This window comes from Pleurodeles waltl, chromosome 8, assembly GCF_031143425.1.
Source record: "Pleurodeles waltl isolate 20211129_DDA chromosome 8, aPleWal1.hap1.20221129, whole genome shotgun sequence".
NCBI lineage: Eukaryota > Metazoa > Chordata > Amphibia > Caudata > Salamandridae > Pleurodeles > Pleurodeles waltl.
This window is the reverse complement of record NC_090447.1, coordinates 36,862,013-36,934,101: the sequence shown is the minus strand read 5'-3', so window position 1 is coordinate 36,934,101 and position 72,089 is coordinate 36,862,013.

The following is a 72,089-nucleotide window of genomic DNA, read 5'->3' as shown; positions in this document are numbered from 1 at the left end:
CTCTGCTAGTGCAAGGGTGCCCTCACACACAGGTACTTTGCACCCTGCCATCAGGGTTGGAAGGCCTGTAATAGGGGGGTCTTATAAGTGACCTGGTGCAGTGTAAATGGCAGTGAAAGGGTGCATGCACCTTTTCACACAGGCTGCAGTGGCAGTCCTTCACAAGCCTTTGCATGGGCTCCCTATGGATGGCAAAATAAATGCAGCAGCTCATAGGGATCCCCTGGAACCCCAATGCCCTGGGTACCTAGGTACCATTTACTAGGGACTTATAAGGGGGGCCAGTATGCCAATTTTAAGTGAAATACTGGGTTACCAGTATGCAGTGACAAAATCTAGAGGAGAGAGAGCATAGTCACTGGGGTCCTGGTTAGCAGGTTCTCAGTGAACACAGCCGGACACACAGAAATCAGGCAGAAATTGGAGATAACATGCCAAAAGAGGGTTCTTTCCTACACACACTCTGCCAGCACACATGCCACAGTGGATAGAGCTTCCATAGAGGCACTGGGCTCAGAGACAGACACACTGTTTTATACACAATGCAAAATACATGACATGCTATATCACCACTATAACACCCCATATCACTGTTATGACATTCTCACATGATAATATTGATTCCTTCCTATCAACATTACAACTACCTCAAGTCACAAAAGAGCAGGGGTTAGAGCTAAATGAACCCATCACTTTGACTGAGGTTCAAAATGCAGTCAAAGCCCTTGCTACTTGGAAAAATCCTGACCCGGAGGGATTGCCATCAGAATTTTATAAGACATATGCACCATTACTTGCAGCCCACCTACATGCATTTTATGATAATGCACTCGCTACAGCTTGCCTTCCCTGACACGCTATGCAATGCATTCCTAATTCCACTACCCAAACCACATAAAAACCCAACACGACTTCATTTCTACAGACCACTAGCACTGTTGAACTATGACTGCAAAATATTGGCCAAAATGATAGCAAACCATCTGGTCCCTGCCTTGATGCACACAGAGCAGGACAGATGGTGATGGCCCACACCACATCGCTTAACATACACATTTATTCTGAATCCTAAAATATGCTCCATTGCAATGGCCTTGAGCAGGCTACTTAGTGCCTGACCTGGAGAAAGCATTTGGGGGCATATTTATAATCCCCTAGGGCCACCTTGTGCCACATTTGCATCATTATTTTCCACGTTAATGTGGCCCAATGAGGCCGAAATCCCTGCGCCATATTTACAGAGTGGCGCATTGCATGCATTGTGCCACTCTACAACCCCTTGCGCTACATTATGTATGCACCAGGCATAATGTATGCAAAGGGGGCATTCCCCCATTAGGGGGGCTGAAAAAATGGCGCACGGTAATCTACGAGATTTCCTTGTGCCATTTTTTACTGCACTTTTAACGCCTACTCAGGACGGGCTTCCATTAATTAGAATGGGCCCCTATGTACTCTGCAGGAGTAGCGCCAACATTTTGGCACTACTCCTGCAGAGTACATCAATAGCGTCACATTGAATGACACTATTGCCCCCTACCTTGCCCCATGGTGCAAAATGCGGCGCACACATGGTGGTGGTAGGCGGGCGATAAGGGGCGCAGGGAATGTGGCACTGCACTCAGTGCCGTGCCCCTTTCCATAAATCTGATCCTTGGTTCATCAGAATAGTCCTTCCTTCTCTAGGTTCTACCACAATTTGAACTGAGTTTCCAATTTATGCAAATGATACGTCTGATGTACAGTAGCTAGAGTAAAAAACAGGCCTCTCTAATCTGCACCTATTTATATAGAAAGGGGCACAAGATAGGAATGCCCTCTGTCTACTCTTCTCTTTGTTTTAGCCGTAGAACCCCTGGCTGTCGCTTTACAAGCACAGGGCCACATCTGGGGCATACCTATGGGAGTGGTACACATGGAGTAACCCTCTATAGAGACAACCTCCTAATTTACCTGCAGGACCTTTCCCACATAAATTACTACCATGCTTACTACTTATGCGCCCATTTTGTGACTACAAGTCAATTTGTCTTCCATTCTTACCTTTCATACCTAATCGTAACCCACTTCCAGCTTCCCTCTCACCACTCTGGCGTCCCAACACTTTCAGTTACCTAGGTATCCAAATCTGTCATTCGGATTTGGACTTGCGTAATGGTAACCTGATGTGCACCACAAAGTACCTCGAATCCCAGATAGTCTTTTGGAAGATGCTACCCTTATCAGTGACAGGTGGTGTGTCACTCCTAAAAATGGTTGCCCTACCTCGCTCACTCTGCTACTTTGTTAATCTCCCTCTGTATGTTCCTGCCTCAATTTTCTGCTCTCTTGAGTGTGTCATTCATGAATTTATCTGGAACAACACAGTTGAAGAGTAGTACTTACTAACTTATACAGAACCACTGATTAGGGTGGCCTGGATGTCCCTAATTTCTAAAACTATTACCTTGCAGCCCAGCTGCAAAGGGTATCCAGGTGACTGTCCTCCTATTGCCTGACTGACATGGCCATGGTGCCTCCGCCTGGGAGTCTCATTGACATACCCCGTTTGTTTCACCCTGTGCTAAATCACCTGCACTCCAGACCCAACTTCTCCATGTAGCACCGCTGCTTCCACAGAAGCCTGTACCTCACCAGAGAAATTATCCCTTATGCACCAGCCATTGCTCTTATGGGGACACCAAAGGGCCCTCACATCACCACACTGGCAGAATAGGCACCATGGCTTGCTGCCAGAATCCATACTATGGGTGACCTATATGAAAACCATATTCTCCTTACACACAATGCTCTAATGGAGGAAACTGGTGTACCTCCCAGCTGCTTTCTTCTCTATCGTTCACTCATCAGGGCACTGGGTCGCTTATGGGGTGACATGAAATAGGAGCTCCCCACGCTCCTTAAGCTACAATATCTATATTTTATTGGCAAAGGTAAGCACTTGGCTCGCTGGCTGGCAGACTCATTAAGAAAACACACCTCCCTGTCGCACACACCACTCCGTGGCCATTGGGAAGCCACTCGAGTTACGTTGTATACAGAAAAGGAATTGTCCAATTTGTTGCAAAGCCCAACACGAATTCCACGTAATGACAGATTCCACCTCATTCAATACTACCTTAGCCAACCCCTGCCAAGATTAATAGATATTTTAACCATGCAGACGTAGAATACCCATGCTGTCACCTAATAGATGCAGACCTACTGCACATGCTATGCTCCTGCCTACACTTACAACACTATTAGAGTGCAGTGCTGCACCATCTGTTGCACTGCGTGAACCATGCCTTCCATACACTTAGAGAGCCTGTATATTGGGACTCATTCACTGGGACAGAAAGCCTAGAGTCACAACACAACTTTTAGACCTGAGACTCATCTTATCCAAGAGACACATTACTTGCAGATGGCAATCATCTGACCAGCTGCACTATGATGACGGGCTACAATCCATCATGACCTGTGCGCAGGCAGAAAATGTTGCCCTCCAACGTGAGGATACCCTCGGTGTCTGCAAATACCTGAGCTGCACCTTACAGTGGGTTTTCATTCTATACCGGGTATACAGCAATTCATTTGGTTAAATATAAAGAGTCAAAAATAGGTATCAAGAAAACCTTTGTATTTCCAAAATGGGCACAAGATAAGGTGTTGAGGAGCAGTGGTTATTTGCACATCTCTGATTTCTGGGGTCCCCATACTAGCATGTGAATTACAGGGCATTTCTCAAATAGATCTATTTTACACACTGTCTTATATTTGGAAGGAAAAAATGTAGATAAAAACAAAGGGCAATAACACTTGTTTTGCTATTCTATGCTCCCCCAAGCCTCCTGATAAAAATGGTACCTCACTTGTGTGGGTAGGCCTAGTGCCCGCAACAGGAAATGCTCCAAAACACAACGTGGACACAGTACATTTTTCGACAGAAAACAGAGGTGTTTTTGCAAAGTGCCTACCTGTGGATTTTGGCCTCTAGCTCAGCCGGCACCTAAGGAAACCTACCAAATCTGTGCATTTTTGAAAACTAGAGACCTAGAAGAATCCAGAACAGGGTGACTTGTGGGTCTCTCACCAGGTTCTGTTACCTAGAATCCTTTGCAAACCTCAACATTTGGCTAAAAAAACACTTTTTCCTCACATTTCGGTGACAGAGAGTTCTGGAATCTGAGAGGAGCCACAAATTTACTTCCACCCAGAATTCTTCCAAGTTTCCTGTTAATAATGGTACCTCACTTGTGTGGGTAGGCCTAGTGCCCACAACAGGAAATGCTCCAAAACACAACGTGGACAGATCACATTTTTCTACAGAAAACAGAGGTGTTTTTTGCAAAGTGCCTACTTGTGGATTTTGGCCTCCAGATCAGCCGGCACCTAAGGAAACCTACCAAACCTGTGCATTTTTGAAAACTAGAGACCTAGGGGAATCCAAGACGGGGTGACTTGTGGGGTTCTCACCAGGTTCTGTTACCAAGAATCCTTTGCAAACCTCAAAATTTGGCTAAAAAATCACTTTTTCCTCACATTTCGGTGACAGAGAGTTCTGGAATCTGAGAGGAGCCACAAATTTCTTTCCACCCAGCGTTCCCCCAAGTCTCCCTATAAAAATGATACCTCACTTGTGTGGGTGGGCCAGGTGCCTGCAACAGAATAAGGCCAAAATCTTGTAGAGATAGAGGGGATAGCACAGCGAGTTGATAAGGACATATTCTTCTTTTATACATCTTTAGGCTGACTCTGCTTTGGGGACCCACACAAGTGAGGTGTCATTGTACTTGGGAGACTGAGGGGAACGCTGGGGAGGAGGAATTTTGTGCTGGAGCAGTGATCCTACTAAGAAAAGTCAGGAAAATATGCTTTTTTAAGCAAATTTTGAGGTTTGCAGAGGAGTCTGGGTAAGAAAATGTTGGGGGATCCACGCAAGCCACACCTCCCTGGACTTCTTGAGGTGTCTAGTTTTAAAAAATGTCTGGGTTTGGTAGGTTTCCCTAGATGACGGCCGCACCCACGACCAAAAACATAGGTGCTCCCTCCCCCCCAAACACAGGTAGTTTTGCAATATATCATTTTGATGTGTCCACGTCCGTCCGTGATGTGCCAAACACTGAAATTGTGAAAAGAAACGCACTTAGGTTATGTGATAAAGACCCCTCACCCACCAACCAAGTTGTTGGCATGCTTCATCATCGGGGTCCCACCTGAGACACCTAGCGTGTCACAAGTGTACTGCGATGCCTGATTACAGCAGAGCAGGTTTTGTCATTTGTACCACACATACTGGTTGGATTTGGCACGAGGGTGAGTGATGGTTCAGTAGATCAAATTTTATTAACAAGAGATTTCACAAAAGTTAAATGCACTGTTAATAACTGAAAGGCCAAGAAACTGAACCAATGACTCACAGCTCGTGAGCTGTAAAGCCACATCAAGGCACCAACCGTTTTACAGTCCATTCACACACCTTTCATACATGACATGCACAAGACCATTCATGCCACCAGCCATGGGACCAGCACATTACAACACTTGCATCGACAGACAGCACCACTCAAGGGCCCATCACTTACATACTCCCACATACCTGATACAGCAGTCACATTAGCTGATGGGAGTGTGTGGACTGCTGTTTGGCTGGCACCGCCAGCCAAGCGCTACCCCACGCACACTGCCAGCCAAGCACCGCCCCACGCACACCGCCAGCCAAGTGCCAGCCCACCCACACCACCAGCCAAGTGCCACCCCACGCACACTGCCAGCCAAGCACCACCCCAAGCCCACCGCCAGCCAAGTGCCACCCCACGCACAATGCCAGCCAAGCGCCAGCCCAAGCATACCGCCAGCCAAGCACCACCCCACGCACACTGCCAGCCAAGCGCCACCCACGCACACTGCCACCCAAGAGCCACGCCAAGCACACCACCAGCCATGTGCCACCCCACACTCACCGCCAGCCAAGCGCCACCCCACACACACTGCCATCACTTTTTTCCGTTTATAAACAACAAAGAAACCACTAACTCATTATAAAACAAGTGCAAAACTGCAAACACGACAGCTCTAACTAAATACATGACAGTAATGCCAACTTCGAAACTGAACATACGAAAATATAAAAGAGGGAGTTTACGCTCACGGTATTTTTGCAAAAGTTTTCTTTGTGTGGTAATTTCTGAAACAGCCGGGCACACACAGCCCAGGCTTTGAAGGGCAATCGGGGCAGTATATCCGGCTCTCCCTCCGGATACCTCTTCGGGCACATACTCTACATTTCTTAGTGGGTAAGTCCTTCTTGGGACTGGGAGGAATGTGATCTGGAGAGTGGTGAACTTTCAATCTAGACACTTCCTCCACCACTGCTACTCTAGGAACTCTTGCCTGTTCCACCACAATAAGGCTCTTTATCACCGACTCCTGAAATTTAACAAATGTCATCCTTGATTCAGGTGAACAATCCTTGAACACAATAAAGGCATTAAAAGTTGCCAGATGAAATAAATGTAGGGCCAGCTTTTTATACCACACGTAAGACTTACGCAGAGCAGTGTAAGGTTCCAACCTCTGATCTAATCTATCAAAACCACCCATGTGTCTATTGTAGTCCAAAATGCATGCAGGTTTGCGCGCTTCCACCACCTGGCCCCAAACAGTCACAGGAGAAGTACTCTCATCATGGTTGGTAGATAGCATGTACACATCCCTCCTGTCTGAAAATTTCAGAGCTAGCAGCTTATTATTCCGCAAGGCATTGCACTGTCCCTCTCAAGTTTTTTACAGACAAGCTCCCTTAGATAGCCTTTCCGGTTAGAACGGATTGTGCCACAAGAAACAGTGTCCACTTTAAACAACTGCACTCCAGTGTAGAAATTATCTACGTACAAATGGTGACCTTTGTTAAACAGTCGTCTACCAAGTTAACACACAATTTTTTCGCTAACTCCAAAAGTGGCCGGATAACCAGGAGGGTCAATACTGGAATCCCTACCAATGTAGACCTGGAAATTATACACGTATCCTGTACTGCTTTCTGACAGCATACACAATGTAATCCCATTCCGTGCCATCTTACTAGGAATGTACTTCTAAAAAACAAAACGCCCCTTAAAAAGGACCAAAGACTCGTCCACACTTATCTCTTTGCCTGGAACATAGACCTCTGAAATCCGAAAATGATCAAGGACAGGCCTAATCTTAAAAAGACGGTCACAATCAGGGTGATCTAGTGGCAAGGCTAAAGCATTGTCTACAAAAGTTGCAGGAAATATAGCCGTTGCCATCAAGGGGCTAGTAGACCAATAAGAAGACAGTGACGGCTTCCTTATCAACCCCATCAGAAAAGTCAAACCTAAAAACGTTTTCATCTCTTCAAGATATGTGGGAACCCACTGAGTAGCTCTAGACTGAGGCCTACGTCTGGCAGCGTTGTCCCTCAAATATTGCTATGCATACACATTAGTCTGCTCCACAATCTCTTCCAAAAATACATTGTCCGTAAACAAGTGAAAGAAATTGACAGGCAAAAAGTTTTCCGTATTGACTCTACACCCTGGGAGACCAGTAAATGCAGGTAACTGTGGCTGCTCCATGTTTGGGGCAATCCAAGTATCAGGTCTTCTAATGGGAAACCCTTCAGCCTCAGGCTGCTGCACTCTTGGCACATCAAAGTCCTCCTCTAAAACAGGCCCTTCAACTGCACTAAGAGTGGCTTCCTCATCAGAAAAATCCTCTCTTACAGAAAACTCACTGCCAGAATCTCTCACTTCCTCCTCTGCCTCAGATGCAGAGTCAGTCTCGTAATCATGGTCTGAAGATGACTCAAAAAGCATGCCAACAACCTGCTGAGCGGTCACTCTGTGGCTGCCATGATCCTCACTAACAACAAATGGATTGCCAACAACCACCAGCACTAAAATAAGTAATAAACAAAGTGTAGCTTTATCACAAAGAGTTATGTACTAAAAAAGGATACCACTTACTTGCCTGAAAAAGCTACTCACTAGCAACTACTCTGCACAGATACAGCAATCACCAATGATATCCCACTGAAAAGAAAAAAGAAAAAAGCAAATTAGACATATGACAACACAAATATCATTGTGCCCAAATCTAAGGACAATTTCACACACAATACTGCGTTTAGTACACCACCTACAAACATGTCATTCATGCATGTCAACAATACTCCTTTGGAGTACATTGCTTTCACTTACCTAAAACATGCAACTATGCAAACCGCAAGACAACTACTACCAAAACCGCAAGGATCCACAGCAAAGGAAGCAAAAGCTTTGAACTAGAACAAAAAGAAGAAATAAACTGTTGTGATCACAAATACAAATACTTCGCCAGTTGACAAACACCCCGCCACCAAGAACTTAGAAACTGTCCCTGGTGTCTAAGTGGCTTCTGCCCCCCTTGGGGGCAGATGGGCCTAAAAAAAATAGGCTGATCTGCCCCTGAGGGGGCAGAAATGGCCAACAGCTCTGTATCCTGTTTCGGGGGGTGACCCTTGCCAAAGGGGGCGAATAGAGGTGCCCCCAGCAGAAAAAGAACTAAGGGGAGCAAAAGTTCCCCTCATGTCTTGGTGGCTTCTGCCCTCTTGGGGGCAGATAGGCCTAAAAAAATAGCCCGATCTGCTCCCAAGGGGAGTAGAAATGGTCATCAGTAATATGCCCCCCTTTGGGGAGCGATGCTTGCAAAAGGGGCCACCCCCCACCCACACAAAACAACACACACACATACACACAAGATCCCTGGTGCCTAAGTGGATTCTGCCCCCCTTGGGGGCAGATGGGCCTTACAAAAATAGGCGAATCTGCCCCCAAGGGGGGCAGAAATGGCCAACAGCTCTGTGCCTCCTTTAGGGGGGGACCCTTGCCAAAGGGGGCACCCCCAGCACAAAAAAAAAAGGGGGAAAAATCCCTGGCGTATTGGTGGTTCCTGCATTCCTTGGGGGCAGATGGGCCTAAAAGGGGGGCAGAAATAGCCAATACTAATTTTCCCCCCTTTGGGGGGGTGATACTTGCCCAAGGGGTGCTCCCATACACACAAAACACACACACACACCACACAATCCCTGGCGCCTAGTGGGTTTCGACCCCCCCGGGGGCGAGATTGGCCAAAAACATGGCCGATCTAGCCCCGGGGGGGCTGAAACATATAAAAAAATATTGCCCCCGGGGCAGAGACCCTTCCCTAAGGGGTCGCTGCCCAAAAACATAAGGTAATCATAATCCCTGCAACAAATATCAAGAAACACAGAGCAGTGATTGCCTCTTTATGGTTGTGAGCTGTACTCCGTACAGCTCACACACTAACATGGAGGTTTTCTGATTTAATGTATGTGCTAAAAGTGACAGGTTGAGAAAAACTGGCACACAAACCTCTTCTGGACCTGCTCAAGGACATTGAAGGTGTGGATTATATGTCTGTGAACCTCCAGTATTAGATATTCTCATATATGCATGCTTTTCAGACTACCATGAAGTAAAACTAACAGAAGTATTAGGTGCAGTGCTTTGTGGGATTCTGGAGAGACCCATATGGACAGTGATCTTTGTTACCACAATCCGGATACCAGAGCTTTGAGGAAGCCAAACTCTGCAACGCTCTCAGTGAAGGAGGATGACATCCTGGAAGTGTTGCTTGCTGCTTGCTCTGGACTGATACAGTACTCAGAGTTCATCTGAAAACCTGCTAGCCATTACACAGTAAGGTGAAGTGAACAGTTTGCTAAAGTCACATGAGGTAAGCAAGCTCCGGAAAAGGGAGTGAAGTAGGTCCTAAGGAATCTTACAGTTGTTCACATGGGCATATTAAGTGGCTTATCATGGCCCGAGTGGGTCAAAGAGAGAGCATTTGTCACAGAAAGCAGCTGTACGGATAACACTTATAATGTTTAACACCAAGAATGGACCAAATGAGCACAATTGTAGATGCAGGAAAATATGATACTTTTCACTTTTGACTGAAACAAAATGTTCCCTGCAGTGGTGTTTTGTTAGTTCTAATTTGTTTTCACTAAAAACCAGAAACCCTACTAACAGGGTAGCTATATGTCTATTGTCAAAAATCCCTATTAGTACCATGCTCAATATGTAATGCATTTGTTTTAGATATTAGGCCAGATGTAGCAAAAGTTTTTACCCATTCTGTGTCTATGGGAAAAAGTGTTCATACATATGGCCCTATATGTTGTATTTTAAAACTTCCCTTATACTTGCCAATGTAAGAATAGCACCATAAGTTACCATTTAGGCCTTTTCTTTTCCTAAATGTGCTCAACCTTATTATATGATTCATGATGATGTGCTTCCTTATAAGTGTCTCTCTTTGCTGTCAACATCTGTCATACAACAGCCCCTGGTGCCCACCTTCAGAAAATCAACACTGATGGCATCAGTGGGCATCCTGGGCCCTCTATCATCCATTGGTCAGGTGAGATTGGAAACCTATGATCTTCATTTTGGAATCTCATTAGTACTTTCAATAACTCGTGTATTTCCATTTTTTCAAGTATATCAAACATTAGAAATATTTTTATTGGTTCTGTTTCATTTCTTTTTTTGTACGTATCCCTAATGTATCAGCATTTGTGGTCATGATGATTTTCATAGATTGACAATATCCATTGAATATAATTCTTATCTCTTTAATGGAGAGAGCACCAACTACACAATTACAGGTTCGGCAGCTTAGCGTATTGGGTTTGGCCAGATATCAAATCTCTGTGGCTGGAGCTGGGGAATTCATGTTACTGAGATATAATAATTACATCCACTGATAAATCATTAGTTTCATATAATTATTTATGCTCACATGGTGGTATGAACTTTAATATTTATTTCCAGAACAATGCTTAATAAAATAGTGCGTTCAAATTTAGACATACAACTGTATTTGATGTACTTCAACAGTTAAAGTCTTCTTCTACCAGGTACTGGGGACATTACACTGGATGATGATGCTGACCCATCAACAAGCAGAACATGGTGGACAATACGAGGAGAGAATCCAGTCCTCCTCCAAGCATCAAAGTAAGTGGCCAGCACAGCTCAACAAGAAAAGGAAAAGGTAAAAGGATGGACAAGGAGGAGAAGGAGGACTTCTATAAGGAGGAATGTTGTCTCCACACAGAACGTCTTCAAGAAGACCACTTAATGGATGGGCAACAGTATCACTCTTAAATCACTTCTGAGGATTGTCAGTCTCCAGTCATTATATAAGTAGTCACAGTTGTTTGCTCAACTTATGCAACACTCATATCCACACAGGCCTCAACTAATAGGTACCTCTGTACAATCTCCTACGCACTCCTCCCATGAAGGTGCATCTCTGGTATTCTCACAATCATATTTAGGAGAGACCACCCATGGTGACAGGCAGATATCTACCATTCATCATTCTCCCCTCCACCTTTGACCAGATGGCACCCCCGGGTGTGGAACAACCTGCTGATGTCCATAGGGGAGATTGGCATGGTCCAGTGCTGCTCCCTATGAAGACCAGTTTTACCAACAGCAGACTAATGTGTTAGAGGTCAGTCATGCAATGGGGGCTACTCATTGTGAGACAGTTGCTTCTAATAAATGGTTTCCTCAAATGAGGCAGGGAGACATGTGCCTCGGATTACTTTGCAATAAAAGTAATAAATTCTAATAAATGGTTTCCTCAAATGAGGCAGGGAGACATGTGCCTTGGATTACTTTGCAAAATGTTTTCAATGAATTACAAAGATGCACTTAGATAATTTTCAAACTTTTAAGGAATTAGGTGCATGCAAAATGCCTTGACAACTATTGGATAACAGAGGCAGTAAGCAAAAACATGCCACTGTAACTCTTCACAGCCCAGCGCTTGGAGGAGAATCTACAAAGGAAGATCAACATAGGAACCGCACACCATCTGCCAACCTCACACCTCTGCCACAGTCATCTGCTCTGCCTCCATCTGCACCACCTTCACTAGCTCAAATTTCAACACCATAAACTCAACCACCAGTGACTTAACCACCAACGCTCAAACACAGTTTCAACCAATATCAGCACCAATATTAAGTAGCTGAAGTGGTAGGAGAAACTCATCAAAGTAACTTTTGAGATGGAAAATGGCAGCTCTATCCATTACATGTTCAATGTAACTGTTTTTGAGTAATATAAATCTGTACACACAGGGTATATGATGCATCCGCAGCGCAGGCTGCAGGCTTATATCTACAAGGCCAAGCAAAGCTACTTTTAGTTGCTCTTAAAGGCAACGTAGGGCAAGTTGCTGCATTGCCTTACTTTGCATCATAGAAGCATTCTATAGGTTTTGCGGTGGGTGTTACCAAGCAACACCCATTGATTTATGTGCAATCCCAGATTTACAAGATTTTGTCAACCTGGGAATGCGTAAAAATCCTACACCTCACCAGGGGAGGCGTAAAGGAGGAGCAACAAGGAGAAATACCCTTATTTCATCTTGTTTGTTCTCTTTCTATGTGTGCTGCCTTCTGCTGCACAGATAGTAAGAGGAAATCACCTCCAGTGATTGTTTTGGTACAGGAAGGTGTCCCTTCCTGCACGACAACAATCATCCCTACAACACAGACACCCTTGCACCACGGTGCAAGGGTGCCTGCATTGGCATATGGCAGCCAATTGTGCATTAGCGCAGGGGGAAAGACAAGATTGTGCCATATCTCATAGATACAGCGCATTCCTGCCTTTTGTTTGAAACAGGACAGCACATCAAGAATCCTTGCAGTGCTGCCCTGCACCAAAACCTTTTAGCTGAGGCCCTATGCCTCCCCAGGGGAGGTGTAAGGGCAGTGCAATGAAGAGAATAGCCTTATTTTTCCTCTTTTTTTCCTTCTTCTACGTGTGCTGCACTTTGCAGTACACATAGTAAGAGGAAATCACCTCCAATGATTGTTTTTGTGTAGGAATGTGTCTCTTCTTTCACAAAAGCAATCATTCCTACAATGGAGACACCCTTGCATCTTGATGCAAGGGTGCCTGCTTTGGTGCATGGTGGACAATTGTGTGCCAGTGCAGGGAGAAAGGACAGGAATGCACGTATCCCATAGATAAAACACATACCTGTCCTTTTCTTTTGATGTAGGTTAGCACAACAAGAGTCCTTGCAGCATTTCCCTGTGCCAACCTTGTAGATGAGGCCCTTATTTTCATGATAAACCTGTGTCTAACTTTGATATATGCTGAATGCTTAATGTTCATTTATTACATAAAATCTTTATATGCATGTCCTATTCTTTGTTTACCATCAAAATGTAATTCTGATATTGAAAACATCTTCTAACTAAGTAAATAGGTAATTTGGCTGATATGCAACACATTCATGCACACAATTATTAATCTGGAAGACAGAAATTAGTGTTTGAGAATTAAGTATCTTTAAATTGATAATGAAAGCGAAGGGGCAACATTAAATAAAGTGGAGTCTTGAAGCAAATGAGAAATGCTAATATGAATTGTGGTGGACAAATAATAAAAGCACAACAGGAAAAGTCATGGAAATGTACTACTCTGACACATAGTTCAAATGACTGGTCCCTGGAAAGAGCCGACACCCCATGGGAAGAATAAATCCAGTGGTAAAATGGGAACTTTATGACAGATAAACTGGAAAATGAGATAAAAGGAGGTGGGGCGGGTTGAGAAAGCAGATATGATGTAAGACTTGCCATCGAGAAGATAATGCGGCCACACAAAGTTCAGAGCTGTTCAATGACCATCAGTCAGAGTATCTGGCACTCTCCTACTTGTTGCTATCTAATGGTTTAATACAGATATCGGTGCCCTGCCAATTAAATGGAAATTATGTTTTGGAAAACATCTTTTGAAGCAGGAGATCAAAGGAGTGGTAAGAGCTTATTTCTTGGACTAATTCTGTGCTAAAAGTCAAAAAGATGTTAAGCTACATAAAGGATTGTCTTTAGGATTATTGTTTATTTGTGTGTAACATACTTGCCAAATAATAGGTCACTTGTGAATGTAATGAGTTAAAAATGTGTGGTGGTTAGAATTTAAGATAAAAGTTTAGCATCACATAAACTAAGTTTGGTAAAATTTAACTGTAGCAGTTCATAGCTGTGGATGTATGGTTGCAACTGCTCTCTTGTCACAAAATTTAAATCTTTAAAAGCATATCCATAATGCCAAGAGCTGATGGTTATCCAAACTAAACAAAGCTACAACTATACATGCTTGATAGTAATTTCAAACATACAATCATTTAATAGAACACAAATAACATGGAAAGTAAGAACAAAGCTAACTCAATTTCTGTCACCAAGGCAGATTTCAACAAAAGGACTGTGAACAACAGCTGCTCATACTGTGGTTTTCCTGTGCAGTCATAGTAAAACTTTTACAGCAAATCACAAATTAGCTGAAAACCTTTACTTGAAATGGCCTGCAATTACACAAAGAGGCTTAAGTACACAGTTTTGGGAATTTCAAGTAACCAACATAAAGCAAAATTCCAGAGATTAGGCGAATTACGGTCGGATAATTAAAATTATGCCCCTCAGCATGCAGGAGGAAAACCTCCTCATGCAGAAGCGATACCTCCGTATGCAGAAGAAAGATCCTTTCTCATAGGTAAAACATAAAACAATTGATGGAACCACACATTTATCAACATGGGTTATTTGTGTGTCCAATGTATGATTATTAAGTAGGAATGTTAGCATGTTTATCATGATTTGTGTATGTGAATTGCTAATATAACACTCTGTTTAACTTTTAAAACATGATTTGCATTTATCTAGTATTAATGCATTTTTTTCTATTGCATGTTTTTGGCTTGTTGCATCAACCAATGAACAATTCATAAAAGACAGCTAAAACTCTTTCATGTTAGTCTTAGTAAGAACTTTTTTTGCCAATAATTGGCTGTAGACTATGGTGTTACCAGGCTCTTGATGGAACATTTCAAACATAGCAATATGAAATAAACCATAACGTGGGTGCCAATGGAGTCTTGCAGGTACTTATTTCCCAAATATTTAAATGCAAAGTTTCTTTCTACAAGCCTCAATTATTTGAAGGTAATCATTTGGCTATTGATATTGTCCAAAGGTGGACTATTAATGGGGATGAATGTGAGTCCACCACAAGGAATAAAACAACAGACGTCTAAGGGAACTTCACAGTTTCAATCATTTAAACAAGCGCTCAACCCCCCTGGGGCTATGGCACAGAGCAGACAGGCTTAATATATGGAAAGGTGTATTTAACTGTAAAAAAACACAAAACAATAAAATCCTAAAACCATTTTCTAAAGATAGAGATAAATATAGAGCAAAATTACACCAAAGTGATAAAAAATCAATAAGGGGACCCAGAGACATAAACTGTTAAACATGTAAGGCAAAAAAACATCATGAAAAAGTAAAGCAACAGTCAGTTACTGTTTGAGGTTACCCAGGACCTGGACACCATTTCAGGCTGTATATGAGGGAGTACGAGTTTGATGCACCAAGCAAGTTGTCATAGTCAAAACCCCAAAGTCTATGAAATGGAAGTTGAAACTGTCCAGCAGAGCAAGGTTGCAGTCTTATCTGCTGAAATGTTCTCTAGGCTGTTTAGCAGTTGGCATGCTTCCACTGAGCCATTGGTTTGGCAGGAAAAGACAGGAGCAGGAGAAATTTACAAATTTGGAGCCACTGAATTACTATTACTGGGCAGAACCATTTTGTACCTTCACCTGACCAAGATTTCCACGTTCGGACTTAGTCATTTTTTGGACCTCCCATCCTTCGGTGTGGCAATCCTGGAGATTTATACTCTTAAACTCAGTCACTGTTGCTTCAAGGTCCTACTGCAGCTTGGGAGATCGTAGAAAGTCCAAAAGTATCCCATGTCACAACTTTTCAGAGTTTCAGGAGCAGCTCCCGTTGGTTGCTTCTAAGGCTCCAAGGACCTTTTGTACAACATTTAAGTGCTAGGGATCACTCCAACAGATGCCACCAGCAGGGTCTAGTCCAGCTACTAGTGGAAAGCAGGACACTTCAGCAAAAAGGCCCCTTTTAGCTTTTTGAGTCCCTGTAGCCACACAGTAGGTCAGCCAAATGATCCTTGAAGTCCACTTCTTAGTCCTAGGCACAAATAGGAATAGGCCCAGTCCTTCAGTTCTCTACACAGGATCCAAACAGCAAACTCAACCTTCCTCTGTTCATTCATAAGTCCAGATAGCGGTCTGCTGAGATGTGGGTAAAGTGCCACTTTTGTAGATTTCACTAGCCAATAGGTGGGTTTCACTCATGGACACTCCCTAACCAAACCTTCCCACTTTTACAGCACATTCTCTTTAACTTATTGTAAACATTTCCAGAGTGCACAGTTCTAAGTAAAACTCCAGTATAACACATCCTTTCTACCCTTGAAGGTGCTTTGTGTGGGACCTTGTCTACCAGACACAGAGTATTGTTTAGGAAAATTAGCAGTATACTCCTCCTCAGCTACACCAAACTGGCTCTGTGCCCACCTTCTCCCAATGGGCTGGTACCAAACTGCCTACAGAGAGTTTTGGGAATAAAAGGCTTCACTCACCTCAAAAAGGCAGGCCTCACCACGGTCCCTTTTAAGTTATCGAAGCTCCTGGTCCCTCCCCAGATACCCTTCATAAGCTGATATGTGACACATAGCTCACATCCTGGTTTTTCTCCCAAAATGTTTAAGCCATTGTTTCTGCTCTGTGTATGCACTTAGCTTCTGGTAAGGTATTGGAAGTTCAGGCAGGCAGAGTGTAAATGTTTAAAAATCAATATTCCTAAATATTAATTAAAATCTAACTTCACTATGGAATTGGATTTTAATAAACATTAAAATAGTTTACTTTCTTGGTAGCTTTTCCTGAGTGAAAGTTAGTAGAGTTAGAATTTTATTTAGTTATGAACTTTTTCCTTTTAGGAGAGCTACAGCCCTTCATAATGAAAACAGCTTTTTGGGGACTAGTCTCTCTGGAGACATGCTACACTAAGTTCTTATATGGCAACTTTTAGTTACTAGGCACTAAAGAATGGGGCTACAAGACCTACTTGGGATGACATATTGAATTTTTTTAAGTAGGGTTCTTTATTGTCAAAAATTGTTCTTTTGTCAGGTTTGCCTGCAGGTTTAAAAGCTGCAGTAGACATACTACAAAGGTAAGCCTCAAGCCATGTTGTTTTTGTCACCTTAGTGGAGGGCATAATAAGTGCTGCAGTCCACAGGTGACATTTAATTGTCCATGTTATGTGTGCACTTTGCTCCACCATATACTAATGCTTAACTCTAAAGTTAAATATGTAAATAGTGGATTAGCCAGTTTTGGCATGGTTTAGTAGTTCAAAGTACATTTACTGCAGCCTGGATAGGAGAGACCTGGCGTGCAGTGTTACAAAACTAGTACTACAGTCAATCAAATAAAAGAAAGTGACCATGCAAAAAGAAGCACAACTTTGTGACTGCTAGAGGTCATGTTTTATAAATGTGTTTACTCGCATTTCATTGTTAATCCACAAATGTACATATATTGTGGTTGTGGTGTTCGATGTTGTGTGATGTGAATGTGGGTTACATTGCTAATTGATACTGCAGAAAGCAGCACACATAGAAAAAGATAAAAACGGGGACCCTGAGGTGGCTTTGGCTTTTGACGCATTCCCAGGTTTGCAAAATCTTCTAAATCTGGGAATGCATCAAAATCCATTGGTGTTGAGTGGGAACACCCACAGCAATACCTATGAAATGCCTCTTTGACACAGAATGGCGCAACTCATCGACTTGCTCTGCGTCGCCTTACTCTATATCAACAAGCCTTGTAGATGTGGGTCAGCAGCCTGCGCCGCTGGTGTGTCACAAATAGTGATGCACCAGAAGCACAGGCCACTTGTAAATATGGGCCAATATCTTTGTGCTGCTTGCTGTTTTAATGTTTTCCAAAATATTGTTTATGGTTACATATATTTCACATATAACGCTTATAGTTAGATCTGTAATTACAGGGTGCAAACTTTCTTGATTTTTTGTAACTTTTGATTCACACCTTTTCCCTGTAGTCTATACAAGAAATGGGGGGGGGGGTTACTGAAAAATATTAACTTGGAAATCTGAGAGACAATTATTTAGAACTAAGCAAGTGTCCTCCCAGGGACATTTATTTTCATATTATTAGTAAATTAATTGTTTGTGGGTGTTACCCAACAGTTTGAAATATCCTGATTGCAAGCATCCTTTATCTTTTAGAAAATTGCTTACAGATGCCTTTTTTAATCTCTTTGTTTCTGACACCATAAATGATGGGATTTAAAGCTGCAGGTGCAGTGAGATGTAGGACATTAAGCAGAATGACCATGTGAGTTACAATTTCCTTTTCTGAATGGTGTGTGACAGCCAACACTATTAAAGCTGAATAGAAAATTAAAATAATGATAAGGTGGGAGCTACATGTGTTAAATGCCTTAGTGATCGCTCCTTCCACACTGAGCTTTACCACTGCATGTACAATGAGGCAGTAAGACAGAACAATCACCATTAAGTCTGTCCACAGCAAAGAATTACTAATAATCATTTGATACCTGCTGTTAAAACTTATGTCATCACAGGCAAGCTTTGTGACTGCTAGGTTGTTGCAATAACAGTGTTTAATTAGGTGGTCAGAGCAGTAGTGTAACCGAGCAGCAAGGAGTGGTACAGGCAGGGCGCAGGCGAGGGACCTCCCAGTTCCTGCTATAAAAAATGCCCCTACCAGCCTATTATTGAGAAGCGAAGAATACCTTAGAGGGATGCAGATGGCAATGTAGCGATCAAAGGCCATAGCAGCAAGTACACTTGACTCTTGAAAGACCAGGGTGTGAACAAAAAACATCTGAGTGAAGCATCCAGACTGGCTAATGGAGGATTCATGGAACCAAAGGATGGCAAGGATTTTTGGGGTGATGACAAGACTGAGAGCCAAGTCCACTAGGGAGAGCTTGCAGAGGAAGTAGTACATTGGCTCATGCAGACTCTTCTCCATCCATATTGTTGTTATTAGAGTAATATTGGCCATCACAGCTACAAGAAGGAGAAGAGCCAGAGGGATGGAGATCCAGAGCTGCCATTGCTGAAACCCTGGAAAACCAAGTAGGATGAAGTCTCGGGTCTGCTCTCCACTGGAGTTTATGGTCAGTAACATTGTCGTTGCCAGGATTTTTAGAAAACTCTGAAAAAAAGAGCTAATATGAATCCACGTATTCTGGAACATAACACATCTACAATTAAAAATTGAGGACCAGATGTATGAATCATTTTACCGGTCGCAAATGGCCTTTCGGGTCATTTGCGACTGAAAAAATGCTTTTTTCTATGTACCAAAGCAAAATGCAACTCAGTAACTTGTTGACCGAATTGCATTTTGCTTTTGAGATTCAGTATTAGGAAGGGGTGTGTTTATATCATCCCTTCCTAATTCAGAATTGCACTGGCATGTAGGAATGTTTTGCGACCGTGAATGCTGTTGCCAAACATTTGCAGTTGCCACTAACTTCAAGTTGGTGGCAACCCATTTGCAAATGGGAAGTAGTCCCCATGGACCGGTTCCCCTTTGTAAATGGAAGCATAAATATTTTTTCAGAGCAGGTAGCTGTCCCACGGACCACTGCCTACTCCGAAAAAATCCAAAGAAAACTTTTCATTTTTTTGTAATGCATCCCATTTTCCTTTAAGCAAATCAGACTACATTTAAAAAAATTGCTTTATTTGAAAGCAGTCACAGAAATGGTGGTCTGCTGTCTCCAGCAGGCCACCATCCCTGTGAATGTGGCCATTCCCCATGGGGTCGCACGTTGTGATCTTCCTTATGAATATTGATGAGATAGGTCTTTGTGACCCCATTGGGAATTCCTAAATAAATATGTCTGAGATACATTTGTACATTTCATTTTGCGAGTCTCTAATTGCAACTTGCAAAAACACAACTATGGACTTGCAAAATGAAATGAACATACATCTGGCCCCAAGTGTATAATTTTAAAATAACATCCCTTATTTACTTTTCTCTTATTGAATAGACAATGCTCTCTGACAGTACTGCCCAGAGAAACTCACAGGAAAGAGTTATGTGATTAATACCACTGGTGTAGATCATGAAGGACCAAAACTAGTGCATGCCTTAGGCACAGACATATACCTGGTTAGTGCATGCCCACAGCAGTTCTCATCAATATTCACACACAGTACAAATTACAACACTTTGCTGGAGGGAAGGCGTATTTATGCACAATGTGTGCTCTTTTTACAACTGAACCAAGGTCGTGGCTCACCAACACATACATACAAAATGTTCTTTATTATTGAAAAGTCTCACATTCTCTTTACATTTATGCAGTCCACCTTCCTCCAGTAACAACGGTCCCTGTTTGTTGTTGTTTCCCACCTTTGTACTATGCTTTACATTCTTTCGATTGCATTTCACATTGCTGAGTATTTTCAGAATGCTGACAGGTTGAACATGTGACTCTCCCCATTGGTTAAATTAAATGTGCATATTTTTTTATTTATTTTAATTCACTATATTTGGTTGAATACAAAACTAAGGAACAGATTCTCACTTTGACACACAAGATTTATTCTGACAGGGTGATGGAGTAAAACAGACTACTCTGTCACCTTGGGGAGTAGCAGCCCGCAAAATTGAAAGATGTCCACTGTCCCAGTCATAGTGCTTCCTGTCAATGCATTGAGTGTTTGATGGACAGCTTTGTCAGAAAGACAAAGGCATACAGCAATTTTTAATGTTTTTTTTATTTTCACAAAAACAAGATCTCAAATCAGGGTTTTGCTTTTGAAAAAAAAATCAATTAACCTGTCGAAAAAGCATTTTTGTCCATTGGCATGTTTTTTGTTTTTTTTTACACTCACCCTTACCTCCAGGCTTTAGCTGATGGTGACAGGCAGTGAAAACTTCACATTTGTTCACCCACTCTGAATAGGATGGGGAGAAAAATGGCAACACCATCAACATACCAAAGGTTTAACGAAATATAACTGAGGCAGGCAGACCTTCAGTTTGGTGGAGAGGTTACTCCATGGCCTTTGTGTAGGAATATCCTCTATACCAACCTCTAAATCAAGTTCTAAAATGCGGTGACATGTTATAATTTTAGAAATCATATTAAAGTCCCACCTGCAATCGCTTGAACATTCAATTGGCTGGTGTACACTTGATTGACACAGAGGGGGTGATTCTGACCCCGGCGGTCAAGGACCGCCGGGGCCAGGGTCGGCGGGAGCACCGCCAACAGGCTGGCGGTGCCCCGCAGGGCATTCTGACCGCGGCGGAGTGGCCGCGGTCAGAACAGGAAAACCGTCGGTCTCCCGCCGGTTTTCCGCTGCCCTCATAAATCCTCCATAGCGGCGCAGCTTGCTGCACCGCCATGGGGATTCAGACACCCCATACCCCCATCCTGTTCCTGGCAGTTCGCCCGCCAGGAACAGGATGGTGGTATGGGGTGTCGTGGGGCCCCTGGGGGCCCCTGCAGTGCCCATGCCAATGGCATGGGCACTGCAGGGGCCCCCGTAAGAGGGCCCCACAAAGAATTTCAGTGTCTGCTTAGCAGACACTGAAATTCGCGTCGGGTGCAACTGCACCCGTCGCACCTTCCCACTCCACCGGCTCCATTCGGAGCCGGCTTCCTCGTGGGAAGGGGATTTCCCGCTGGGCTGGCGGGCGGCCTTCTGGCGGTCGCCCGCCAGCCCAGCGGGAAACACAGAATAACCGCAGCGGTCTTCTGACCGCGGTGCGGTATTCTGGAGGGGGGAACTCTGGCGGGCGGCCTCCGCCGCCCGCCAGAGTTAGAATGACCCCCAGAGTGTTTTGATATTTTTGACCTACAGCTTCTTCTCTAAACTAGAGAGGATTTGCCTGTTCTCCAGAGAATGTTCATGAGCATGTGCAGAGTAAAGAATAGTATCATTTGCTTTTTGAGACATCCTGTCATGCCACTGTGCACATCCTTCACCTATTGCAAAAGCGCAGGTACAGTGCACTGGCCACTACATGTGGATGAAGCTGTAATGTTACCCTCTGCAAACTATGTGAAGTGTTTTCAAAACTCTCTGAACTCTGAAGATTGCAAGGTTAGGATATTGCAAATACCTTTGCAGCTTTCCCATTCTTTCCTTTTCAGTATTTTGTCCATGAGTTTCATTTGCATTCTCCATTTTTGATTGTTTTGTTATGTTCTGTTATGTTATGTTATGTTCTGTTATGTTATGTTATGTTATGTTATGTTATGTTATGTTATGTTATTTTATGTTAAGGAAAGAGCTGTGAGGCCTTTGAGGGGGTGCAACCAATAAACCAAATGTGACACCCACATGGGTGAGTAGGTCCTTAGTTTGTGGATCTGGGAATGACAAGCTGTGAGGCTAAGCTGCAAAGGAAGATCCCTAAGACAACATTGCAGCTATAACTCTATTTTCAATGTTGTCCTAAAAGTTATTCTGCATTTGTGTGCTTTTGGCCTTGTTTGTGGGTCTCCTAATACCAAATAATCGCTCAATGCTGCTTAGAGACATCCTTGGTGTACCCATAAAGTTGTCCTCTCACATGTAGTCTTCAGCAGGCCTGCCTCTGAGACACAGAAGCTGGTGGGAAATTAAAACAAGAGGCAAGAGGGCATATGAGAGTGGAATGAAACATGGTAAACATGTGCTGTGCATGTGACATGATCATAGCCTCAGAACTTGACGACTCAGGAATTAGAATTGGAGGAAAATAATCAATATGGCAGGAAGAGAAGCATCAATAGAGTGATGGGAAAGGTATGTTCAGTGGAGTCATATTTTCTCTTTCTAAAGAGAAAATCTCTATAAAACATATTTTTTGGTGTCCAACCCTTAGTCTGTGCTGAAATACAGAGCAAGAATCTGAGGTTGGAGCCTGTCCTATATAAGTCAATTTCCTCTCCTTGGCTCACCTTCCCCCACCTCTAAAAAATACATTTCTCTGCCGTACATTGTCCAACATACACAGAAACAGGAAGGGTCCCAAAACTCATTTTTTTTTCTATACGAACTTTAGACACAGCTACAACCTAAACCATTAAACAGATGTTCACAACATTTGGCAGAAAGAGTGCTTTTTGTGATTCAGTATGAATCCGTCCAGGAGTTTTTTAGGAATTAATGCTCAAAAACTTTGTATATTTCACTCTGCGGATGATCTGCGGAGCCAACAGATCTCTTGCTGAGATCTGATGGCTGCCACCATTTCCTGGTTCATGTGGTGGCAGCCATCTTAGGACTCAGAACTCAGTCTGAAACCAAAAACAAAAGTTATAGAGGGCAGGGTAAGGATACCCTGATCCACTAGGTCTGGTACTGAGGTCACAGCGGTACCCCGTCTGCGGCCATAAAGGTTTTTTCTCAAATATTTTGCCACACATTTGGGAAACTTTACAAATCTGTGGTAAAAATGAAAAAACAAGTGTGTGCACTGTGTTTCTTTCAATAACCTTCCTCCAGGATGGGCCGGGCCTGAAGGGACTGTGCATGTTGTTTTTGGGGAAGGAGATGCATGGCCCTGCTCCTTTAGGCTCTGAGAGGCCCCAGGGTCCCCATCACCTGGGGCTGAGGTAGAAATGAAGCAAGAGGGTGCACAGATCCCCTCTGGACCATAATTAGGCCCTGGGGAGCCGAACCCCTGAGGCCAAAATGCATTAAAGAGGAGACGGGATCTATGCAGACCTATCAACCTCGCTGAGTCTGAAAAGGCCCTATAACCCAGATCTAAGTAATTAAATGAAGGTAGAGGGATGCATCCTCTGGAACTGAAATAAAAAGGACCAGCCCCCCTGTAGAGTCTTAAAAATGCCCCAGGGACCTCATCCTGGAGGGCCGTCATACTATTTAAAAGGGAGGGGGCTATGCATCCCCCTTCCCTGAGCCTTTAAAGGCCCCAGGGGCCCCATCCCCTGAGGCTAGCTTTGTGACTGTGTCCAGGGTATCCCACCCCTAGGAGTTTCCCTCCCCTGCACCAGCATGAGCAGGGAAAGATCAATTTAATCCCCTCTGGTGGAACTATTTTTAAATCTTGTGTCAGATGTGAGCAGACATACAAGTCATCTTCCAGCCAGCTGAAAATTTAAAAATGTTCTGTTTCTCTGACTCAACTCCTGTGATACAAAAAGTGGAGTGGGCCCAGTCAGAGCTTACCTTCAGACTTAGAAGAAATTATTTGTAATTTTTTTTTATGACAAGGTAAAATTCAGTGCAGCAAGGCTGCAGGCACTGTCCGAGAAAGAAATGTAATCATCGGGGGGCTTCTGGATGAAGTTGGGATGAAGATTTTAGACTTAGGGCCTGAGTTACAGTTTGGCAGATAGGTTACTCTGTCACAAATGTGACGGATATCCCATCCGCCGTATTACGATTTCCCATAGGCTATAAAGGGATCACAATATGGCAGATGGGATATCTGTCATTTGTGACAGAGAAACCCCATCCGCCAAACTGTAAATCAGGCTCTTAGTCACTTTTATGTAGGCAGGAGGCTGCAGCCAACAAGAGTTCTAGGAGTCCGGATTCCCCTTTGGTGGAGGACCTTACTGCTGTGGAGAAAAATGAAGGAGGAGCAGCCATGAACTCAGGACAACCGGAAAGGCATCTTGGGACGGACAGACAAGCCGATTGGTCCCGGTCTTTTCTCGATTTTCAGAGCAGTTTTGAGCTAAAAGTCCCAGGTTTTGTATTTTGGCTATCTGAGTGCATTTAGCCCACTACAAAGGATCCAGGATTGGGGAGGCACAACTTGGGGGGTTAGTATTCATTTATACTGGGACCAGGTGTGAATAAAAGATGGTGTCAGCCTGTTATTTCCCTGTGGTAAAACTGGTAGTCCTGGGTTTAGGGGAAGAAGCAGGGCTCAAGCAGCAGGGCAGGCCTCTGAGGGTTCAAGGAAGGCTCCAAGTAGCAAAGCAGTCTTTCCAGGTGCAGCAAGGCAGTCTTGTGGAGTACACAGAAGGCCACAACAGCATGCCGTCCTTTGAGAGTCCTTCTGCATGTCTAGAAAGTGAACTGAAGAGTGGGTCTGCGGACCCTATTTTTATACCTACTGCCTTCCTCAATGTGGGAATAGTTTCTAGAGGTTTGAAGTGCTTAGAATTTCCTGATTCCCCTTCCCTGGCTCCAAGCTGGCTGAAGAAACAATACAGTGATGACATGCCCCTTGTGTGAAGGCAGAGCACAGCCTATTCAGTTGCAAGTGGTCCTGTGTCCAGCTCTGCCCCCCATCCTGCCATCGGATAGCCCATTCAGGTACACCTAATCTCTCTATTCTGTGACTATCTGGAAGAAATTCACAAAGTCTTAAATAGCAACTACACCCAGCCGTGTGTCTCAGGGGCATCTGCATGCACCAAATAACAGAGTGCAGGAAAATGCCAACTTTCTAAAAGTTGCCTTTTCATAAGGAGCTAGCACAAGCACTTTACTGCTGATTAGCAATGGTAACGTGCAGTTGTAGTGGCCCTTTAGTGTTGAGTAGGATATCCAGGATTAGCTAGTTTCACAGCCTGCACCTGTTGCTATTTTTGATTTGCAGTGGCTGCCACTTCATGACCAAGAAGAGTGATGGGGCTCCGACCAGCCAAGCTGTGTCATGAAAGCATGATACAGTACTTTCGAGTAGCACAGTTGGAAGACCTTGATAAGGTCAAGTCATTGTCAATTAAACCGGAATTCTGCTGTGTGCAGCCCGTTTTCAGCTGTTTATGGTGCCACTTCGAACATGCACTGGAAGTGTGTCTTGTGCAGTAACACATACTTTCTGTGGACATAAATCTGATTGTGTTCTTGTTGAAGGTTCCGGGGCTCCTCTATGAGCCAGCCTTCATGGACCAAATGGAATTGTGTGGAATACTGCCTCCTTGGCTATGATTATTGCTGAGGCTGCAGATCATGTTTGCTACTATGGTCTTCTGCTGAAGTGGGGTCTATTTTGGATTCCAATTTCTCTGATGTTTTGGATGACCTCCTGCGGGATTCCACTGACTTGCACCTTTTCCAACATTATTTTATTTTGGTCTTGTTCCTTTTGTTGCTTTGCTTGTCAACCTGGACATTTTATTACTTTTTTTTTTATTATGCATTTTGATGCTTTAGTGTTTAGTTTACATTATATTTTATATATCCTATATATTTTACAGGTTTTATTCTGGTTCTATAATATTACTAGGATCTGACCTCCTGAACTGAAAAGGGCAGGGTGTTTTAGTGGCCCTTTAGTGCCAGGTTGGACAACAGGGTTTAGTCAGTTTCGTGGTCTGCTCCTTTAAACACTGACATCTATTTTTATTAATTTTCACTTATTTAGCAGAGCCTATTTTAGTGCATTGTTTTATATTTTTATTCAGAACCTCCTTCTAGGAAGACAGAGTTTGTGCTGCACATTTTATCAGTCTTTTGTACAATGTGCACGGTTTCCAAGGCTGTGGCATTTGATACATGATATGCCAGCCTGGATTGCCGGCCCAGGAGCCAGTTCCTATCCTCTAGATGCATCATTACATCAGTCCTACTTGTATGAACTGTGTAACTGTTAGTATATAAACAACACAGAGGTGTTGGAAGTTGGCTCTTTATAGAGTGGACAAAAAGGAGGTACACTGAGCAAAGAGTCCAGGCAAACCCAAAGGTATCACACAGGCACAAATGACAACCCAAATTCTCTCTTTTGTGGTAGTGTGGGTGAGCAGTTAGGCATACCAGAGGACAGTGCTAATCATGGAAAGCACACGTACATACAGTAATTGAGACACTCAATTAAGAAATCCGACACCAATTTATGAAAATAACACATACTTTTTTATACATTTAGAGACCAAGGGTCGCCAGAATCAGGTGAGTACTTTTCAAGATGGAAATTTTTAGAGTTTTCAAAAGTCAACACAGTGCAATTTTTGGTGTGGTAATGTTATCCTATGGGGGAAAACATGTACTGCATTTGGACGTTTCACAGTGATTTACAGGACTATCTGCAGGACTTATGTTGAGTATGGGGCATGGTCCAAGGCCATACCAACATGTCACCTCAGGAGGCTCTGCAGCATCCGGGTGCTGAGGTGTGTCACAGCATTGGGTGTCCCATTCACTTCAATGGGAAATGGTTTGGTCACAAAGTTGCTGCAAACTGGGACTGGAAGGTCAGTCCGGGGGAACCCCCAGGAGGTGATTGACCCATGAGGTCCTCGGACACGTGGGGAACCATTGGTCCACTTCTCCTCTGGAAATGGGGTTCAGGTGGTATCTTCTGGCATTGGGTCTGGTGCTGGAGTTACTCCAGTTGAAGGGGGGAGCTGACAGAACCATGCTGCAGGTTTGGATTGGGGGTTTAGTCCAATGAAGCCAAAAAGTGGGCTCAGATCCCAAGAGACTGGGAGACACAGGGATGCCCTTGGTCCTCTCCTCCTCAGTCTGAGGCGGACAGGTGCAGAGGTTTCTTGAGGCATTGGGTCTTTGTCTTTAGGTCACTTGCAGTTGTAGGGGGGTCTGCAGAACAGGCTGCAGTCACCTTTGGGACGTCCGCAGTTGGGCAAACACAAAGTGGACATCATCGCTTGAGGGCGGGGGGACCACGTTGACACCATTGGCCCACTTCAGATCGGGCTAGGCAGCACCAGTGCAGCCGTGATGTCTCCTGTCAGGTTTTGGTGGTCCAAGTCCTCACAGTTCTTTTCTTGGGTTGCCTGAAGATGCAGGGAAGCAAAACCTCTGTTCCAAGGGAGTTCTTTGTGGAGCACTGGCAGCTCTCCTGGTTTCTTAGAGAATGAAGCGGCAGGACAGGAAAGTTGCTCGTCAAGGGTTGGGTGCAGTAGGCAGGCTAGCAGGGTTGGAGGCAGTTCTGTTACGGTCCTCGGTTCTCAGGTTCAGCAAGCTTTCTTCCTTCTCCTTCTTTTGTGTCTAGTGAATATTCGAGGTCCTGGTATCAGGAGGTCCCCTAAATATTCAATGTAATGGGTGCTAAGGGGAGTGAAAGGTCATAGCCAATGGGCTACTTTCCCTTGGGGTCACTACACCCCCTAGGTGACCACTTCCTTTGGAGAGTGGGCAACACCCTATCCCAGAATTCCTAATTCCTCCACACACAAGATGGTGGATTTCCTAAGGCTGTGCACATTTCCGGTTGGCCACCCTAGGTGTGTGTCCAGCCTGGAAATGCAACACACCTCCAGCTAAGTTTACCACCTGTCCAGGTGCCGGATGGTTTCTGGGGCAGCAGGGTCGGCATCCTCCTCTGAGGAAGGCCAGATCTGCATACCAAAGGCAGTGGGCTTCTTCGAAGCTCCCTGCCTTGGAATGCAGATTGGTGAGACTTCCTCTTAGGAGGGGTGTGTTAACACCCCTGCCCAAGTAGGCTTTTTTCTGACTTCCAGAGAGCAAAGGCACTCACCCTTGGGGGTCAGAAGCTCGTCTTTTGGTGACAGGCTGGCTAGAACTAGTCAGTGAGCCCACGCCAGTTGGTAGATTTTCCCGGGGAACCTCTAAGGTGCCCGCTGGGTGTATGTATTAATAAATCCATTACTGGAATCAGTGAGGATTTATCAATGCATGATGTTTCATACCAAACATCCCTTTTTTCATTGAAGCCATTATGTAGCTGGGCAACTCATATTGACCAGTGTCCAACACATGCATTTAAAATGGCTTCCCTGTACATTTACTATGTCTGAGAATCGTCAAAGACATAGTAAGGGCATATTTGCTCATGCAGATAAGCCCTTACCTATGATATAATGCACCCTGCCTTAGGGCTGTAAGGCCTGCTGTGGGGGTGACTTGCAAATATTATAGACAGTGTTAGAGGACACAGCACACAAGTGTATGCCATGTCATGTTTTTACTTTTTGGAGAAGCTTGTCACACAGCCTGCAGTGATAGTCCGCATGAGGTTGCTGGGTCCCTTAGTGTGGCACAAGTTAAACTGCTGCAATTAGGGACATTCTTTAGTACCTAGAGCCCTAGGTAAGAGAGGTGCCATTTGCTAGGGGCTTACAGAGGTGTTAAAGGGGCCTGGCCACTTGGGGATCAAGTAACCAGGTAACTTGTTTTGGGGAAGAAACCCTGGTACTGGGGACTTGGTTAGCAGGATCCGAGTGCACTTCAGTAAAAGTTGTATCAAAAAACAGGCAGAAAGTGAAAGTGGGGTACTGCAGCCAGATCCTAGCTTCCTATAATAGGCCTAAGGAGGGTAGAGGGCATTTCAGTCATGACTGTTTTGGGACATACATCATATTTCAACCAACTTTGCGGACCCTGATTCTGACCCTTTAGCTTCTCAAAAGGATTGACATCCAGACAAAAGGCAGACCCCTGCTATCCTACTCAGGTATGGGGTCCAGGTTACTCCCTTAGATCGGGACAGGCAGATGGGTTATCACCATTAAGGTCTCATACATAGAAGTTAGGAAGGAATACCTACACTTTCTAGAACCATACAAAATGGTAGGGTTGTTCATCCGCTTTACACTTATTGTAATGATGATCACTGTATTATGTTTCATCTGCCTCATAATCTCAGCTCTTGCTTTTTACGCCAGGATGCTATTGCTTCAATACATACATTGAAATCCAGTATGCATCTCTTGTCTTGCCTTGGCATGTGTGAGTCACTGAGTAACTGAGTGAAAGAGGCATGATCTGTTTCCACAATTTCCCTGCGGTGTCACAGTACCAGGTTTAGGTTGCCACAAATCACTACTACTCTGATTAGGGTGGGTGAGGTACTGCGGGCTAGCCAGGAGTTAGGCCAACAGCTTCCAGATGGTATGGTGTTGACTAAGTCTCCCAAACTCGGTGCTGCTGCTGCCCTAAACATGCAGTCTTATAACCATAATAAGTGCAAACAGGCCTAGGCCAACAAAAACAAATTTCAGCAAAAATAAGAAGGTAAAGGCAAAACATCTAGGATAAAGGCCACCCTAAGGCTGACAGGTCTATCAAATATATATCTTTACTTTTTTACATACATTGGAGAACATTGCCTTTTTGTTTACCATGATACTACTACAACACAACTGTGATAGGAATACCATCATGTGGATCTGCTTACTTATTAGGCAAAATGCCAGTCAATTTACAAATCAAGCTTAATATTTTTTAATTTTATTGTTTAGAAGAATGTATGTTACCTTTACTCTGGCCATCACTCAATACTGTTTGATAGGACTATAGTTCAAATTCATGGCATTTATTACCTTTTTTGTCAACTTACTATATTGCAATTTGATGGATGGGTCGTTGTCCACCGTAGCACATCTACCTTTTAGGATTTCTCATTATTATAATTATGGGAGTGACCTATGCAGTTGGTAAAGTCAAGTGCAATGAGAACCTTTTAAAGCCACTTTCATCAGTTGACATGCACTAAAACTTATATGACATTAAATCAGCCTTTACCCTAAAGACTGAAATGCTTCTTGACACAATTGAGGTCAATTTTCTATTGGTTTTATTGCTGTTGACCTTTTTGACCCACAGCTTCTCCAATCCAAAGGGCAGTCCTGCATGCCCTCACCAAAGTCAGAGATTTTTTTAAAAAAAGGCATAACATACCTTCCTGATAAAGTATTTAGTCTAAGTATTAAAACTTAAGGCTAAATGCGTGAAGCCAATCACAATAATTTGTATAACGCAGAATATGAATTTAAATGCATTTTATGTAAATAGATTGCCTAACTCTTTCCTATCCCACAGAGCTGGCTGTCAGTGATCAAGCCCTCCCTGTAAAAACATCCAAGTCTGCAGAAGTGAAGTTGGGGGTCCTGTCACCTGCTCCTTCATATGGGATGTATGTCAGCAGAATGAAAAAAGAGCAGCAATAGTTGAGGAGTTCTGATACAGTTGATGGTTAGGAGGAAAGTGTCAAAATGTTCTTAAAAATGTGTATGCCGACATGATGGAAAGTAAGTCAATGGACACTGACACAATGGATGATAAATTCCATCAGTCATGGACCATTATAAACAATTCATGACCACTAACAGTGGAAAGGTTGGGTAAACACTACACTTAATTGGCTCTTTTCCATGACGGACACGTCGGGTATACACCATGTTTGTTCTATTATTGCATTCTCGAAACAGTTTTCAGTTATGCCATTACTATTCCAAATATCATCTTTCTCTTGCCAACAAAAACAAATTAAAATTTTCCAGCTGCATTTACCTATGGAGGCTCATAGCAATTGTTGCATAGGACACAGTTGTCCCGCCACATGAGAAACCTAACCCTCTTGCGCCCAGAGACTTTGTAGCCTCTGTCATTGTCTCCTCCATGAGGCATCCATTGTAGTGTTCAAGACAACCATGCATCAATGACAGCCTTAAATGTAATACCCAATCAAACAAAGCTTTGATGGCCGTCAACTAATGGAATAAAAACAAATGTGCTCGCAAAAAATAATTATGATCACAAATCATTTTCTGATGCTTTTAAAGTAGTATAATTATGCATATGTGTCAGCATGCTATGCAAGCAAATCATCCTCTAATGCATGAAAATCAGCAGCTCTTGCATGAGAACCACTAGATCAAGTATGAAATGGATGTGAACTAAAACATTTTGCATGGGAAGTAGCATATCAAGCTTTCCATTCATCATATAATCCTGACAGACCAATTCAATCCAATAGGAACTCACATGGATCCATATGGGTTCATAAGGGATCCAATATTCATTCATCCCAATATGGATAGGACATATAATTCTGACAGACCAATTAAATCCAATATGGATTCATATGATCCATATGGATTCATGTTGGATCCAATATGCATTCACTCCAACACTCCAATATGGATAGGACACACTATCAGAAGAACAAGTCTCCATCACAAGAGAGCGCTCCACTGTACCCCAGAAGGCAAAAGACAGACAGGCAAGCCAAAGGATATCTGGAGGCGGACTGTGGAGCCCCTCGACCAGATCTGTGGCACCGTACAGAAACTTGTCCAAGAGAGACACAAGTGGAGGTCCTTTGTTGCTGCCCTACATACCAGTAGGCATAATGGGCAGTAAGTAAGTAATCAAATAAGTTGCATGCACAAACCATTACATCACCTACTTGAATCCATATATTATGCTTATGATGCAGTGCCCTAAAAGTGTACAGGAATGTGCAACTCCTGCACAGCAGTTTGATGTGCAGGCTTTGTATGAAACCAGCACATTATGAGGGCAAATTAGAAGTATACCTGCAAACCAATCAACTCTGAATGGACACCATTTTATTCTGAAAATACACCATAATTCAGTTTAAATACATCAATGCACTATATAAATTTATGAGCTGGCTTTTGTGATACAGTGACATACTAGGAATATAAACTGTTATATTTAAAAAGCACAAATCTTGAGACATTTCTCACACTAAGCAATGTGCTTGAAAGCACAGCAATCATTCACATGAAGTAAGACTTGTTTTGACACCATTGTTCATTGTTATTGTATAACAACAACAATAGAGTATGCAAATTAATACAGGGTGTGTGAACTAGTGTAGTACGCATTCCCACATATATCAATTTAATTGATGTGGATCTTGTGCTACCAAAGCGAAGAGATTGACTTTTGGCCATTTTGGTTCCTGGTATCTCAGTCTAAGGAGACATAAGCATGATGCAGAAGGAAAGCAAAAGGCAGGTCATCTCAGAAGGAAAAGATGAAGCCTCAAGCCAGCAAAAATACATGTTAAGCTCAACTGTTTATTGATGCCAGAGTCATGCCACCCAGCCCAATGGCCATGCCCTGGGGACTCACTGGGCCCATTGCCATGTAGGGGGGGCCCACATTAGGCCCCCCCATGGCACTTCGTAATATAAAAAGAAATATTTACCCATACCTACCTCTACTTACCTGGGATGGGGTCCACCCATCCTTAGGTGCTGTCCTGGTGTGGGTGGGTGAGGGTGTCCCTGGGGCCAGGGAAGGGTACCTTTGGGCTCTTTCTATGGTCTCTGACCATTGAAAAAGGCCTACAGGTCCCCAAGTGCCTGCCCTGAGCGAGGCCCGAGCAAGCTTAGCACCATTTTTTAAGGCCCACATCCCCCGTGCTAGATTTTAGCACAGGGATAAATATCGCTCTAAGGCCATATTATTGTTTTATGCATGGGAACGCCTACCTGCACCTCATTGACACAAGGTAGGTTTCCATGTCAGGAAAATGACGTAAACTCCATAATTTTGGTGCCAAAGTATAAACATGGAGTTATGACGGCTGCAGGCATTGAAAAGCAAATCTGATTGTCTGAATAGTAAATGTTTTTTTCGAGGGAAAGTGTCACATTTCAATGTCTAGTATTTATTCTGTGTCTGTAACCAAATTAAAATCCATGTAAGTATATTTGGAATGGGTAGCCGAAGTGTAAAACACTATAATGAGTTTAAGAAACTGGAGATGGATGTAATGTAAACGCTCAAAATAGGAAATTAAGATCATGAATCAGATGTATCTTTAAACAGGTTGCAATTTGCAACCGTATGTTACGACCAGTTTTGGCTTTTGAGAGTTGACTTAGGTACTAATAAGTTGGCTCGTTAAGTTTCCAAATCACAGTCGGATGCAATCTGGCAAACCTGCCTATCATGCCTTAGGTAAGTCAAAAATTGAGGCAAGTGTCATCAGACAACAATGCCTGGGATAACTTTCAAATGAAGACATTTTTTAGAACACCCTGATTTTCATAAAGGAAAACAGACTGCTTTTAAAAAAAAGCTTTATGTTTTTCAAAGTTTCCTTAGGACGTTTCTCCTTATCCCCTAGAAACTTTCCACAATTCTCAAAGGGCAATGGAACCCCTTCCTTTTCGCAAATGTTAGCCTTCTAGCATTGGGGTCAGTAAGTATTCAATGGTGTGTTGCGACCTGAATTATGGTCAGAAACCTTTGACACAAATGGTCTAATTTATGAGGAAATCACGCAGTGTAGCGAGTCACCTTGCTGCACTGCACAGGGTGACACGGAAAGGGCAGGATTTAAGGCAGTACAGTGCATTCCTGTTCTTTCCAATGCACTGGTGCTCAATGGGCCTGCCTAGCACCAATGCAGACACCCTTGCACCATAGTAAAGGGTGCCTGCTTTGCATGAAGGATTGCTTTTTAGCAGAAAGGGATACCTGCAGGAAAAAACTATCCTGGGAGGCATAATGCAGCACACATTGAAAGAGGACTAAAGGAGAAGAAATAGAAATAGAAGCCTTGCCTGGCTACAAGGATCTGTTTTAAAGTTTTCTTCCCTCTTGTACCATGTTGCGTGGAGCAAGAGTGACCCAAAAAGCCTTATTAATAGGCCACAAAAGATATTGATCAGGTATTTGAATGGGCCACCAAAAACTGTCTCCTCCCAGATACTGAAGGACAGATTTACAAGGCCCTATCGCCACTGGAGCGTCTCTTATAGTGATGCTCTGGTGGTGCTATGTACTGCGCCGTATTTACAAGGTGGCATTAAGCAACTTTTCGTGGCTTAACACCAACTTGTAAATACGGCCCCTTCACATGCAGCACTTTGCTTGAAAGGGACGTGTAATGGGTGAGGCTGTGGGCATGCCACAGCAACATCCATTGCATTTTGACGCTGCCCCAGATTTACGAGTTTTCGTATATATGTGGCAGCACCAAAATCTAACACCACCCCATGGGTGGCGTGAGCATGGTGGTTCGAGGAGAAATGTTTTCATTTCTCCTCGTTTTTTTGCTCTTTCTAGAAAGAGCAAATCGCCATCGAAGATTGTTTTTGTGCGGGAAGGTGTCCCTGCACGAAATTAATCTCCCCCTCAATGCAGCCACCATTGCACTATGGCGCAATGGTAGCCGTATTGATGCTCTACATCAAATTTTGCACCAGTGCAGGGGAAAATAGAGTGATGTGCTGTATTCTTGTGAATACCGCACAACCCTGTGTTTTGAAAATGACAGAGCGTGGCACTGCCAAATTTGGCGCAGCGTGGTGCCGCGTCATTTTTGTGTATATCTGGGTCTGAATCTATATCCAGGCACAGTACAATTTTCAGAGTCAAGCAACTTCATTGATTTCTAAAATCTGTTGCTATAAGGGAAACCCCATTTTGGGGTCAAATCTCTGATTCAGAGTGTAAACGGCTGTAAAAAAAAAGGTTAGTACATCTGTCCACCTGGCTCTCCTGGTGCCATCCAATGAAAATTAGACCAATTACTGCACTTACCCACAATTTCAGCAGCACTTGCACCCAGGCTGGTGAGTAGCTTACTTGTGCTACAAGATGTAGGAAATGTTTTTGCACTCAGTCTCACGCGCACTGAGTAATACATCATATGAAAGCTTGAACAGAATAACTATGCAAATCTGAAAACAGTGTTAGAGCCGCACAGGCATTTGGGAGCTCTGCCCTTACAGCTTGTCCTTGCAGCTCGACCTTCCCAGATCCCTAAACCAAGAACATACTCGCCCATCTGGGAGTCCCCCTTTATTTAATTGGTTGGGCCACCTCAACGCATTTCTCCATATATTTTTGCAGAGGCCGAAATTTACCTCTGGTAATAATAAAAGTGCCCTTAATGTATTGCATGTTAATTAGGCAAACTGATAGCTTACACCTCCATGTTTCACATGCTTGCATGTACTTACCCCTTTGTGAAATGGACGCGATCTTCACTGGCAAACTTACACATGTATCCCTGTATCAGTCCTGTGTGTGCCTCGGTAAATCGGGCCCTTTCAGTAAAGTGAACCATTCACGTGCTGCCCGTAAACTCGAGAAAAAAGATGTTTAAGGCAAAACTCTAAATTTCTTAAAACGAGAATTCCCTCACACCCCAGCATCTCTGGTTCTCGTATGGAGCGGTTTCATGTCTGCGCCAATCATATTCCACTTCAAATTCGACTGCTTTATATTTCCTGGGGTCCCCTCTTCATCCACCTTCTCTCTGCAATAAATGAGTTCGTTTGCAAATGACAGATTTACAAGGCCCTATCGCCACTGGAGCGTCTCTTATAGTGATGCTCTGGTGGTGCTATGTACTGCGCCGTATTTACCCTTCACTCCCGTCTCATCCTGTGTAGCAATCTACAAAAGACTGTACTTTTTTCATTTTCAATTGATAATAGTTATCCAGATTAGATAATGATTGCCGTGTTAATGAAAAAGAAGGCTAGCAATAATAGAAAGATGCTAAAAATCACTGTGAACGCCTGAAGGTGGAAGTCAGAGAAGTGGTTCTCCGGCAGGATCTTATTGCCCAGTAAGATAGTCTAGTGATCCACTCTCTTAAATACCTTTGGAATCAGGTTTGTTGTCTCAGGAGCTCCACCACTGAACCAGGGGTAATTAGACATGTCCCCAAGCTGACTTGCAATTGGCAGACTCCATCTGCAAGCAGGGGATGCAAACCCCGGGGTGTGCCACAAAGCACCTCTAGCGGTCTGTAAGGATAGATGTCATTTCAAAAACTCCCATTGGTGCCAAACAGGCATCAGGCAGCACTCTCACTCAACAGGCGTTGTTACACGTCAGTGAGGGGTGCCAGCATTGTTCTACGGTTGAATGTTCAAAGTTTATTGTTGACAGACCTTCAAAGAAGGCCAAACAAATTACTCAATGTATGTGATGTAAAACAGTATTTATCATTCATCTTACATCTGACACTAGTCTGTTTAGAACACTTCAATACCTTAAACTAGTGTAATGAGTGCATTAGTTTGCGGTGTAATATTGCTATTCATTCTCATAGGCTCCAATGAAGGGCTGTTAACATTCAGGGCACGACTCACAAACCTAAAGTTAGACTAAGGCCCGTATTTATACTTTTTGACGCTAAACTGCGCTAACGCAGTTTAGCGTCAAAAAATTTTGCACCGGCTAACGTCATTCTGAAGCGCCATGCGGGCACCGTATTTATTGAATGGCGTTAGCCGGCGCAAGCAGACCGGCGCTGCCTGGTGTGCGTGGAAAAAAACCACGTACACCAGGCAGCGCCGGCGTTGGGAAAAATGGCGCTAGGGCGTCTTAAAAATGGTGCAAGTCAGGTTGACGCTAAAAAATCGCCTCCACCCGATTTGCGCCATTTTTAACGACGCCCAGACGCCATTTACATGACTGCCCCCTTGCCCAATGGCCATGCCCAGGGGACTTATGTCCCCTGGGCATGGTCATTGGGCATTGTGGCATGTAGGGGGGCACAAATCAGGCCCCCCTATGCCAAACAAAAAAAATAAAAAATAAAAATGTATACTTACCTGAACTTACCTGAATGTCCCTGGGGTGGGTCCCTCCATCCTTGGGTGTCCTCCTGGGGTGGGCAAGGGTGGCAGGGGGGGTTCCTGGGGGCATGGGAGGGCAGCTGTGGGCTCATTTTGAGCCCACAGGTCCCTTAACGCCTGCCCTGACCCAGGCGTTAAAAAGAGGCGCAAATGCGGGGTTTTTTGACCCGACCACTCCCGGGCGTGATTTTTGCCCGGGAGTATAAATACGACGCATTTGCGTCGCAGACATTTTTTTGGACGGGAACGCCTACCTTGCATCTCATTAACGCAAGGAAGGCGTTCACGTAAAAAAATGACGCTCTTTACTCCTACTTTGGCGCTAGACGCATCTAACGCCAAAGTATAAATATGGCGTTAGTTTTGCGCCGAATTTGCGTCGAAAAAAACGACGCTAATTCGGCGCAAACGGAGTATAAATATGCCCCTAAATGTCTAACTTTAGACCTAAGTAGCCTAAATTTACACCTGAAGTCTAACTGTACACCTAAGTCTAAGTTTACGTGTAAAGTCTAACTTTAGACCAAAGGTCTAACTTAGACCAAAGGTTTAACTTTACTACTTTTTGGTATTCACAAAGGTAAGTTACTAGAAGTAACTTTATTACTAGTAATTTTATGACTAGTGGGTTTACTACTAGTAACTTAACTGGAAGTGAACTTACTAGCAGTAACTTACCTTTGTGAATACCAAAAAGTAGAAAAGTAATGAAGTTAGACTTTTGGTCTAAGTTAAACTTTAGATCTAAACTTAGATTTCAGGTCTAAACATAAGGCCCAATTCAAAATGATACTTACATGTAGTAAAGTTACGAGTGTGGAGTCTTAACACTAATGGTAGAATCTCTGCACTTGTGGTGGAATCTCCATATGCTGCACTGAAGAGAATGCATTGTGAGGAGATGCCGGTCAGAGTGTTGAGATTCCACCACTAGTGAGGAGGTTCCCTACTTGTAACGTCACTACAATTATCTACCTTTGTGAATCCAATTAGGTCTAATCTTTGAATTCATGTCGAACTTTACCTTTGTGAATCAGGACAGCAGTATTTATGAAGAAGCATGTTAACTCTGCTCTGAGAATAGTTGTGATATTACACGTCAGTGTAGTGCATTGCTTACAACTATGGGTTGTGCACTACAGTTTTTTTGGTCAATGGTATTTTCTCGGTCTTTTTCATGATAATGAAGACATTAGAAGTATTCCTATGTAGTTTGTGTGTTTCACTTGATGTTCTTAGGTCCGTTACATGATTACTTACAATACTATAAGGTATGCCATTTGTGTTGAAAGCAGTTATGTTAAAAAATGTACTTGATTGATGTAGGAAAGTACCCTCTTTCTTGGCATGGTTACCCCTTTTTTCTGCCTGATGTTAATGTGCTTGTCTGTGTTTACTCAGATACTGCTAACCAGGACACCAGTGATTATGCTCTCTCTCCCAAAAGTCTGTATTTCAGTCACAATTGGAACATTAGTGCCCTCTATAAGTCCCTAGATTAAGGTACCTAGGTACCCAGGGCATTGGGGTTCCAGGAGATCCCTATGGGCTGCAGCATATATTATGCCACCTATAGCGAGCCCATGCAAAGGCTTATGAAGGACTGCCATTGCAGCCAGCATGAAAAGGTGCAAGCAGCCTTTTACTGCCATGTTTCACTACACCAGGTCACTTATAAGTTACCCTTAAGGTAGGCCTTCTAGTCCAGAGGGCAGGGTGCAAAGTACCTGTGTGTTAGGGCACCCCTGCGCTAGCAGAAGTTCCCCAATGAACTCCATGCTCATTTTCCCAGACTTCGTGAGTGTGGGGATGCCATTTTATGCATGTACTGGACATAGGACACTACCTTTGTTAAGCTATATAATGGTAACTCCGAACATAGGCATGTTTGGTATCAAACATGTTGGAATCATACCCCAATGCTTTGCAAGCATTGGTTGTATGATTCCATGCACTCTTGGGGCTCCTTAGAGGACCCACTGTCTTGCCATTACAGCCTTCTGAGGGTTTCCAGGCAGCCCCATCTGCTGACACCTCTCAGACGGGTTTCTGCCCTCCTGTTCCTTGAGAAGCTCGAGCCCAAGAAGGCAGAACAAAATATTTCCTTTGGGAGAGGGGTGTTACACCCTCTCCCTTTGGAAATAGGTGTTACAAGCTTGGGAGGGGTAGCTTCCCCAAGCTACTGGAAATGCTTCAAAGGGCACATTTGGTGCCCTCCTTCCATAAACCAGTCTACACTGGTTTAGGGTCCACCACTCCCTTCTCTGGCACAAAATTGGACAAAGGAAAGGTGAGTGACCATCAGACCCCTCTCCTGATGGGTGGTCACCCAGCTAGGTGACCAATCCCCCTTTCAGGGCTATTTAGGGTTTCTCTCTTGGATAGTTCCTCAGATTCGGATTGCAAGACTCCAGCAGGAATCCTCTGCTTCCTCCACTTCGACTTCTGACCAAAGAAACTGCATGTTGACTCTTCAGTACCCTACAAGCTGCAACAAAGAAGCAAGACTCCTTCTGAAACATTGTCTGTCCAGCTCCTTCCAGCAACTGCAATATTACCCCGGTTGTGCATCCTCTGAGGACCATGCGTCTTCAGCCCGCATCAGAAGAAAGCAGGAATCTCCCTTGGAGTGAAGGAGTCACTCCCCTGCTTCTGCAGGCACGAGCTGCAATGATGACTGGCTGCATGGATCTCCTCTCCTGCTGAGCTGCATGGATGCTTCATCACAGGTGGTAGACTGAAGTGGCCCGGACAGTCCTCCCTTCCAATTGTCAAACTTGGGTGAAGGTAAGCCCTTGCCCGCCCATGCAAAACAGTACCCCTATGCACTGTGTTGTTTGCAGCTGCAAAAGCGTGTTGGCATCCTTCCTCCAAGATCTTCATGCATCTTGAATCTCCAGCCCCCAGCACTTCTTTCTGTGAAGCACAGCTCACTGAGTCATTCTCCAGTGGCGAGGGATCTTTTCTCGTGGTGCTGCATGGGCCTCTCTGCGGCTTTCCTGTCCCCTTTCTGTGGGACTCCTATGGGCACTGCCTGGTCTTCTGTGGGCTTTCTGTGTTGCTGAATTCCCCCTTTGACTACCCCTCTTGGGTAGAGTACACCCAGTCCTTCCTTGTTTCCGGCATTTTCCGCTAACCACAAGCTTTGCATGTGCCAAAGCTTGTTGGTTTACTCTGACAACGCAAACCCGACTGCAATCCTCCATCCGGTGTGGGACATCACCTGCACCCTCCAGGAACCCGACTTTGTCTTCTTGGGTGCAGGGCTGACTCTTCTTCTTTACCAGCGGTTCACATTTTGTACCTTCATCTGGGTTGGTAGGGGCTCCTGCCCTTCCTAAACTCTTCTGTGCTTCTTGGACTTGGTCCCCATTTTCCACAGGTCCTATGCTCCAGGAATCCACTGTTGGTGTCTTGCAATTTCTTCTTGGTTTTGCAATATTCTTCTTTACTTCTCTGTGTGTGCTCTGGGAAACTTACTATGATTTACTCCTTTTTTCCTGTTTGCTGGGGTGGGTTGTGGTACTTGCCTTTGGGCTTTCCTAGTACTCCCAGCTCCCCTCTACAGACTACACTAGCCTAGGTGGGAGACCGTCTTTCGAATTACACTTTCTTAATATATGATTTGTGCCCACCTAGGTCAATTTCTAGCTATTGTGATTTTCACTAATTGCACTGTTTTCTAACTGTATTTATGCCTATTTCTGCATACAAGTGTATATAATTTGTGTATTACCTACCTTCTAAGGGAGTATAGTCTCTATGGTATCTTTGGTATTTGTTTCACCAAAATAAAGTACCTTTATTTTTGTAACACTGGGTGTTTTCTTTCACACGTGTAAGTGCTAAGTGTGACTACAGTGGTACTGAAGGAGCTTTACATGTCTCCTAGATATGCCTTCGCAGCTCATCCACAGCTACCTCTAGAGAGCCTAGCTTCTAGACACTAACTACACTACACTAATATGGGATACTTGGACCTGGTATAAGGTATATGTACCATTGGTACCCTTCACATACCAGGCCAGTCTCCTACAAATGAGAGTACATTGCTCTTCGCACTATGCCACTACTGGGTTGTGAGGTAAGGTGTGACGCCACACTTGCACTTCTGCGGTACAACAGGAGTTGACCTTTTGACCAATGTGGACGCTCACTTAATCATTACTGGAGTCTGTGGATACACATTGATCCGTGTTAGAATTTAGGGACCCCCTCTGAATAAGTTTTGGAATCCAAGCACTGTCCAATCTTGGGACCCTGGTCTAAGTAATTTCAAAGATATGAACTGCAACACAATACCCAAAAATATGGAAGCAAAGCATTCATCAAACAAATATACAAATGAAGAAATATTAGATTTTATTTGCAAACACATTTAAAAAAACACAATTTTTATGTTAATTCGAAAGTTGGCTATTTTATAAATTCACTTGAGGCCATCCATCATCCATACTATATTCTGTTCGACTGCTTGCTTAAATTATGCTGAGGATGCAACTTGATTTTAATCTTCCAATGTCAATGATGATTTTATACTTGAGACCGGAAGTGCTGGGTAGTATCCAGTGGTATTAAGGACTTGGAGTTACTGGAACTCACTGAGTTTCACTCCTCAGAATTCTGTGGCGTTACATGAAGACTCTGGAAGGTTCTGCAGAGTTCAGCAACAGGGTGAAAATATTCATGTCATGCTGCTCACCCGTAATTTAGTGCCAGTAGCAACAGTAGCAATGAAAAATAAGCACAAATGGCACCATGAGGTGTGCAAGAGCACACTGCCATTCACGTTGATTTTGCTGTGGCTCAAGTAGAAAATCTACTTGAGCATCAGCAAATTTATTCAAGAAACTTTTCAAACACTCACCCACAGTCACAGATCTGGGTTTAATCCATTGTTATTGTGCGTGCCACGTCACCCCAGTTTGGACCCAGCCACGTGTAAATCAGTCTTGGCCCTGCTTCCCTCGGGAGCAGTACAGCCCGAACTACCAAGTTAGGTGCTCCCTGGACCAGAAAGAAGCATTTTGGGCCCAGTTTCGGGGTATCACCTCTCATCAGCCAGGCTAGCTTGACTCCAGTAGCATAGCAAGCAAGGGACCCATGTCTGGGCAAACCCTAGCCACTTAGAGCACACATGGCAACTCCACAAAATAAATTGTTGGAGTGTTCAAACTTTTTAAACACTCACCCCCAGTCACAGATTTGGGTTTAATCCATTGTTATTTTGCTCACTCGCAATCGCCCCCATTAGAAAATGCTGCTAGGGGACCTCACTCTTGTTTGCATTTCTGGACTATGCCACATGATCATTGGCGAAATTTGGCCAGAACTCTGCATCACAAGGGAAGAGCTGAGTCATCTAATTCCACCAATTTCATCCATATTATGAACACTAATGACAGTAGGGACAGCAAAATCTGCTACACAGTCAGACGTGAGCTTGCCCAAAGTGGGTTGAGTTTAATTCACAAATATAACTGACCTTGAAGGACTATGGGGTCAAGAGATAAGGTTGTTTCCCTAAAATCCACCATTGATACTGTCAAAGATGAATGATTTGTTAGACCTGGCATCCTCGGCGTAGTCTCCCCTGTCTTTTTTTGCCCCTGCTTCCTATGTTTTAACTGTGTGCTGGACTTTGCTGGCTGTGGTACTCTGGGCACTTTACCACTGTGGACCAGTGGTAAAGTGCAAGTGCTCCCAGTATAAATTGTATGTGTACTTTGCTATTCCATGATTGGTATATTTGATTTACTAGTAAGTCCCGGGTAAAGTGCAGTAGAGGGACCCAGGGCCTATAAATCAAATGCTGGTGGGCCTGCAGCACTGGTTCTGCCACCCACATGAGTAGCCTGGTAAACATGGCTAAGACCTCCCACTACAGTGTGTGTGCATGCAGTTTTAAACTGCCAATTAAACCTGGCAAGTGTGAGCATTTGCCAGGCCCAAATTGTCCCTTTTTATACATGTAAATCACCTCTAAGGTAGGCCCTAGGAAGCCCCATGGGCAGGGTGCAGTGTATGTGGAATGTGGGACATGTACTGATGTGTTGTGCAAGTCCTAACAGTGAAATACTGCCAAATTCAGTGTTCACTGTTGCAAGGCCTATCTCTCTCATAGGTTAACACGGGGGCGGCCTTTAAATACATTTTAGGTGCAGTTTCCCTTTGAGAGCAGATAGAGATTGGAGTTTGGTGTCTCTGAACTCACAATTTACAAATTCAAGTTCTTTTTTCTGATTGTCAGTTTGAAAATTACACTTTTAGAAAGTGGGTATTTTCTTTGTTTAAACTATACTGTGACTCTGCCTGCTTGTGTATTTCCTATCTGGGTCAGACTGACAGTTGGACAGTGTGTGACTCTCCACTAGACAGTGGCACAAAGGAAGCTGGGGTGTAGCCTGCATATCCTGATGGCCCATATGGGCTAGAGTGGAGGGACGAGTAGTCACTTACACCTGAAAGGGCTGTGCCTGCCCTCACACAATGCAGTCTCTAACCCCCTGGTATGAATCTGGAGCCAGGCCTAATCAAGGCAGGATCCTGTCAACACCAGAGACTTTCCTTTGACGTTTGCCAACTTCAAAGGCAAAAAGTGGTATAAGTAGTGGACTCAAAACCCCAGGTTTTCAGATTACTTTTGAAACCAAGAGGAACCTCGGCCAAAGAGAATAGGTGGAGAGCTGGAAGAGGAGTACTGACCCTTTGCCTCTGACTGCGCTTTGCTGGGTTGGCCTGCAGTTGCTTCTTCTTCCTCAAAGAGGACAAAGTCTGGACTTTGTAGTATATTCCTACTTGTGAAGTGTCTCCAAGGGCTTGGACTGAGCTTGCCTCCTGTTTTAAGTCTCAGGACCATCAAAGACCTCCTCAGCCAGCACCTGGACTCTCTGCTGAGACTCCTGCTCTGCCAAGTGGTACCCTATCCAGTCCCTGGACTCTTGAAAGGTGAAGCTGGTGGAACCAAGGTGGGAATCCACACAAGGGAGCCATGCGGGGTAAATGTTGATGCATCACCTGCAATGTGGCTATAAAAATGATGTCCTACCCACCTCGTAGCTGAAATCGACCAACCACGTGCATCGCAGCTGGGAAATTGATGCATCACAGTCCATTGTTTTCTATGGAGTATGACTCTATTCATTTAAAAATGCATAACTTTACTTAAGTATTTTGGATTTTGTCTGATTTAGATAAATATTAACTATTTTTCTAAACTGGTGTTGTGCCATTTTGTAGTGTTTTCACTGTATTACTGTGTGTTTTAGTACAAATACTTTACATATTGCCTTTGAGATAAGCCTGACTGCTTGTGCCAAGCCACCAAGGGGGTGAGCAGGGGTTATCTGAATTACCCTGACAAGTTTGAGGGTCCCTGCATGGACAGAGTGCAGACTGACGGCCGACGAGAGACCCCATTTCTAACATCTTTCAAATAAAAAAGTAGATTTCAGAAAAAAAAGAAGCACTTGGGACGTAAAGAAAAGACTGTACTGAAACCTTAGAAGGATGAAAACATACTATTTCCAAAAACACTCAATGTCCCCATTGTTTGGAAGGAGGCTAGGTCTTCCTAGTTTGAGAGAATGTGGTTTAGAAGGCTCGTATTGAAATGGAATGCATGTCTGACTAGTCAAGCCTTAGAAGTAGAGTTTAAACCACAAAGCTGTTAAAATGGAAAATAACAACATATCAAACCTCTTGAGTGTTGACAACAACGTAACCTGCATGGAAAATGTTTTAGGAAAATACTTTGGGGCATATTTATACTCTGTCTGCGGCAAATGTGCGTCAAACATTTTGACGCACAATCGGCGCAAACCGTGCACCATATTTAAGCTTTGACGCCCGCGAACGCCAAAATTCCGCCGTGTGCATCATTTTCTGGATGCGGGAAACCGCCTTGTGTTAATGTCATGCAAGGTAGGTTTTCCCATCCAAAAAATGACTTCAACTCCCGTGCACCTTATTTATGCTACCGTGCAAAATTGAAGCACAGCTGAGATGCGGAGGCGGAAAATAACGATTGGCGTAAAAAAATAACATCTGGGTCAGGGCAGGCATTAAAATGGGGCAAACACACCTGTACTTACGGAAAATACACAGAAGCAACAGCAGAGCTCCAAAAGGAAGACATGGAGGTCTTTTCATCCAGCATGCATGCGGACGCAGAGCACAGGACCAACAACAGCAGCTTCCACAACACCAGCAGGGACCCCAAAGGCAACGCAGAAGGCAGGAGAGGATATTCCGCACCAGGACAACCCTTCTGGGACTCTGCCAACAAGACATCATTCAGAGGTACAGGCTCAACTGGCAAGCAATTCAGCAGCTGCTGCCCAACATTGAGCCTCAGTCGGCACCAAGCTTACAGACACCCCACACCATTCCACCAGAAACCAAGCTGCTATCTGTACTCCACATGTTGGCAAGTGGCTCCTTTCAAACCACTGGTGCCTTGGTTGCCGGGATCTCACAGCCATATTTCTCCTCCTTCCTACCCAAGGTACTGGATGCTATCATCTCCCTCACACCCTGCCAAATCAGCTTCCCCAATACACAGCAGAAGCAGCTGGAGACAAAACAGGGGTTTTACCAAATTAATGACTTCCCACACGTCCTTGGTGCCATTGACTGCGCACATGTACGCATTGTGCCACCTGCTGCAACCAAACATATTTACCGCAACAGGAAGCACACACATTCCATCAATGTGCAGGCCATTGTCGATCACTGAGGTTTGATCACCAACATCGTGGCAAAGTATCCTGGGAGTGTACATGATTCATTCATCTTCCGCCACTGCACCATCAATCAACACTTCCAGGATGGACGATATGGAAATGGCCTACTTGTTGGTAAGTACAGAAACCCAGTTATATACACACTGCACAGCAACCCTCTAGGACACACAACACATACACCACAACATCGACACATGGACTGGAAGTCAATGAGATAGTGACATCGCTAGGCATGTTTGATATCCTTACCCAATGGGATTCACACCTAGGGACAAATGAGTGTTTCAAATAACAACAGATGCCACTCCAGAGCCACAAGGGGACAATTTAAAACAACACAATGACGAAGACATGGCCCCAACTGGCAGTACAATTTGGAAGATTACTCTTTCAATATCACATCAATAACACTCAATCAAACACCCTTCCAACAAATACGTACTGTGTAAGGGGTGTGTAATTTTTTTGCTGCAGGTCAAACACCATGACACACATAGCATGATGATGACTCCAATGAAGGTCACATGCAATCATTGAGGCTGTACTAATATCTCACATCACTCCTGCTCTCACATTGCCCACTACCAATAAGCAAGTGGACATCTTGATAGGACAATATTGAAAGTGCATATTCCTACACATACGCAGTGCGACAAATTAACACACACACAACAGATGTACAGGCATACGTACCTTCTGAGACTCCAAATGACAACCTCACAACCAGGTTAGCCATCTGAACAAGAACATGTTCAGTAGTATAGGTACACATTACAACCTGAGTCGACCTGGCTAGGGCAGAGAAATAGGTCTGCAGTGAACTTGTCACACATGTGAAATTAGTGCATAGTCAATTGTTAACACGTCAGTGCTCACAACGTACGGAGATGTGTTGCACATTGTCACGTTGCCAAATCTAAGGGTCTCACTGATGGTTAAATAATTCTATTGCATATGTGAAATTGGAAGGGATGTCAAGGGGATATAGCTGCAACAGTGTTACCACCACTGTGGAATTGATTCTGTCTATGGAAGTATCATCTCACGCCCGGGTAAGACACAGGGACACCTATTTCACATGACACAATGCAAGGGAGTACACACTGTACTGCAACTCTACAAAAATACTGCTGACATCCGGTCAACAGCCAAACACCCGTTCAGATAAGGAAACAACCCAGTGCTGATGGTACATCCTAGAAGCCTAGGATTCCCCACAATAACACAAACACCGATGAGTCACAACACAAGAGAACAACTGCCATGCAAATTGATATTTATGGTGCAAGGTACATCAACATGTTCTCACTCATTTTCTGTTTCAGCTGATCAGGGGTATGGGATCCAGCCATGGATCATGACCCCATTTGCAAACCCAAGCACTGCAGCAGAGTGTGCCTATAATGAGGCACATAAGAGGACACGCACCATAGTCGAGAGGACCTTTGGCATCCTGAAGTCAAGATTCAGGTACCTCTATATCACTGGAGGCAGCCTCCTATACTCCCCTGTAATGGTGTGCAAAATAATTTTGACCTGTGCCATCCTATACAACACATTTGTAAGAAGGAATATTCCCGTATATGAACCCGACCCACAAATGCCTGAAGAGGAGGAAGAGGAGGATGCTGTTCATCAACATGAGGGGGACCATCCAAACACAGCTGCAGGATTGCGTCGGAGACAACATATTGTCCAAGATTTCTTTTAACTCTACTCATCCATCACCACTGTCTTACCATATGTCAATAAACACCTATACTAATCACTATATCATGGTCTGGACTATCATTCTTGCATAATATTATCTCTAACTATCAGAATCAGAGTGTAGCCTCATGGAGGATTGCAGAAATACAGATTAGGACACAGAAAATTCCAAAACTATGTTGATGCGTATCAATGTACAGCAACATTCACTCACACTGTAAATGACATATATCCTGTACATTTCTCATTTGAAGGGCAGTATCAGAGGACCACACCTATTTCACACATACACGTTGGCAACATAGTTCATCGCAGCATATGACATACAACTAAGACACCATCAGTGAATAAGGGTAAAAAATGCCTCATAAATGAGGCAGTGGATGTGCTATTGCATTGGTAACAGGAATGTATGACAAGACCCTTGACAGCAGTAAGTCTTACATCACCTATCTTTGCAAGGACTATGTGTGACAAGATTTCCATATAAGCAGCAAATTTATAGCACAAGTGCCCCAGGTATGACTAGCATTGCTCACATGACATCCCCTGTACATGGCAGCCCATGACCTAAGTCCAGCCACACCCATGTTCCCTTTCTCAGCCCACCCCTTCTTCAGAGGTCCCTGGAATGGGAATATGTGTCCCCAGATAATCCCTCCTCTACACCCCCAGACTCACAATTTTAATCCAGTGTGCTTCCCTCTTTAGTATGGTATGCCCTAGTCATTATACTTCTGTCTACAATGATATCAGGTTAAATAATACACTGGCTGTAGCCTGTAGGACCTGTAATCACCTGTACATTGCTTCCCATATGAAAGGTACTGTTGGCCCTTTGAACTAGAATCTCACCTACAGGACTTGTGAGAGACTGATGCTGCACACACCTCCATGGAGACCAGCCATGTGAACATGCACTGTCCTTGCAGCTGCCTGGAACAGCATAGAAGCTGTGATTTTATCTATAACAATGTTATGCATTGCTGTCAAAATCAGCTGTGTAACACCGCCCTTAGGTTAATGTGTTACGTTTCAATTCACAGGACAAACACAGTTTTCCGTTTCCACAGTGTTGTTCCACCTTTGACCAGTCTCAGTCTGACCACTGTGTATTTACCTTGTGAAATGTTTGGATCCTGATTGACCCTGCATCCTGTTAGCCTGACTGGCTCCTGTCTTTGCGTTACCCTAAAGGTTCCTTGTGCCTACATTTGTATCATAGTTGCTTTCACAACCCTCATATTCCTCCTGGGGTATTGTGTCAGGTGGGTCTACAACGCATACTCAATTACATTGTACAAAATAATCAGCTTATTTGCCGTACCATGGGGGGGAACTTGTCTCCAAATAGCAGAATCACAGCCTATCTTGTCTGGGTTTCATGTATGCATGAGTGACAAATAATGACAGTGTACCATGGCTGTATGGATGGATTGGGTATGGTGCCTCCAGCACAACAAACAATGTCAGATAATGTGCATGAAATCTCTACACATGTTAGGACCCTGACAGTCAACACGCTGATTCACATTGCTCCCAACATATTGATGGGGCTTGTGTGGTGAATGTGGTGAATAGCTGTGAGATGAATCAGCACAGAGGCACTGATGTTCCCAGATGCACTGGGAATTTTAGAGGCCAGCCTGTGTACAAATTTTGTGAGGACAACTGCTGGTATAAGAATCCTGAGACATTAACTTTGTCATCACACCAAGGTTGCCCTGTTGGCAGTCTCATAATACGTCTGCAGTGACAGGGCTGGACCACCCCCATGTGTGTTCTCAATTCCTCATTGGCTTTCCTTTTATTGATCTGCAAAGGATACTTTGTAGATACAGGAAATGGCTCCACAGACTCATGACTAGACCTGCACGTAACTGTGACAACATAGACCCCAATAATTATACAGGCTGAACATTGGCCCACACACGTGAACCAGACACCTCTGTGCATTTTACCACTAGAAATATGTGAACAAGTGCTGCTTCATCTGCTGGTCCTCCACTGCCACAGGAGAGACATGGCTCAGTTATATGACTCCAACTGTGGCGTAACATTACAATTGTATATTATATTTGGGACTCGGTGTCACAAACACGGTACCCACATAGTATTATCCCATGCCTGACTCATGGTGGGTAAACAAACAAGTGACTAGGAAGTAGTATCCAACATCCCAGGACATGTGATGGCTAGGTTTTGGAACATTGCCATGAACAACTGTCTGCTATCTATCCTGTGCATGCTTTGTCATTGGTGGTGTTTATGTTCCAAATAACCTAGGAAGTGCACACAGCAGTTGTTGCTATGTTTATGACTAACACATGTCCTCTCTCATTTCCACACTGACTTGCATCTGAGGGTTGGACACATTGACTCCACATGCATACAAGCAGATTTGAAAAAATGCATCTTGTGATGGTCACACAGTGGGACAACAACAATAGTAGTAGACAAATCACATACATTGACCCATAGGCATTGAGTTACTGTATTGAGTTGGGCCGCCTTGCTATCCTCTCTTGACGCAAAACATGCCTAAACTGGGTAATACATAATTGCATCCCACATGTTTGGCCATCTATTGCGTCAGTGAAGAGTGCAAATCCGGTATAACAAGTAGAGGATCATGGTCCGCAGTAGTATGATCTGTCACGTGCCCATACACCGTAATGCCCAATGTGGGTGAAATCAGCCTATCTCTGTATTGTCACAACTGTCATGTACCATTACAAATGAGAAATGACCCCAACCCAGTTAGACAGAAATTTTGACGCATATGCGTAAAAAAAGACGCACATGCATCAAAAAATGATGCATATGTGTTGAAATATGACACACATTGCCATGAAACATCCATTGGCCCTGAGCTGTAATTCCCACACTGTACCCCCGGAAATTGGTTCAGTATGAAACATATGTCACAATATGGATGCGGGGTCATTTCTAATCATGTGTGTTAAAAAAAAATGATGGACAGACTGTAAGCGTCATAATATTTTGACACATAACAATAAAAACGCACAGCATTTGAAGCAGGAAGTGATGAATTAAGATATCCAGTTTACAGAATTGGTACAGTGGGTGTACTTTCACTTTCACTATGCAGTCTGTGATATTTCCTGACTGTGTGGCTGTGTTTAGACTTGTCTCTCTGTGCATTTTGTGATTTTGTCTCCAGTGTGATCTTTAAATTGTCTTTTTGTGTTTTATAACTGTCTGTGGTATCCTGTGTTTTTTTGATCATTTGTGGTGTCAACATTTGTCTCTGTTGTGTTGGGAGTCTGTTGTGGGTAGTGGTAGTTTGGGTATAGTTGGGGTGTGTTCTTAGTTATTTTGCATTTCCCTGTCCTACTTTCCCTCTATTCTCCTCTGTACCCCTTTATTCCCTTTTTTTGTGCAAGAATGTTGGGTAGGCCTCGTCTTGGCAGGATGGGAGAGAAGGAGCTGGGGGGTTTATTTGGCTTGTGTGCCACTTCCTACCCTTAATGATAGAGGCAGGTGGTCATGTGATCCAAGGCTATAACACAGAGGCAAGGAGGCTCTGGGGGGCAAAGGTGTTGTACCATCTCCAGAGAATCTACAAGACACCACACAATGACCACCAGCTGAAGCACTGCTGTCAGGGAGCAAGACCTGCTGGACCACCTGGGGATTGTGATTGGTAGCCCTGTTGGTGAGTACAAATCAGAGTAATGTGCACGTTTAAATGCTCTGTAGTGACAGTAGCTGATTTGTACTTATGCTGTGGAATGCTAGTGAAACATACAGGGACATATTTCTACTTTGTTAGCACTGCAATTGCGACCTGTTTTGAAGCAAGAGTGACGCAAACTTACAAAATACAATTGTGTTTTGTAAGTTTGCGCCGCCTTTGTGTCAAAAAGCAGCACAAATGCGGTGCAAAATTTGTATAAATATGGGCCACAGTTGCCTGTGAGGTATACAATATTTCCTACACATTACCATCATTTGTTGATGCAACAGCTAGACTAACTTTCAAAACACAACAGGAGCCTGTAAATTAGAGCTGCCTTCACGTCAATTGATGATGGCAATGTGGCTCTAACATGTGTTTCATGTGTGGTGTGTGAGTGTATCAGGAAACATATCTTGGAAATCCAGATAAAAAAATTAAAAAAAACCTCAATTGTTTTTGGATGCATGTCTGAACTGGATTCTGACACATACGTAACAAGTTATAGCTTACCTCAGGTAACATCTTAGACTGATATTTTGAGCTTGTAGTGCCACGTTTAAATTAGGGATGGATGGCAAAAGGGTTCATATCTCTATGGTTGGTGCAACTTACCATAGCTGTGGCACATCAAATAAAGAAAATGAGACAAATTGGGGGTTATTCTAACTTTGGAGGAGGTGTTAATCCGTCCCAAAAGTGACGGAAAAGTGACGGATTTACCACCAGCCGTATTACGAGTCCATTATATCCTATGGAACTCGTAATACGGCTGGTGGTATATCCGTCACTTTTCCGTCACTTTTGGGACGGATTAACACTCCTCCAAAGTTAGAATAACCCCCATTGAGTGCTAACTGTCCCTGGCCCTCTGTACATTGTACCTGTGTGTCTTAAATTGGTCTTAGTCACAATGTCTGGGTGACTGGTATTGCAGTCCTCACTGAAAGTAGCTTTGCATGTCTCTCATGGATACACATGATGAGAGGAATACACTCCATGGATTTGTCTGCTAACTAATGAAGGAGCATGTTTGCCACCACATGATAGTTAGGGCCACTACATGTGTGCAGATATGTGTCTCACTCACTGGAGTCTCCGGGTCTGTACATGTTTGCAGTGGTATGTAGGATGCAGTATCATCATGTCTGAGAGGCTTGACTTTCTGAGTTAATATTACACATAGTATTTGTATTTGGAAGTGTTGAACAGTGCACAGACATTGAGCACATTTCTCCCTTCCATGCCCTACAGGTGGACCTGCACCCTACACTATCGGAGAGGTGGCTCTATTTGCAGACCCAGACATCTCCAGTAAGTGTTGATATTTCTGTTCTGTGTTGTGTTTGCTGATGATGTGCGACTGACTCCTGTGTCTTGGACATATAGCAAGGTGTGATGAGCTAATCAATGATCTGTTTTGTTACTTGAATGGAGTATAATTTTTTCCCTATCTTTGAGTTGGCCAATCATTAGCGTATAGTCATAATTTGGGATTGTAGGTCAGTCCCGTAGGCAAGGCAATGTGAATAGGGATGAGTTATGTGGATAACACTTGAAATCAGAAAATGTAGCGATGGACCATATTAGTGATTTAGTCAGCCAGTCAGACCCTGATTCTCCTAGAATAGGGATGCCAAAGTCTTACCCACAGACTTCAGCTTCCCTATTCACTCATAAACATGTTTGACTGTATGTTTAACTTCCTAGCAGCATGTAGCTCCACCTACTGTGCTACGAGCATGAGGCACTTGAGTACAATGGCCTAGGTGTGCATGCAGCTCATGGCCAGAGGTGTGCTTGCATCTATTTGTTTGCGGTAAGTAATGTGCTACTGGTCGGACATGATGTTACAATAGTCTGCATTTTCCAAAGATAAGTGTTGATGGGATTGTCCAAGGTTTGGGTGTATCCTAGTTGGACTTCCTCCTTGCCTGTGGTATGCCGGCCAAACCCATGTACAGCTTTCCAAAGCTTCCTGGGTGTCCTTGTTGTTAGAAATTATTAGTTGCTTGTCCTGCACCCCTCAGGCACAGGCGTAGGGTTGTGAATAGTGTACCTAGGACTGATGATCCAAGTTTAGTACCCAGACAGGTAAATCTGTAAATCACTTGTCCAAACCAGGGATACCCACTCATGATTAGCACCTGCATTCTATACTGGCAATTCCATTTACAACTCGCAAATCTTGTGGCCCTAGATTGTCATCAAGAACATAGTAATTTGTTGGCCCGTCAATGGTGGAGGATTTGCAGTATGATTTTTACCTGACAAGTGGCTGAACAATGATGCCAAACTCATTCCAGTTGTTACACATCTTTTAGGGTTTTGATGTGCTGTTTGATGATAGGACATGTGTAGGCTGGCTTGGCATGTACTGCCTCAGGGACAATCGGTGATCTGTATGATGATATGGGCTGTTTCAGGTATATTAGATGTATTGTCTGATTTACTTCTTGAGCCATTGCACACAATGAAGTACCTAATGTTTGGTTTTCTATTTGTCTTAACAACTGCCAATATGACTCCCATCCAGATTTGAAAGTTTCAGCGCAGGGCAATGCGTTAATGCCACATTCTGGATGTGGATCCTGGGTTCCGCAACATGGCAAGGCGTTATCGCCATGAAAGAGCCTTTGGAGTGTGGAGGGCATTTGCCCAAAGGGGCCCTTCCGTGTCCACCACAGCTACCACCACCAGCACCACCACTACCACCCAGGTGGCACCAACATTAGCAGGGACCTTTGCTGGACCATCAACATCAATTGCTCCAGAGCCTATCACAGCACCACCTGCACCTCAGTCTACAGACATGGCACCGTCAAGGCCCATACTTCCTCCACTGGCACCCAGACCACCTCTGCTGCATTCATGGACCCTGCAGCTTTTAACCAGATGCAACGGAACTTGGACCGTGTGTTGCATAAAATGACCAGCCTGCAGCAGGAGGTGGCACAAGTGAATCGGAGGGTGCGTGCCATCAAAAAGACCCAGCGGACGGCCAACTTGTAGGCTTATACTCAGCCATGATTCCCTCCCCTCCCTCCTCTTTCCTGGTTATTTAAATTAGTGGGTTTAGGGGGCCTAGTGTTAGGTTTGTATAGGCTAGGCTGTTAGTTTAGTTAGTAGTAGTGGGTGGGGGTGGAAATATCATACTTTTTACAACTGTTTTTTATTATGTGTGTTGACGATGTTGGGGTTTTGGTGCTTAAAAAAAATAAACAAAAAAAATAATACAAATAAACAAAATATATATATATATTCATTTAGAATAAGATAGTATGTGTTTAGGTTAATATATGTTGTTCTCTGTGTGTCCCGTCTTATAAGGGTAGTGGGGGGTTGATGTTTAGATTATTTTGTTAAATGTGATATGTAAGTTTATCTTAGGTTAGTTAGGGACAGTTGTGGGTAATGTGTAGTTAGAGTAGTTTAGGTTAGGTAAGGTGTTTCCCTTGGTTTTAGCTTCTGTTTTTACTGTTTAATAAATATCTAGGTAACCCTTTACAGTATGTGCCAAATGCTTGTAGATCAGGGCCTTGCCATGAGTGAACAGTGTTTCTTTTGTTTTAGCTTTTGTGTCTCATGCTGCAACCATATCCCAAATGAGCTGTTACATAGGCAGCTACACCAAAGCTACTTAGCTAAGATTCGGCCATCCATTGCACCCACCACTCACGGTTACTATGGATCCCAAAGTGTGGTTATTTTGTGATGTATATTTTCAATGTCACATACTTTGCTAACAGATTTGGTATTGGGGACACTGTGTTAAGTCTGCCTGCAGCCTGATGTCCAAGCTGATCCTTATAAGGTGAATGGTATGGTCAATGGTATGTAGTATGGTATACATAACTCACACCTATCATTTGTTACAATGTTCAGCCCGGTGGCTTATTTCTATGGAAACTCATACACATCCATTCATCCTGTATGTTGTGTGTTAGCTAAAAATTGGGGCAAATGTCACATACGTAAGTTTTGACTTTCAGTAAAAACGGAAGGCACTATTTTCTGGCTTAGACATCCTTTGAGGAAGCGTTATTCGGCCCAACACAGCCTTATGGTGCATAGTTTCTATTTTCCTAGGAAATAACCCTCAGGGGGGGCAGATGATAGTACAATCCAGACCACTGGGCATAGTTATCAGTCAAGATTCGTTGAGGTCATGTGTATTGATAATCAATAATCATTGACCTGAAGTAAACATCACTGATGGCCATCACGGTTGATGTGTCACATTACACAGAGACAAAGTTGGTGTGTAAGTGCTATTTATTTTAAAGTGCTATAGTTCTATTTGTACATTGTCCATGATTGTGAGTCCATTAGTGTGACATCTTCCATTGTGATCCCATACAAGTGCAAAAGGACATGTCATTGGACATGCTGGGGTGAAGTGTCAGACAGTGCAGAGGGACAGGATTTGCCAATGAGGTAGTGAGACACAAGACAGGGCGACAAGATAAACAGTGGGTTGAAGAACAGTGTTTGAGTACATTTGTTTTATAATAGGTGACCATGTGGCAGGGACTAGTGCTACCGGGTACTTGTACGGGTGAAGATTATCTGTTCCACGTATTCATCTTCTGATGTGTGTGCTGTCTCCTCTGCCCTTGTTGATTGTGAAGGGGCAACACACACCTCAGTGTTTGAAGACGTGGAGTCAGACATCCCGGTAGCTGCCAACTGTGGGGCTCTTAAGGGCAGTACTGCAGCAAGGAGGAGCTGCTGGTTCTTAGGAATAGCAGCCACATCACGGTGGTAGGCAGCCAGGTCGGCCCTGAGGGGTTCAATATTGCATTTGTGTGCGCGTTGACAGGATTGTTGTTGTAGGTGTTGGGTAAACTCTATTACAGCTGTGTTGATTTCCTTCAACCTTTTTTCAAGTTCCTGCAAGATTGTTGTTCACCCTTGCATAGCTGCTGCTTGTTCTTCAGTTGACATCATGCACAAACGCAACCCCTCTAGGCTGCCATAGTTTGCATCCCCACCCACACCTCCTTGGCCAGCTCCCGATGTACTTCAACTACAGTTCGCTCAAAGATGGTGCCAGTGTCGTCCTCAGCTGTGTTGGAGCTGGCAGGTCGTACAATTAGGGTGGTGGGTGGTTCCTCTGTGATGGCTGCTAGTTCGGGGCTCTTCCTTGTGACTGAAGGTGGGGTCTGGAGGGTTCCAAGGACATCTTGGAGGGTCTGCTGGCTGATGTTTGTCAGCTCGTCATCCATGTCATCAGGGTAGTCCTGGACAGGCATATCCGCAGGAGAGCCATCATCCTCTGCAATGAGTTATGGTACCATTAGTATGTCTGTTTTGTGGGATTTGTAATGTGACATGCCTGCCTTCCGAATATTTTCACATTGTGATTTTGGTTCCTGTTTATTGTTCCTGTCTTTCATATTAGCATTCTCCCAGGCCTATGCCCCACCTGCATGTCACATACTGTGGTCAGTTTGTGGACTTGTCAGCATCACATCCTCTAGGTGTTGGTTCTGGCCAAATTGTGAATTGCCACCTTCTTGTCCTACTCAACCCTCTGTCTACTTCCATTCTCATTGTGAGGCCTTTCACTGGCTGCGGGTGTTCTGATGGCACTAGCACTACACTTAACAATCTGGAACTGCCCCCGTCTCTGATGTTTCAGATCCACCTATATGTTGTTGAGATCTAGCATATACTATGTATAGCATTGTTATGGCACGATATGGATGTCAGTATTGGCATTGGTAATGTGTACTGCTGATGTTGGGGAATGTGTGGTACATTGAATTGCACTGATAGTCCTAGCAGTGTTCCATTTCCTCCTCTGACTGTGCAGGTGTATTTATGTAACCAGTTACATGTGTCCTCCCCCTCAATGCTGTTGTCTGAGCAGTATGACATTTGGGATGTTGCATGGTGTCATTGGAGCTATTGAGACCCAGGCACAGGGTGGACCCTGACATATGCAGCATGGGTATGGCATTGGTGCTGTGTACCTCCTAATGTTTATGCCAACGGCTTATGTTTGTAGCAACTTTGGACAATCACATTTGACAGGATTGGAACATTTGTATTGATTTCAGGGGAATGTTAACGTTGTCATCCCGAACCCACTAATTTAGGTGTGTTTGATCCATGGGGACGTTACTGACATTAGCTACTTGCCCTGCACGCACAGCAGAGGTGGTAGTGGCAACTGTTGTCAATGTTACATTCCACTTGCAGATATGGCCAGAGGTTGTTAATTGGGCCCTAGTTAATGTAGGGAGAATACTGGCTGAGATGTGATGGGCTGCCAGTTTTACGTTGTACCCTGCCCTCCTGGCCTGGCTTTACCTTTGCAACATCCTTGGCATAGCAGCATACCCCCATGCAAAGGTTGTTGGTGTTGTGTAATATTGTGCCCCAGGTTTCCTCTGAAGAGGCCATGCCCCCGTGCCGTGCCCCTTTACCCATTCCACTCCCTGAACATCATGACTCACATGCATTGTGTAGTAGGCATGTCCACCCCCCCCTGCTTACAGTTGACATTTGTGCATTTAAATTCCCTCTGCATGTGTGTTGTCTCCTGGTAGTCTGTGCTGTCCTGTCCTTGAATCCCTGTGATGATCTCCTCTGGGATGACGGCTGCCACCATCTCCTCCATGTCGTCCAGGGACTCCTGCGGTGCTGGACTCCCACCTCCAGTCTGCAGTGCTGCCTTCCTGTTCCTGGCCATCTTTTCCTTGGTCCTGCGCTTGCAGTCATGCCAGAGTTTCTTGCACTTGATGACTGTTTTCCGTACTTCTGCCACACTGTTGATCTTGTCAACAATTTGTTGTCATATTGCCTCTCTCCAACTGATTGGCAACTTTGAGGTGACAAACAGTTGGTGCTGGTGTTCCGTCACCTCTTTAACCAGAATTTCCTGCTCCTCTGCACTGAAGCGACACTTTCTTTTCTTCATCTCCCTGTCCTGGGCCTTGTGTGGGTTCTCCTGGCTGGTTCCTGTTCTGCTGTCATCTTCCTGGGGTCTGTGCAAGCATCTGGGATCCATTTTGGCTCTCCTTAGCACATTTTGCAGTGTTTGTGCCGGTTTTTGATGCAATTGTGTCAAAAAAATGGAACATATCCGGTTTGCGACGTCGTAAACCGGCTCACAGTTATTTTCACCACGTTAACGTCATTTTCCTTTACGACGTGACGCATTGGTTTGAGTAAAAAAAAATTACTCTCACCTGTGGTTTGTGCCGCTGTGTGTCGAAGTATAAATTTGACGCCCGCCCAGCGCAAAGAAATGGCATTAGCCGGCGGTAATATTTTTTACGCAAAACTGCATCAGCGCAGTTATGCATCAAAAAGTATAAATATGGCCCTTTATCTTACCATGGTAGATAAACATTGCTATGTTAAGTACCTGAATTCTTAGTTTGGCAAATGGCGCAAGTCAGAACTCAGGACATCTGTATTTGGCTTCTGCAGTTTGGCTTCTGATGGGGTTGAAAAGGATGTGTGGTGTACTTCAGGTGAAGGTCAATAATTCACATCTCTATGGAACACTTGCAGCCATCTTATGGGAAAAAACTTCATCCAGTCATTTTTTTCATCATAGGAACAAAACATGTTTATTCTTTCTGGAAAGGTGAGGGTGAATGAACCCTGGCATACACACTGTATGTTGTGGACAGCTTGAAGCAGAGTGGAAAGGGAGTTAAAAATAAAAGGTATAACTGCTGAGTATATCTTGTTTACTTCAACTTCTTACCTTGAAACATGTTTCAGTCTAATTTGCTGTAGCAGCAACAGTGAGACACCATCAATTCTCTATAGCAGCTGTGGAAGGTTGCAGGACCTCCATATTACCACTAAGCTGGACTTGTGACTTTTGAATTTGCAAAGCCATTCTATCGCCATGACCTTAAAGACCTTCTAATTCCAAGTCTGGTGTCCTCATGAACAACAATTCTGTGAAAGACACTTCAATATTGAAACAGTTTCCAGACAGATATTGCCTTTTCTTCATGGGAACCCCATATTTTTCTCTTTTTGCTGGAGCCTATATTTTTACTGGCGATAGAGCTCTGTGCACTTTACCCCTGCTAACCAGTAGTAAAGAGCATTTGCTCTTTCTTTAAACATTGTCCAATTGGCATACTACTAAGTAGTATATTTATCTTAATTACTTATAAGTCTGTAGAATATAGTACACACTGTGCAGCAAGGGGGTTGGGAGCACACTGCCTTACATCCCAGCACTGTTTGTCCCAATGCATTATGGTAAACGCCATACAAAATCAGCACTTAATTAAAAAATAACTATAGTTTTTCACTAATGGTGATGCAGATAGCACTGTATATCTCTAGACATATGTATTGTCAGGCTGCGGCCTGCCGCGAACAAAGGAGATCGTTCGGCTCGGGGTACGGCTGGAGCCGTGGTTTATTTGCTCAGCTGAAGGGCGTGCTGCACCCCTTCTTACATTTTTTTCTCACGCGGGGCACTGCATATGGCATCAGGCCTCAGTAAGTTTGGGATTCAGCGCGCACTCAACATTAGAAGTGGGCACCCCACCCCCAACCCTTCACTAACCTGGTGATGCCTGTTCTTTTCTTCTTTTTCTTCTTTCTTTTCTTTTTAAACAAAGGAGTCGTGTTCTTCCTTATCCCAGCATGCCATTCTTCTACCCTCTTCCCTGCATGCATTAGTATCCTTTTCCAAGATGGCGCCTTCCTCAATATTCTTTTGTGGTCCTTTCCCAATCCAACATGGTGTCTTTTTTCTTCGTGTCTGTCACTTGCTGTTTTAGAGGGAGTGAGATTCTTGCTCTCTTTGCGCTGCAACACTTCCTTTGGTGGTGATCATCACTACGGTTGTTTTCCTAGAGGTTTTTTGCTTTGCCTGTTCCAGTTTCTTCCAGTATTTGTTTTCTTTATTGGAAGACTTATCTTTTTTGTTCCAGGGAGTTCTAGCCATAGAGGTTTTTCCCTTTGGGTTTTTTTCCTCTGGGACTCCTTCTCGAGGGCACGGACTGCCTTTTGGCGTCCCATTATCAGCAGCACCATGGCTACCAGAAAGTTCCGCCCTTACCTTGGTCAAGGCAGAACCTCCAGGGATCGAGACCACTCTGCAGTTTCAGTTGTCCTGAGTCATAAACCACGAGTAGTTTGTGACAGATTGCAGCACCTAAAGAACCAGTCTTTGTCAAGCAGTATGGAGAATACCTCGACAGCTGCCACAGAAACCAATGAGTCGCTACTCTTAACCATTCAACAACAAGCCCTGGAACGGTAACAACTACGAAATGAAAATGCAGCTTTACGACAAGCCTTGGTTTCCCGCACAACAGACGTTCCCTCTGTCTCAGCTAATATGCAACGTTTTTCAGGAGGTCTCAACAAGTTGCATGAATTCCTCGATGCTCTGACAGTCTATTTTGCATTCCAACCATCCCAATTTACACAAGATAAAACTAAAGTGGCATATTTAATTAGTGCCCTATCTGGTTCTGCTCTGGCCTGGGCGAATCCTTTGGTAGCTTCCAATGACCTTGTGCTGTCTGACTATTCAGCTTTTGTCGCTGCCTTTAAACAAATGTTTGAACCGGTCGTCTGCTGAAGAAGCTGTATGTGATATTCAGCCAGGTACCCAGGATATTCTACAATATATATAAAGCGTTTTAGACAACTGGCAGTGGAGACCACGTGGGTAGTATGTACTCTTGAGGTCTTCGAGAAGAGATAGAAGATGAACTAGTACATTCAGCTAGAGTGGGAGATTTGCAAAGCTTAATAGATTTAGAACTTTCCATAGAGTATTGTCTACAAGAACACAGACTGGAAAAGAGAAAGAATCGTGAACCATCTCATGCCGGGAACCCACAAACCCTCATCCATCGCGCTGAAGAGTCTCAACCTGAGTTAAGAGAAGCGGCAGAAGGAGAACCAATGCAAATAGACACCTCTCGTGGCGCTCTAACTGCTAGTGAATGCAAAAATAGACGAAGAAAAGGATTATGTGTTTATTGTGGAGCTTCTACACAAAGGTATTGCCTTGTACCTGTCCGGTCTGTCCTGTGAAGTCTTCAGGAAACGCCAATTCCCGTCCTCTATGAGAAGGAAGCGGACAGGTTTCTCTGAGATACCTTTTATGTGTTCTTCCAAAGAGGATTCAACTGCCTTGTTTCTGTTGCCTTTTACACTGCAGTTACCGGATGTTCGGGAAGAAAGGGCGCTGGCATTATTGGACTGTGGAGCCAGTGGAATATATCTGGATGAGAATTGGGCCATGAAACAAAAAAATCCACAAATATCTAAGGACATTCCAGAACAGGTTCATACAGTTGATGGACCTCTATTAGCTTCCGGTCCTGTCATCAGTACTACTCCTACCCTATGTTTACGCTTTGGAAAACATCAGGAACATGTCTCTTTATCTGATTGACTCTCCTAATTATACAAAAATCTTAGGGATACCCTGGTTTGCATGGCATAATCCTTATATCAATTGGGAAACCAAAACTATTTCTCTGTCCTCCCAATTCTGTCAAAACCATTGTTATGCCTCAGAAACATACTGGTCACCAAAGAAAATGTTATCAACAGTACCAGAAGCGGGGTGTTCCATAAACTCTATTCAAAGGGTACCTAGTCTCTCTGGATTATATAGACGTGTTCCAAAAACCCATAAAACCAATACTACCTCCACATAGAGTATACGATTGTACCATTTTCCTGGACCCTGGTGCTGTTGTCCCCTTTGGTAAGATATACTCTCTGAATGAACCAGAACAGAAAATACTCAAGGAATACCTGCAAGAAAATATACATAGTGGTCTGATTGTACCATCTTCTTCCCCCGCTGGGGCTCCCCTCTTCTTCGTGCCTAAAAAGACAATGGATCAACATCCCTGTATAGACTTTCGTGGATTAAATAAAATTACCATAAAAGACCAATACCCACTACCTCTCATTAAAGATATATTGGAAGCAGTAAGAGGAGTGCAGATATTTTTAAAGTTAAACCTTAGGGGATCTCACCATCTTTTAAGAATAAAGGAAGGTTATGAATGGAAGACTGCTTTTCATACACCTTTTGGTCATTATGAATATCGAGTAATGTTCTTTGTTTTAACCAATGCCCCCTCTATTTTCAAAGATTCATGGATTCTATATTTTCTGACCTTATAAATCACACTGTGGTAATCTACTTAGATGATATCCTAATATATTCCAGACATCCTGACCATCACACCAGACATGTAATACAAGTCTTGACCGACTTAGGCACATCAACTCTTTTGTAAACCCGAGAAATGTGAATTTAACAAGACAGAGGTAAAGAATTTAGGATACCATATTAGTGAAGTTGGCATTTCCATAGATCCAGAGAAAGTTCAGGCCATCTTAGGCTGGCCACCCCCCTTGTCTATCAAAGAAACGCAGTGTTTTTTAGGACTGGCCAATTTTTGCCGCCAATTTATTTCGGATTTTGCTCAACAAACCAGCCAAATCATACAAACTCTTAAAAAAGAGAGTTTACAAATCAGTTTCATTTGGACAGATGACTGAAAGTGCATTCCAAAACCTCCTCTACTATGGTATCCGAACACCAGTAAACAATTTATCGTAGTCACTGATGCTTCAGAAAGTATTATAGGGGCTGCATTATTACAAAGACAGGCCAACGATGGATTAGAACATCCGATCGTTTTTCTGTCTCACATGTTATCTGATTCTGAGCACAAATATTCAGTTTTAGAACGAGAACTTCTAGCTCTAAAAACAGCCTGTCAGGAGTGGAGACAATTCCCTTATGGGTTCTATGGAACCATTTGAATTGAGAGCAGACCATCGAAATTTACAGTGTCTACGAAACTTTCAATGTCAGAGCAGTCGCCAAGCCAGCTGGGCTTTCTTTTTCAGCCAATTCGATTTTGATGTCACCTATATTCCTGGTTCTCAAAATATTCTGGCAGGTGCCCTGTCGGTAGCAATTCCCCTTCACAACACCTCTTTGAACCACACAGAATTATTGGTCTAGTACAGTCTTTCCTCGCTAAAATACGGTCTGAGTACTCAATCCCCTCACAACGGGAAATTAAAGATCTACGTCCACAATTATGCAAGGTTAAAGGGTATTACTACCATAAAGATGCATTGTTAATACCTAAAAAGAAAAGCACTACAAATGTGTCATGACTCCCCTGTGGCAGGCCATCTTGGTATCAAAGCCACATAGGAATTACTCCTTCGTTCCTTCTGGTGGCCTACACTTAAGCAAGATACTGAGAGTTACGTGGTGTCTTGTCCCATCTCTGCTCAAGCAAAGATAACCCATACTAAGCCTGTAGAACTACTTCAACCTTTACCTGTTCCACCAGCCCCTTAGCATACTGCATCAACTGATCTCATGTGTTCATTACCACCTTCAGCAGGAAATTGAGTTATAATGGTGGATTTATTTACTAAGATGGCTCACTTTACTGCCTTAAACCCCATACCCACATCCAAAGAAATAAGTCTAATCTTTATACAAGAAATTTTTCATTTCCATGGTCTCCCTCAAGTTATTGTTTCAGATCATGGCCCTAAATACATATGACGCTTTTGGAAGCATTTCAGTGAAACCCTAAATATTGAGGTAGCCTTGTCTTCTGGATTTCATCCTCAGACTAATGGGCAAACAGAATGCCTGAACCAAGGACTCAAACAATATCTACGCTGTTTTTGCAATTCCTCTCAGAGTAACTGTATCTGCACATTGTATTTATACTCCGTTTGCGCCGAATTTGCGTCGTTTTTTTCGACGCAAATTCGGCGCAAAACTAACGCCATATTTATACTTTGGCGTTAGACGCGTCTAGCGCCAAAGTATGAAGAAAGAGCGTCATTTTTTTGCGTGAACGCCTTCCTTGCGTTAATGAGATGCAAGGAAGGCGTTCCCGTCTAAAAAAATGACGGCGACGCAAATGCGTCGTATTTATACTCCCGGGCAAAAATCACACCCGGGAGGTGGCGGGTCAAAAAAACCCGCATTTGCGTCTGAATTTAACGCCTGGGTCAGGGTAGGCGTTAAGGGACCTGTGGGCTCAGAATGAGCCCACAGGTGCCCTCCCCTGCCCCCAGGGACATCCCCTGCCACCCCTGCCCACCCCAGGAGGACACCCAAGGATGGAGGGACCCATCCCAGTGAAGTACAGGTAAGTTCAGGTAAGTATAATTTTTTTTATTTTGTTATTTTTTTTGTGGCATAGGGGGGCCTTATTTGTGCCCCCCTACATGCCACTATGCCCAATGACCATGCCCAGGGGACACAAGTCCCCTGGGCATGGCCATTGGGCAAGGGGGCATGACTCCTGTCTTTACTAAGACAGGAGTCATGAAATGGCGTCTGGGCGTCGGAAAAATGGCGCAAATCGGGTTAAGACGATTTTTTAGCATCAACCTGACTTGCGCCATTTTAAGACGCCCTAACGTCATTTTTTCCCAACGCCGGCGCTGCCTGGTCTACGTGGTTTTTTTCCACGCACACCAGGCAGCGCCGGTCTGATTGCGCCGTCTAACGCCATTCCATAAATACGGCGCCCGCATGGCGCTTCAGAATGGCGTTAGACGGCGCAAAACTTTTTGACGCTAAACTGCGTTAGCGCAGTTTAGCGTCAAAAAGTATAAATATGGGCCATAGTGCCTCAAAAGTCACTCCTATTATCTGCTCATATGGTTTTCATCCCATGTCTTTTCCTGCCTCTCCTAAAGCTGCTTCTACACTTCCTGCAATCACCTCCTTTTCTCAGAAATTACATTCAATTCAACGCCTTATACGTTCTAACCTTTTGTCTACCAAACAACAAATGAAAAGGATGGCTGATAAGAGATGATGTGAAGCTCCATCTTATCAAATCCAGGACAAAGGTGGTCATTATGAGCATGGTGGGAATCACCGCACCACCAGCTGTGGTGGTAACTACCGCCAACAGGCTAGCGGTCCGGAGCGCTAAATAATCAAGCACATTAGAACCACGAAGGGGTCAAGCCACACACAGCCAGCATTGCAGTGGCGACGAGGATAGAGGAGCCGCCCACAGGCCTGTGGAAAGGTCCTACCTGCCCACCAAATAATGAAGCATAAGCCCGCTGTCAGTTCTGGGGCAGGAACCACCGCCAAGCAAAGTGTTCGGAAACGAACTAAATCAAAGGAAACACTTACCAGAGGTACACACAACACGCCGAAGTAGACATGGAGAGAGAATTGCAAATAATGCCAGTGCTGCTCCTTGCCAAATTCCTCAACAACCGTGACCGCCGAAGAAGACGATGACGGTAAGTACCGCAACCTAGTACACAGTGGAAGAAAGGGCACAGTTACAGTTAAACCAGCACCAACCACCACGCAACGCACTCCTGATCCCTCACACCATCCCACACCGTACACACCAGAACAATATGTATTACCCGACACAAGGCAACAAAGTCCAGCACCAAAGTACGCACCCCCACAAGGAAATGATGAATAACGTCACCATATTGTGCCAAAAGCACCACTGGGCACTCAAACTTTAATACAAGTAGAATAATGTAATGTCCGAATAAGGCCATTGGCCAGTCCAAAACAAATACTGTGAAGGGCCCAAAGAGGCCAGATTTGACTCCCACATGTGCACAGGGTAACCCACTGTAAAGGGACATCAATGGGGCAGCCAGGCACCTCAGGAAACAGGGGTCAGGGGTGGCAGGGGTGGGGACTTACATCCGTATGGGGGGCTTGGGCTTACATTTGGGAGGTGGAGGAGGTCTGGGCTTGCCCTTGGAAGGTGGGGGAGTGGGCTTCGACCGGGGTGGCAGAAGGACCTGGGGCAACATGAGGCTTCTTCCTCCCTGGGGAAGGGGCACAGGAATGGGAAGGACCGACTGGGGCGGACTTGGGCGTGTAAGGAGTGGACTGGGCAAGGAGATGGGCACATTTGGGGACAAGTCAGGGTGGGCCAGTGGGTTCAAACAGGTCAACAGGGGAGTGGAAAAGTTTCTTAAGGGCTGTTATGGTGGATTTGGAGGAAGGTGTGGGAGTGGAGGTAGAGGGAGTGCTTGTACCAGGTGTAGGTGTGCCGGATGTGGATGCAGGTACCTGAACGGAATGCTTATGTGTGGTGGATGTGTGTTGTGTGGGTGCCTGTGAACGTTTGAGTGTATGGGAAGGAGGAGGGTGGACACAGTGGGGCGAGACAGGCTGCCAGTGTACATGCTTGTTGTCCTGGTGTCTGCAGGTCTGGGGAGTGTGCTGCAGGTGTCAGTTAAAGTAGTTGTGGTGAGTGCAGGTGTGGTGTCTGTGGTGGATGACTGGATATAAGTGTCACGACTCACGTGCTGCTTGCGCCTGGAGTTTGCAGATCTTGAGGCGTGGATCTTGAGGGTTCGACTTTGGCCCAAAAAGGGGCGACTCTTTCTGGTAGCCACGGTGCTGTAGGCGAGGAAACGCCAAGGACAGACCGTGACCATGAGAAAGTAGCGCCAGAGGGAAAAACCCCTTCAGAAGAAGAGGAAAAACCTCCCAGAAGATTCGCAGGGGATTTTTGGAACAAGAACAGAGGAACAGGAATCAAAGGAACTGACGTAACACAGAAATGGCGAAATCCAGAGCCAAGGGCTAGGAAATCAGGAGCGAGGACACTAACTGAAACAGAGAGTGTTGCTGCGCAAAGAGGAAAAGAAAAACCACCCTTAAATACCATAAAACAGGAAGTGACCCACAGGAAGAAAAAGGACACCATCTTGAATAGGGAAAGGTAGATAGAATAGACTGGAGCAGAAACCATAGAGAATAGGGAAGGAGGAATGCTGGGAAGACAGAGGTAACCTGGGAAGGGGAAAAGACATAAAGGACAGAGGAGAAAACAGACCCAAAAAGGAAGAAAGACAGAAGAGAAGAAAAAGGAACCCCAAACAGGTAAGAGGGGTCAGGAGACCCCAACAAGACGGAGGGAGAGCACAGCGCGAGGCCCCTAGTAAGTCCTGGGGCCTCGCAGGGTGCAAGAAAGGCTCGGGGCGCGCCGCGTCTTAGAGACGCGAAGCGCGGCCCGAGCCGAACGCGCGGCTTGTGCCGAACGCTCGGCTCGCGCCGCGCGGTGCGGCGCGACAGTAGGCCCCCCTCCCGAAGGCCCTGGTTTGAAAGGAAATAAACGGTGAAAGCGCTGAGTCAGAAGAGGAGCATGAACAGAAGATGCATCTTCCCAAGAACACTCACTGAGAGGATAACCCTTCCAATGAATCAGATACTGCAGACTGGTGTGAAAAAGACGAGAGTCACAAATCTCCTGAACCTCATATTCAGGAACATCATCCACTAAGACTGGAGGAGGACAGGAAAACTGACGGGAATACGGATCTGGTACATAAGGTTTGAGTTGGGAGACATGGAAGACTGGATGAATCTTCCATGTGTGAGGCAAGTGAAGACGGACAGTGACAGGATTAAGCAACTGGAGAATACGGAAAGGCCCGTAATAGCGAGGTGTGAATTTGTTCTGAGAAAGACGTGAGGGTAAGAATTTAGAAGAAAGCCAAACTTTATCCTGTGGATGGTAGTCCGGAGTGGCCCTACGTTTCTTGTCTGCTACTTTCTTCATATATCTCTTGGTGTGTAAGAGATTAGAACGAATCAGTCTATGGATTTGTAGAAGACGTTTGGAAAAATGAGTAATAGCGGGTAAGGGAGTGGGAGACAGAGAAGAAGTAGGAAAAGAGGTAGGATGAAAACCATAAGAACAGAAAAAAGGAGTGGTCTTGGAGGCACTATGGACTGAGTTATTATAAGAGAATTCAGCGATAGGGAGATAAGTGTTCCAGTTGCTTTGAGTTGTGTTGCAAAAACAACGAAGGTATTGTTCTAAGCCTTGGTTCAGACGCTCGGTCTGTCCATTGGTCTGAGGATGGAAGCCCGATGACAGAGCTCTATCTATGTTTAGTGTCTTACAAAAATACCTCCAAAACCGGGAAATGTACTGAGGTCCTCTATCAGATATAAGAGTATGAGGAAGTCCATGAAGACGGAAGATATGTTCAATGAATATCTGGCTTAATTCTTGGGATGTAGGTAGTTTTTTCAAGGAAGTGAAGTGAGCCATCTTAGTAAAAGAGTCCACAGTGACCATGATTACCCGGTTTCCTGCTGAGAGTGGTAACGAACACATGAAATCGGTGGAGATGGTGTGCCATGGAGTTGGCGGAACCGGCAAGGGCTGGAGTAAACCCGCAGGTCTGGTTCGGGGAATCTTGACTTGAGCGCATGTGGGACAAGCCTGAACGTATGTTTCAATATCCTTTTTCCAAGTAGGCCACCAGAAAAATCGTGATAACAGTTCTTGTGTGGCCTTGATGCCTCTATGACCAGCAACCGGTGAATCATGACACATTTGTAATGCCTTTTCTCTCACTCTGTTAGTGGGGACGAATAACAGATCGTGATAATAATAGTATCCTTGTCTCTTATGTAAAAGAGGCCTTAAGTTCTCTATTTCATCATCAGATAGATTGGGGTACTCCAGTTGTACCTCCTCCAGAAAAGACTGGGCTACCCCAATGATCTTACTAGGTTCCAGTAGGGGTTGAGCTGGGACAGGAGTACAATCTGGATAACGACGCGATAGAGCATCAGCCAGAATGTTTTGGGAGCCAGGAATATATGTAATGTAGAAATCATACTGGCTGAAGAAGAAGGCCCAACGAGCTTGACGACTATTTTGGCATACGAAATTTCGTAAACATTGTAAGTTTCGATGGTCTGTTCTCACTTCGAAAGGTTCTTTGGAACCCATCAGAAACTGCCTCCATTCAATACAAGCTGTTTTCAGAGCCAACAATTCTCTTTCCAATACGGAGTAATGTTGTTCTGCAATAGAGAGTATATGAGACAAATAGAAAACAGGATGTTCAAGACCATCGTCCTCTTGTTGTTGGAGTAGAACGGCACCAATGGCTTTTTCAGAAGCATCGGTGACGACAATAAATCGTTTGTTGGTATCTGGATGTCTTAAGATGGGAGCTTGTGTAAATGCCTTCTTTAATTCCTGAAAGGCTGTTTCAGCAGTTTTAGTCCAGACAAACCCTTTAATAAGATTTTCCTTCTTTAAAGTGTGAGTTATATGGCTAGTTTGTTTAGCAAAGTCTGCGATGAATTGTCGATAGAAGTTCGCCAATCCTAGAAAGCATTGTGTTTCTTTAATGGAAGATGGAGAAGGCCAATCTAGGATAGCTTGTACCTTTTCTTGATCCATGGCTACTCCGGTGGTACTTAAATGATATCCTAGATATTTGACTTCCGTCTGGTCAAACTCACACTTTTCGGGTTTGCAAAATAGTTGATGTGCCCGGAGTCGTTGAAGGACTTGTTTAACATGGGAAGAATGGAGTTCGGGATTTCTGGAATAAATAAGAATATCATCAAGGTAGATTACAACTGTCTGATTCAGGAGATCCGAGAATACTGAGTCCATAAATCTCTGAAAAATTGCCGGGGCATTAGTAAGACCGAAAGGCATTACCCTGTATTCAAAGTGACCAAATGGAGTCCTAAAGGCCGTTTTCCACTCATCTCCTTCTTTAATGCGTAAGAGGTGATAGGCTCCCCGTAGATCTAGTTTGGTAAACCGTTGGGCCCCTCTGACTGCCTCTAAAATGTCCCTTATGAGAGGCAAAGGATAACGATCTTTAATAGTTATTTTATTCAGGCCTCGAAAATCCAGGCAAGGGCGAAGGTCCTTTGTCTTCTTGGGTACGAAAAAGAGAGGAGCCCCGGCCGGAGAAGACGATGGAACAATAAGACCACTTTGAATATTTTCATCCAAATACTCCTTTAGTACTTCCTTTTCAGTTTCCGTGAGGGAATACATCCTGCCAAAAGGAACGATAGTGCCAGGTTCCAAGGGAATAGCACAATCGTAATCTCGATGTGGAGGTAACACAGGTTTGGAAGGTTTTTGGAAGACATCTTGAAAATCCAAATAGTGTTCAGGAACTCCTTGGACTGTATTTATGGTCGAACCGGTGGTACCCTCCGTGATTATTGACCTCTTAGGCGACCAATACTTGTCTGAAGCAAAACAGTGCTCGTGACAGAACTGTGAAGACAAGGAAACCGTCCGGGTAGCCCAGTTCACATATGGATTATGTCTGATGAACCACGGGATTCCAAGAATGATGGTATGGTTGGGGGAAGTTATAAGATCAAAGGAAATGTGTTCCTGATGGTTACTGATCTGTAGATTCAGCATCAGGGTAGTTGTATCTACTGGACCCGATGATATCAAAGATCCATCCACCGTGTGAACTTGTTCTGGAACCTCCTTAGGTTGTATAGGAACTTGTTGAGTGGTGGCCCACTTCTTATCCATATAAATGCCACTAGCTCCACAATCTAGTAGTGCCATAGTCTTCTCCTGACGGCCATCAGGTAATTGTAACATTACTGGTAAAGTGAACAAGGATGTGGTATTGTCGTTGAAGGAACTGATGGAAGGTATAGCTGCTAATCCCGTCCCCTCCCTTCTTACAGAGGACAGGAAGCGGCGTTTCCCGATGGCCTTGATGGACGTACTGGACAGGTACGCAGTATGTGGCCGGCAGATCCGCAGTATAAACACAAACCCTTCTTTCGTCTATCTTCTCGTTCGCTAGGGGAGAGAGGGCCTCGAGTTGTATCCACCTGCATGGGTTCTCCTTCGGTGTCTCTGACAGGAGGGCGAGGTTCCTCAGAACGATGCGGAAAAACTCGTGAGGTGCTTGGTTGAAAAGACCCTCTGCTCTTTCTCTTCTCTGTTCTCCGTTCCTGAAGGCGATACTCGATGGAGAGGGCTTGATCCATCAGGCCACGAAGATCTTCCACTCTGGTGGAATGTACTAGTTCGTCTTTGATTTCTTCTTTGAGTCCTCTACGAAACAAAGTCACCAAAGTACGTTCCACCCAGGTGGTCTCTGCCGCTAGTTGACGAAAGCGTGTAATGTATTGAAGGACATCTTGTGAACCTTGATGAATATCGCATAAGGCCTCTTCTGCTGAAGCCTCCAATCCCGGACGACTAAACATCAGCTTGAAGCGGTTCACAAAGGCGGAATAATCCGACAATACCGGATCGTTAGATGATACCATCGGGGTTGCCCAGGCCAAGGCAGGACCAGATAAGGCACTGATGAGATAACCCACCTTTGTTCTGTCATGGGAGAATTGGGTGGGTCGGAAGGCAAAGTACACTGTCAAGGAGTCAAGGAACTCTCGCAGCTTGGTTGGTTCACCCGAAAAACGATGGGTAGAGGCGGAGAGCGTCGGAACATCACCACTGCGGAAAGCCAAGGCCTGTCACAGCGCAGCATTCTCACTGCGTAGTTGCTGTAATTCTTGAGCTTGTTGCTGAATTGTAGTTAGCAGAGCTTGATCCGGATCCGCAGCAGCTACCACAGTGTCTTCCATGGTGTTAGAAGACGTCGGGATGGTTAGGCGCTGCAATCTGTCACGACTCACGTGCTGCTTGCGCCTGGAGTTTGCAGATCTTGAGGCGTGGATCTTGAGGGTTCGACTTTGGCCCAAAAAGGGGCGACTCTTTCTGGTAGCCACGGTGCTGTAGGCGAGGAAACGCCAAGGACAGACCGTGACCGTGAGAAAGTAGCGCCAGAGGGAAAAACCCCTTCAGAAGAAGAGGAAAAACCTCCCAGAAGATTCGCAGGG